Raw genomic sequence first — 63,979 nt, forward strand, 5'->3', positions numbered from 1 at the left:
CCACAGGACATTGCTCCAAAACTCAGGACATCGGGAAAAGAGGCAGGGCATCCTGCAGTTCTGATTTCTCCAGCCTCATTTGGGCTCCACTTCACAGGAGAGTGCTAGGCACTGGCTAGGGAAAACTAGAATGATAGCACCCAGCACTGTCTGTGGCAATTAATGAACTTGCCTTCTGAACTGAGGGTCCCCCAGCTGACCAGGAGGTGCCCCCACATCTGCCCAAAGAACTAGAAAGGGCTCCAGTTGCAAAGAACCCCAGGATTGCTGGTTCAGCCCCTAGTCACACGGTGATCTTGAACAAGGCAGGCCATGCTGGGCCTCAGCAAGACAGTTGCTCAGTAAGGGGACTGCACCAGGACAGGAGTTCAGTATTAGATGTCTTGAGGAGTTTATCAAGCTGACTCAGGAGGCCTAGGGAAAGGACTCTGGCTAGCTTGTCTTAACAGGCTCTGCAGGAAACTCTGGAAACACACCGGCTAGAAACAACTAGATTATTGAGGTTCTTCTACACTGAATCTCACTAGTTCAATACAACATGATCAGCAGGCAAACAACAGGATAAATAAATAAAGCTTCTAGTAGCTAGAGGTGCTGGGGAAACAGGAAAGTGGTGTGGGGTAAGGCACTGTGAGGTGCAGGGTGGGAACAGTTAGAGTACGCAGGTGGCTGGGCAGGGCCAGCCTCCTTGAGAAGGGCACTGGAGGGAGGCCAGGGAGGAAGCCAAGTGGATGTATGGAGGAAGCTTGCTCCAAGCAATCAAGGTCAAGGACAAAGGTCCTGACAGAGAAGCATGCATGTAAGCTGGCCAGTGTGGCTGGAGCTAAGTGGCCCAGAGGTGAGGTGGTGTGAGAGGAAGGGGATAGCCCAGGAATGCTAGCTACGTGCTTGTGTGCTCAGACTGCCCTAAGAATCTGACCCTGAGCCAGTCTCTGCCCTGACCCCTCCCCACTCACCTTTAATTTTAAGGACCCACCCATCACAGTAAATGTCAGGACAACCTATGCCAAAGCAATGCTATTTGTAAAGTATGTCTGTTACCTCCTTAATCCTCAGTGTCTTCAGCCTCTCCTAGTCTTCTGTTCCACCTAAGTATCTGCCCCGCCTTTCCTGATTCCTTCCTGGGGCCTCAGGTATTTGTGACCTGGAGGAAGGGGAACAAGCAGCTAGAGAGCATGTGGTCCGTGTCCCACGGCAGCAGTGGCTTACAGTGTAGAATCCAGGAAAGCAGAGATGCCTGTTCATAGCTCTCTCTGTAAGTGGACACCTTCTCTGTACTTCTCCTTGGGCATCCCAAGGGAGCAAGACTGTTCTTGGTCTCTGGAGTCAACCCAATCTGGGATGAAGCCAGAGGAATGGAGCTAGGTAGAGAAGGAGGCAAACACATAGCCAGAAAATTCTAACATACATACAGTGTCTTCTTGGGGATTCTTTAGCATTGGTATTGTAGAGAGAGAGAGACTCTACCCAGGGTTGCAGAGTCCAGCTAGTCCCTGATCAGCTGGGGGACCCCATGCAGATCAAAGAACCTTCCTCTCAGGCTCAGAAAGCACTGGTTCAATGCATATTTGTTAAATTAACAAATTGTTAATTTCTGAGTATGTTAAACAGGAGGGGGCGTGGGGTAAAAATAATGACATTGTTGACTGAGAGCACCGCAGAACCAGGCACCACCCACTCCTAAGGAGCTTGTGCTGGCCCTTCCTTGTCCTCAGACCCTCCCCTCAGCAGTGCCAGCACATTCCCTCCCTGCAGTGCCATCAGGTCACACCTGTTGAAAGGAGCTTCATGCCAACTAGTGAATGTGACCTTGCCTGCAAAGGACACACAGCTGATGCAATGAGGAGCTGATTGTTCTACAAATATATGACTATGATGGGTGATCAATGGTTACGGCTGCCAACTTCAGCAAATAAAAATACAGGACACAGTTATGTTTGAATTTCAGACAAAAGTATTCATTGTGTATCTGAAATTCAAATTTAACGATGTCCTAGATTTTATCTGGCAACCTTATCAATGGCAGCTCATTGATTGGCTGGGGAGGACTGTGGGACGGGAAATGGCTTTTTGAAGGCCAGCTGTCTAGAACTGAATTGAACAGGAGGATGAGTCAGTGTCAAGGCTCCACTGGAATCATTACAAGGCGTGGTAAGGCTTCATGTGCTGGAGAATCCTCAGACATGGGCCTTCCATACTCCAGGTTTGAACAGTCTCTTAGGTGAGGACCCATCTCTATCCTGCCTATAGTGAGCTCCTGGGCACACTAAGGATATGCTGAGTGGTGACAATTATACCACTTCTTGTGTGCCCACCATGCACTTGCCACACCAGGGGCCCTATAGACATGAGCTAACAGAGACACATGGTTGGGATGCCAGTGTAGGTTTTTCTGACCTCAAAACCAAGATCACTTTCCAATGCACCCTGTTGTGGCCTGTTTAAAGATCCCACTATCCAGGACTGTGAAGGCAGAAGCAGGGGTACACATGGGGTATCCCAAAGTGACCTCTTACTGTATTGTGTTAGAAAGAACTCATTGAATAGGCTGGGTGTGGTGGATTGAGGTTTGAGTCCAGCCTAGGCAAAATGTTATCAAGATTCCATCTCAACCAACAAGCAGGACCTAGCAAGTAAGAGGCCCTGAGTTCAAACCTCAGTACTGCCGGGAGCCAGTGGCCCACGTCTGTAATCCTAGCTACTCAGGAGGCAGAGATCAGGAGGATCTTGATTCGAAGCCAGCCTGGGTAAAAAGTTCAAGAGAACCTGTCTAGAAAAAAAACCCATCACAAAAATAGAGCTGGTGGAGTGGCTCAGGGCGTGGCCCTGAGTTCAAACCCCAGAACCCAAATCAACCAAACAAACAAAAAAACCCCAGTACTGCAAAAGAAAGAAGAAAAGAGCTCATTTAGTTGTCACAAAAATCCTGCCAAGTTCATTTCTAGGAGACTCTGAAGTTAAGTACCCTGCTAAGGTCATTCAAGTTAAGCAATAAAGCAGGGATCTGAACCCAGATTTGCCCCACCTCAAAACTTAAATTTTGCCCTCTTTTGTGTGTCTACATAGTGTGATGATGATGATGATGATGACGACGACGACGACGGGGGGGGGGGGGTTTGGGGGGGGTGACAGTTTGCTCCTACCTTTGGAACAGGGCTGTAAGTTCTACCCAGGCCTTCCTCTCTTGGTGGATCTGGTGCCCTGGGGGCAGTGCTCACACTGGGCTGGCGCCTCCTGGATACAGTCCTTCAATCAGCAGCTTCTCTTAGACCTGGCAATTGGTTCCCAGATCCTTGGGCCCTGGGCAGGGGAGCGTGGGCATGGGTGGCAGGATGCAGGGATGGCAAGGAAGGAACTGACAAACACCTTCGATTCTCATTCCTTTGTTCCTACATGTCCTCTGTAATCTCGGATTAAACTGTATTACAGCTGGGGGACCTTAGAAAACATCTAATCTTATCTCCTCTATTTATGGAGGATAAGCAGAGGCCCAGAAAGCAGAATTTACCGTCAGCAAGCTGACGGTATAGTACAGAGGGTTAGAAACTCCTGGTCCGGTGTTTGTTCACTATTTCACAACTATGCCTGTCTCTTCCAATGGTTTGACTTCTGTCCTGACACATCAGAGCCAAACCAACTGAAAGAAAGTTAGGGAAAGAGCTGGAGAACTTTAGTGAAAGATTCACACTTCCATTCATTATTGTTGGGGAAATAGTCAAGATGGCACCAAAGCAAAGTCCACTTGGATCAAAGAGTAATAAAACCTCTGGTGGAGTGGCTCAAGTGGTGGAGCACCTGCCTAGCAAGTGTGAGGCCCTGAGTTCAAACCCCAGTGCCACAAAAATAAATAAATAAATAAATAAATAAATAAATAGAGTAACAAAACCATCTAAGTTCTATTAGGAAGTATGGGTAAATTGATTTATAATTTTGGAATGGGAAGCTTTTCTAGTCAAGATGAAAAATACAGGAGTCATAAAGGAAAACATTAGTACAGTAGGCCACTTAACAATTTTTTTAAGACTTCTATATGTGAAATTATCACATAAATGTTTTTTCCAATGGGTTAGGATGTCGCCCAAGAGTAAAGCATTTGCCTGACAAGTACAAGGCCTTGGGCTCCACTCCTAGCACTAAAAAAAAAAAGAAAAAAGTTTTTCTAATATCTGAGAAAACATATGACAAAGAGCTATTTCTTTAATTTATAAAGAAATTCATAGTAATGAATTATATTTGCTAATACTTAATGATGAGTTATTACCCACTAGACATGATTTTAAACACACAGATTATTTCATCTACTCCCGTAGTAAGTAACCCTAAGAGCTAGGTGCTATTATCTCCATCTTATAGAAGAAGACATTGATGCAATTTTTAAAAGTTTTAAAAGAATAAAAAACTAGTTGAAAGAACATATACAAGTACTTTGCAGGAAAAAAAATACCAATGGTCAATTAAATGTAAAAAAATGTTTGACAGAACTCATAATTCAAGAAATGCAAAATAAGCCAGGCACCTGTGACTCACATCTATAATCCTAGCTACTCAGGAGGCAGAGATCAGGAGAATGGTGGTTCAAAACCAGCTCAGACTCTATCTTGAAAAACTCTTTACAAAAAAAAAAAAAAACAAAGGGGCTGGAGGAGTAGCCAGATAGAGCACCTGCTTAGCAAGCCTGAGGCCCTGAGTTCAAACCCCAGTGCTGGCAAAAAAAAAAAAAAAGCAATATAAAATTGGAATTTAGATATCACTTTCTCACCTCTCTGCTGGGTAAAAATGACATTTGCTGGTACACAGGGCTGGTGATGAAAAGGGGAAACATCTGCTTATGTAACTGTTCCTTGAATGTTCTGAGTTCTGTCTCAGTATGGGTTCATGTCACAAAAAACTATGCACTTGAATCACATTAGCTTAGCTGCCCAGGCAAAAATGCCTTCAGCAAGTTTCATTTTAATGCTGTATCCTTGTCATCTATTGATGGTTGACAAAATAAACGATCACGTGAAAGACCCTGTGTGTTTCTTGTCTTGGAAAAATTACCACTAAAAGATTGTCTATTATGGTAATCTAACATTGCATTCACTATCAGGAAAAGCTTTTTCACGTCTGAAGACCTGATATGTTTCATTTTTCCACATAATATTAACTATACAAACCATTTTGTTTCTGTTTTTCCTTTGTTACTGGGAAGCTCATACTATATTTTGGTGTTCCACTACATGATTAAGGTAGATAGCATATGACTTTGACCCATTCTAACCTCATCTTAACTCTGTTTCCTTTTTCTCTTCTCTTCAACTTGTTTCTCTCCTTCCACTTTTTTTTTTTTCTAATTCTAGTTGAACAAAGCTATAAATGTGTTTTTTGGAAACTATTTCAAAATCTTTTGGAAACAGGTAGCATGTAAGTTATAAATAGACAGTCCAAGCCCCCTCATTTTATAGATGAGTCATTGGGAAGCTAAATGACTTATTCCACTCTTCATTAGTACTTAATCAATGTGCAAATGTGACTCTCAGACTCTGTAGTAATTACGCTCCTTAAAATTGTATTTCTCTTTGAGATTCTGGAGGCTGGGTATACAGTCAGTGCTCAATAAATGCACATTGATTGAAAACATTGCAAGCTAAGCACTACGAGGAAAGAGACACTTTTGCGTGGGACAAGGTCTGGCAGGCAGTAGGTGTTCATGAGAATCAAATTAGCAGCAGGGCCTGGCCTCAGCCTCTGGCCTCTCCCCACCACACCCTAGTGCTACCATCTACCAGGACTCCCAGGGTTAGGCCCAGAGCAGTCATTTGGTCTTTGCCTCCACCCTTCCTGCCTTGGCCTTCTTGTCTGGTCCAATCAGTTCCCAAATAATTCTGAGTTTCGCACTGGGTGGGGACTGGCACATGTGCTCGTCAAGTCTGTTGGCTCCACAGTGCCTGGAGGTTGGGGAATGACATCACCATTTTTTTTTTTTTTTTGTACCACTGGGGTTTGAACTCAAGGCCTCACACTTGCTAGGCAGATGCTCTTACCTCTTGAGCCACTCCACCAGCCCTTGGGATCACCCTTTGACCCCTGTGAAGCACCCGATGTGGGCTGCTCATTAGTGATAACTGGCCAGGAGGGGAAGGAGGAGGAATTGTTGTGGTCTTGGCACTCTCTGTCCTTGTGACCCTCAGCTGATGCAGGTTCCTGTGCTCCTGGTTGGGTTCACTCTTTCCCCACTCTCCATCCTCCCTTCTATGCTGGGAGAGTGAGACATAGACAGGAAAGACAGTGAAGGAGACACTGAGCTGCCTTCCCATTGGGTGTCACTCCACGCTCTACACCTCTAACTCTCCATCTTGCTCTTCTCCTGAGCAGTTTCTAGAAGAAAAACTGAGGCCTGGGCAAGGCCTTCTGACCCAGATTTCTTAGCCTTTTGGGCAACCTGGGTTGGGAAACTGACCGGGCAGGCCAAGTTTCATGACCACACCTGCCAAGCCACAGGGAGCTTCAGGCCCCTCTGGAGCTCTCTTGAGCCAGAACATAGCCCAAGACCCCAGTCTCCTCAAGGAGTTGGGTTGGCTACCCCCTAGAATAATCCTGCCAGAGCAAGGCCTCTCTCACTCAGGACTTCATGGCATCTTCAAAACCTCAGAGGCGATGCTGTGGGGTGGTAAGGGTGGTCCCCTTGTGGGCTCCAGGTCCTGGTCTCTGAACATGCACAGTGTTTGCCTTATACAGAGTGCTCCCATGTGTCTGGATGGTGACTTTTCACATTGCTTGGGAAATTCACAGGGCCTTGGAGACAGCAGTGAGCACCAGGATTCAAGATGGGTGAAGATTTGCACCTTTCTTCTGCTGGAAGAACTACTAAATTATAATAAAAATTTTTAGATAATTTGTGTTCTGTTGACAGTCAAATTAGACAACCTTTCTTTTTTAATTATTATTATTCATATGTGCATACAAGGCTTGGGTCATTTCTCCCCCCTGCCCCCACCCCCTCCCTTACCACCCACTCCGCCCCCTCCCTCTCCCCCCTACCCCCTCAATACCCAGCAGAAACTATTTTGCCCTTATTTCTAATTTTGTTGTTGAGAGAGTAATTCTCTCAATAATAGGAATTCTCAATTCCTATTATTATTCCATAATAGGAAGGAACAAAGGTTTTTGCTGGTTGAGATGAGGATAGCTATACAGGGAGTTGACTCACATTAATTTCCTGTGCGTGTGAGTTACCTTCTAGGTTAATTCATTTTGATCTCACCTTTTCTCTAGTTCCTGGTCCCCTTTTCCTATTGGCCTCAGTTGCTTTTAAGGTATCTGCTTTAGTTTCTCTGCATTAAGGGCAACAAATGCTAGCTAATTTTTTAGGTGTCTTACCTATCCTCACCCCTCCCTTGTGTGCTAAAGCTTTTATCATGTGCTCAAAGTCCAATCCCCTTGTTGTATTTGCCCTTGATCTAATGTTCACATATGAGGGAGAGCATACGATTTTTGGTCTTTTGGGCCAGGCTAACCTCACTCAGAATGATGTTCTCCAATTCCATCCATTTACCAGCGAATGATAACATTTTGTTCTTCTTCATGGCTGCATAAAATTCCATTGTGTATAAATACTACATTTTCTTAATCCATTCGCCAGTGGTGGGGCATCTTGGCTGTTTCCATAACTTGGCTATTGAGAATAGTGCTGCAATAAACATGGGTGTGCAGGTGCCTCTGGAGTAACCTGTGTCACAGACTTTTGGGTATATCCCCAAGAGTGGTATTGCTGGATCAAATGGTAGATCGATGTCTAGCTTTTTAAGTAGCCTCCAAATTTTTTTCCAGAGTGGTTGTACTAGTTTACATTCCCACCAACAGTGTAAGAGGGTTCCTTTTTCCCTGCATCCTCGCCAACACCTGTTGGTGGTGGTGTTGCTAATGATGGCTATTCTAACAGGGGTGAGGTGGAATCTTAGTGTAGTTTTAATTTGCATTTCCTTTATTGCTAGAGATGGTGAGCATTTTTTCATGTGTTTTTTGGCCATTTGAATTTCTTCTTTTGAGAAAGTTCTGTTTAGTTCACTTGCCCATTTCTTTATTGGTTCATTAGTTTTGGGAGAATTTAGTTTTTTAAGTTCCCTATATATTCTGGTTATCAGTCCTTTGTCTGATGTATAGCTGGCAAATATTTTCTCCCACTCTGTGGGTGTTCTCTTCAGTTTAGAGACCATTTCTTTTGATGAATAGAAGCTTTTTAGTTTTATGAGGTCCCATTTATCTATGCATCTCTTAGTTGCTGTGCTGCTGGGGTTTTGTTGAGAAAGTTCTTACCTATACCTACTAACTCCAGAGTATTTCCTACTCTTTCCTGTATCAACTTTAGAGTTTGTGGTCTGATATTAAGATCCTTGATCCATTTTGAGTTAATCTTGGTATAGGGTGATATACATGGATCTAGTTTCAGTTTTTTGCAGACTGCTAACCAGTTTTCCCAGCAGTTTTTGTTGAAGAGGCTGCTATTTCTCCATCGTATATTTTTAGCTCCTTTGTCAAAACAAGTTGCTTATAGTTGTGTGGCTTCATATCTGGATCCTCTATTCTGTTCCACTGGTCTTCATAGACAACCTTTCTTGAGTCATTATCTTTTAGGAATTTTATGAATTTCAATTAATTATCAATATAATTTTCAAAGCAATACCAAGATGTGAATCTAAACCATGAATTGTCCATACCATGTACAAACAAAAAAATGAGATGGCAGATAAGAAATTATTGCTGTCACAAGAAAAGATTATAAAAATGTTTTTATTTCATCCTATAAACTACTATCCCTTTTATCATGAAATTTTCTTACAGCCATATGTACATCTAAAGACCAGAAGTTCTCAAATCTTTTGAAATTAGAATTCTTTAACATTCTTAAAAGTTACTGAGGTGCTGGTGGCGTGGCTCAAGCAGTAAGAATGCCTGCTTAGCAAGGGTGAGCCCCTGAGTTCAAACGCCAGTACCACCAAAAAAAAAAAAAAAAAAGTTATCGAGGACCAGAAGCCCAAGGAGCTTTTGTTTTATGTAAATTATAATTTTCAGTATTTACCATATTAGAATTTCAAGCTGATTATTTTAAAACACAACACATAAAACACTTTGAATATAACCCAGGGAGACAGCATATTGCTAGCAAGAGTGAAGCCCTGAGTTCAGTTCCCAGCACCAGAAAAAAAAACACCACCAAACACATGCTCCATTCGTCATCAGAGCAATGATTACATTATACACTAAGTAGCTTCTGGAAAACTTCACTGTTATCCTCTTTTCTTTTTGTTTGCTGTGCTAGGGATTAAACCCAGGGCCTTGGGTATGCTGTGCAAGTGCTCTACTACTGAACTACACTGTTTTTCTTGAGACAGCGTCTCACTATATAACTCAGCCTGGCCTAGAACTTCCTATGTAGCTCAGAGTGTCCTTGACTCCTGCTTCTGTCTCCCAAGTGCCTGGCATCCACTGTATATTCTCAAGAGAATTAATGTGAAAAGGGCAAATTATGTCTTAGTATAATTAAAAAAATGGTTTTGACTTCTCGAACCTTCTGGAAGGGCTCAAGAACCCCTAGGAATTTTCAGACCATACTTTGAGAATGGCTGCTATAGAGCACATAAAGGATTAGTATGGTGCTACATATTATGTCTGAGCTATAACCATGTGGAATAAGAGTTGTAAGAATTCATCTTATGAAACATTCCTCAACTGCCACACAGGACTTTTGTTAATACTGCAGCCAAGAGCAGGATGAATTGGAACATGAAGAGAAGAAAATGGATATTTGGCATTTCTGGCAAATGGTCCTTTGATAGGGAAGAGTCTATGACATCCATGGATTCATGTGACTCTCCCACCTTAGGCTCCAAGGAGCTGGGACTATAGGTTTTTGCCACCACACCTACCAGAATTAGTCTTTTTTTTTTTTGGCAGTATTAGGGATTTGGACTCAGGGCCTCATGCTTGCTAGGTAGACTCTGTGCCACTTGAGTCACTTAGCCAGTCCTATTTTTGAGATAGGGCTTCAATTTTATACGCAGGTTGGCCCAGACTGTGATCCTCTTATTTACACTTCCTGTGTGGCTAGGATGACAGGCACGAACCACCATGCCCAGCTCTTATTGGTTGAAATGAGGGCTCATGAACTTTTTGCCCTGGCTGGCCTCAGACTCTTGATTCTCGCAATTTTTGCCTCCTAAGTTGTTAGGATTACAACTGTGAGCCACCATGACTGGCCCAGAATTTAGTCTTTCTGTAATCAGTTCTGTTCTCAAATTCTTCCTATGCTCTGCCCTAAAAACAGCATCTGTCTCCCACATGACAGGAGTCTGACCACAGAGCTTTCCAGCATCAGGACTCTGCAGCAATTTGCTTTGGGGCATGGGGTAAGAGTGTGGAGAAGCAATTTCTAGGGGCTTGACTGGTGTTGGTCACGAGAGTGGATGTTCAGGTTCCAGGCCATGCCATACCTTGAGTGTCAGAGGTCCTTAATCTACTTGGGGTACCTGTGATATGGCGTGACCCTCAAAAGCACACATCAGATTGGAGCCTGTGTAGCCTGGGTTTCAGTGCAGTGCTCCTGCCTGTCTCACAAGGGAGCATGGTGACTGGGCCCATCTAGAACCTTGGAAGACACCCTAACAATACATTCTCATAGCCATGTAAATTTTGTAATTTGTGTTCTGTTTCTTAAAAAGAGCTCCTCGTGGAGCGCAGTTGCTCATACCTGTTATCCCAGCTACACAGGAAGCATAGGTAGGAGGATCAAGGTCTGAGGCTGGCCTGGGCCAAAAGCACGCAACTCAGGAAGAGATTGAGAAGATCAAGGTTTGAGGCCAGCTAGGGCAAAAAGTTCTTGAGACACTGCCGCTGCCACCCAATCCTAACCAATAAAAAGCTGGGCATTGTGGTACATGCCTGTCATCCCAGCTATGGTTTTTTTTTTTTTTTCTGGCACTGGGGACTGAACTCAGAGCCTCATGCATGCAAGGCAAACACTAAACCACTGAGCTATATCCCCAGCCCTCATCCCAGCTGTGTGAGAAGCATAAATAGGAGAATCGTGGTTCATGATGGCCTAGGCAAAAAGCAAGACCCTAAACTCAAAAATAACCAATGCAAAAAGAACTGGGGGTATGGCTCAAGCAATAGAGTGCCTGTCTAGCAAGTCAAGGCCCTGAGTTCAAAACTCCAGAACCACAAAAAAAAAAAAAAAAGAGCTCCTCTCAAATTGTGCAAGCTTCAGGACCCTCATGACTTGCTGTCACACAGTGAGTCTCTCCCCTGCATAGGCTCTCTGAAGGAACACTGAACTTTGAGCCAGAAGGGCTGGGTTTGAGCCTCAGCTTTGCTATACAAAGCTGTGCAACCTCAGACATAATATGGCAGCTGACATTATCGAGTCTGACAAGTGTGCGTCAGACTTGGTTATAGGCTTTGAGGTGCTTTATCGTGTGTAAAATTCAGAACTGTCATTCAGCTTCTAGCTTCACTTTCCTCTTTTGTGCAGCAAGGAAAACTTCCATCTCTGCTTCCCACCTGGGTTCTGTACATTGCTGGAGGACAGACCTTGTCTTAGTCACCACTGCGTCCCCAGCACCAGCCCATGGCCCAGTCCACAAGTCACCAAGTGTGGAGAAGGTGAGCACACCTCATGGCTGTGCTGGCCAAGGTGACTGAGACATGTGCGTTGGAAGCTCCACCAGAGGACTTGCTAACTCACATACAGGAATAATGGCTCTGGTGACTACCTCTCAGGCTGTCAGAGGATCCCATGGGCTAACCTCTGCGAAGCACTTGACACATAGTACATAGAAAAGCCTTTCATAAATGTCAACTATTACTCACCAGACTAGGCACGCCACTGTGCTTGTGGACAGATAGATTTATTATAAATCAGGTCATGGCTTGGCCAGGGCAACGACTGTGCCTTGATCACATTCTCGTGGTAATGGCCTCCTAACAGCACCAGAGCTCCCCACTGCTCCTCCTGTCTCCACTGGCTACTCTCACCCCATCCTTCCTCCCACAGTCATATCCTCCTAATGGAAGTGTGAGGAATGCTGTCTCTCCTTTTTTTAAATAACCGTTTCCAAATTTAACCTCAGAGGCACAAATTTCCCATTTAAAAATGAAATAGAATTCATATGATGTGAAATTCTCCCTTTTTTTTTTTTTTTGGTGGGACTAGGGTTTGAACTCAGGTACTCTACTGCTTGAGCCACACTTCCATCCCACTTTGCTCTGGTTATTTTGGAGATGGAGTCTCAAATTACTTACTTGGGCTGGCCTCCAACTTTGCTCCTCTTGGTCTCAATCTCCCAAGTAGCTAGGATTATAGGCATTAGCTACTACACCTGGCTTCCCCCTTTTCTTAAAGTGTACAATTCAGTAGTTTTTGTATTTCCACAGGCTGGACAACCATTACCACTGTCTAATTCGTTACCCTTTAAAGAAACTCCATACCCATTAAAGTTGGTCTCCCTCTCCCCCAGCAACCCATACTTACCTGCTACTTGCTATCTCTGTGGACTTGCCTACTCAGGATATTTCATCTACATAGAATCATCAGCCAGGTACCAGTGGTTTGAAGCTAATTTGGGCAAATAGTTCACGAGACCCTATCTCAAAAAAACCCTTCACAAAAAAGGGTTGGTGGAATGGCTCAAGGTGTAGGCCCTGAGTTCAAACCTCAGTACCACAAAATAACAAAAACAAAAGAATCATCAATGTGTGGCCTTTGGTGATTGGCTCTTTCACTTGGCTATTGTCATCAAGGTTCATCCATATTGCAACATATGTCAGAACTGCCTTCCTTTCAAAGGAAATGTCTACGCATTTACTGAAAGACCCTGTGTTTCCACCTTTTGGCTATTATGGATAATGGTGCTGTGAACTGGCATAGAGTCCCTTGCAGTTCTTTGGACATATATCTACAAGCAGAAATTTGCACATGGTAATCCTAAATTTCACACACTGTCAGCACCATTTTTACATTCCCACCAGCAACGGCCCCCACATTCTATCACCACTTGTTATTGACTGGGTTTTTGATGACAGTCACACTAGTAGATGGGAAGTAGTATCCCGTTGTGGTTTTTGTTTTTGTTTTAGTGGTACTGGGGTTTGAACTCAGGGCCTCACACTTGCTAGGCAGGCACCCACCACTCGAGCCACTCTCCCAACCCTTTTTAGTGTTGGGCATTTTTCAGATAGGCTCTTGAGAACTATTTGCCCAGGCTAGTTTCAAACCATGATCCTCCTGAGTAGCTAGGATTACAGGCATGAGCCATTAGCACCTGGCTCTGTTGTGTATGATTTGCAATTTCTTAGTGACTAAGAATGTCAAGCATGTCTTCTTACTGGCCATTTATATATGGATTTTTGAGAAATGTCTATTCAAATCTTTTGCCCCTTTTTAAAATTGAGTTGTCTTTTTTATTGTTGAGTTTTAAGAGTTCTTTACATATTTTCAGCTATCAGATATATGACTTGCAAATATTATCTCCTATGCTATGGGCTGTTTTTCATTTTCTGGAGATATCCTTTTTGCGGGGGGCTAGATACAGGGTCTCTACATAAGCCTTTCTCTCCCAAGTGCTGGAATTACACATGCATACCACCATGCCTGGCCTGGATGATATTCTTTGAAACACAAAAGTGTTTTTTGTGGGACTAGGGTTTGAACTAAAAGCTTGTGCTTGCAAAGCAAGCACTTTGCTGCTTAAGCCACACCTCCATTTTGGGAGTCTCGTGAACTAGTTCCTCGTGCTGACCTCGAACCAAGATCCTCTTGATCTCAGTAGCTAGGATTACAGGCGTGAGCCACCAGCGCCTGGCAGAACCCAGGATCTTAAACGTACTTGTCACGTGCTCCACCACTGAACTGCATTCCCAGATCTCAAAAAAGTGTTTAATTTTGGTAAAGTCTAACTTATGTTTTCTTTTTTTTTAAGTATGCTTTGGCTACATTGCCTAGTTAACCTAAATCAAGGTCAAAGAGACTTACCTCTGTGTTTCCTTCTGAGAGGCCTAAATATAAGAGGAAAAAATCTCAGAAGAGAGTCTTGGTCTTGGTGCTTGATAGAGTCCCAGGGAAATTTGTTGTAAGTTTTCAAATCAGAAAATGTGATTCCTTCAACGTCGTTCTCCTTTTTCAAGATTGTTTTGGCTATTCTGCAACTTTATTTATTTTGCAGGGTGGGGGACCAAACCTTATGTGATAGGCAAGTGCTTTACCACTGAGTTACACCCTCAGCACTTGTTTTGACCTTCTAAAACATGTATTACTTCTGTAGGAGGAAAAATATATTACTATTTTAAAAAATCCTACATATTCAACTTATTTCAACCCAAATGCTCTCTCCTCTAGGGAACTTTCCCCTGACTCTTCATTGGGGTTCAGCCTTTCTCTGGACATCTTGTTAGCACTTTTTTTTACAGGGTCTTGTATTCAAATGAGGCTGGTGGATCACCAATCTCACTGGAAGGTGAGCTCTCTGAGGACAGGGGTGGAGGCACTCACTTGAAAGTATTTCCCATGATCCTTGGCATGGAGCCTGGGCCTATGGCAGAGTTGAGGATATGCTGAGTGAATGAATGAGTGGATAAATCAATGAATGCAATTGCATCATTCACACAGCTCATATTCTGATCAGAACCTGGGCAGGTGTCCTTAATAAAGAAGGACTTAGGAAATGCATTCATTAAACTCACGGTTACACCTCTATTGACAAACGTAATCATGGGTTGTTTCAACTGAGGTTTCCTTAGTTTAGTGTAGTCATTATAATGCTCATCAATAAGAGAAAAATGTGCCCAAATTACTTGAGGAATTAGGAATGGATTGCACACTCAGGCGTTCTACAGCCAGGGCCCAGCCTCAATCAATACTGCATCACAATGACAGTTCTTAACAAAACATTGGAGCTTGCTTAAGCTAAAGGATTATTAGCCTTCGATTTAGTACTCCAAACAGAACTCTCAATTAATCTGCTAATGATTTTCTTTGTTTGGGGGCATAGGACCTAGTCAATTCTAATATATACTCTCAGAGCAATATGTATGCATTTGTCCCTTAAACAATCCTGAGCTGAGAGCTCGGGTTACAGCATGCACATGCCAGATGTGGACACTGAGGACACTACTCTTTGGGGGTGGACGCTAGGTCACATGGTGAGCCCAAGGGAGGATGGGGGATTTGTTGGGCAGCTCAGGAGCCCACTAGTCCTGGGTTCTGGTGTCATCTCCTCAGGAAGGTATTGAATGTCTGCGCCCCTACCTGTCTTCCCATGGCCCAGGCTTTCTCCCTGTCACTGACCTGGACATTCTTCTCAGGGTCCTGCAAAGTCACCTTGGTCAAATCCCAGCAGGCCCCTTGTAAACTGAGCCAGTGCTTATTGGTCCTGATGAAGCCTAGGTGTTGACACACTCAGAATTTTCCATCTATCCCTGACAGGCTAAGCCTTGGGGACATAGAGGGCCTCCCCAACACTGTGGACCACCCACAGTGATGTCACTATGTCCATTATCTAATGGCTTACTTAGAAATAGCCTCCATGTGCTTTCTTCCATTAATCAAGGCTTTGTTGATCACTTCAAATTAGAGTTTAATTTTTGGTAGTACTGAGGTTGGTTGCTAGGCAAGCACTCGGCCACTTAAGTAACATCCCCAGTCTAGAGCTTAAGTCTTTAATCGAGGTATAATGCAAATATCATTCGTGTACAGCCTGAATACACCTGCGTAACCAGAACTCCAATTCAGAAACAGAACTTGACCAGAACCCCACATTCTTATTCCCCTTTCAGTTACCCCCTTTCTCCTGGTTTATAACATTATAGAATAATTTCATCGGGTTTTGTATTTTATATGAACAGAATCACATAATCTGAATTCTATTAGCACTGAGTTCTTTTTTTCTTTCTTTCTTTCCTTCCTTCCTTCCTTCTTTCTTTCTTTCCTTTTGAGACAAGGTCTCACCAGGTAACTCAGACTAGCCTTGAACTCATGATCCTCCTGCCTCAGCCCCTAGTGCTGGATTATAGGCAATGCACCACCACCCCCGGCTTTGCCACTTATTGGCCAAAGACTCTGAAGAGAGAAAATAAGAGGGTGTTTGAAGGACTGCTTTCATGAGGAATAGACTCCTACAGATAGAAAATGGAATCACCCACCTGCCTACGGGGCCCTGCAATCCCTAGGAGGCAGAAGAGGGCAGGTAGCCTGATTAGAAAGTGCTGTGGTCAGCCAAGAGCCAATGGCTCACACCTATAATCCTAGCTACTCAGGAGGCAGAGATCAGGAGGATCGTGGTTTGAAGGCAGCCTGGGCAAATAGTTCGGGGGACCCTATCTCAAAAATACTCATCACAAAAAAGGGGCTGGCAGAGTAGATCAAGTGGTAGAGCGCCTGCCTAGCTAGAATGAGGCCCTGAGTTCAAATTCCACTACTGAACTACCAAGAAAAAAAAGACTCAGGGATTTGTGTTAAAATTTGAAATCTATGCACAGTTTACTGTGCAATGTTGGGAAAATCTCTCTGGACCTCGGTTGCATCCTCTGTGGGGTTAGAGTGAATAACAGTTTCCTCCTCCTTCTATGACTTATCCCCACCCTACTGCTGCTATGGGTATCAAGCTGTGAAAATGCTGAGGACTGAGAAGACCATGTGTAAGAAATGGTTCATTTGTTTCGCCATTTCTAGTTACTGGGAGACACATGGAGCAGACTCAGATCTTCTGCAGATAGCAAGCAAAGCCACCCCCAGCTGATAGAATTCTCATCAAAAGCAAAGGTTCTTTCTGGCCGAATGACTTGATTATAGCCTAGTGACACCCTGGTGTGTGCAGTGAAATAATGTAAACTCTGACAACCCTCCTCCCGGTCTTCATGCGGCCCTAAACCGCTGACAGACAAATGATCTCTAACTTTCCTTGTAGCCCTGAAAAGCCCCAGAACTTAGGGTCACCCAGCTCCCCCTGGAATTGACCACAGAGCTGTGGTGTGTGGACCCCCACATCTTCAGACCCCAAGTCTGACCCTCTGCCTTTCTGCCTGTCCACACTGCTGGGCAAATCCTCTGGGGTGAGGCAGGGGACTATTTGGAAGTCTTGCTGGAACTGTAGTTTCTAGAACAGTTAATAATTGCTACCTACAGCTCCAGGCAGCTCCCACAAGTCCAGGGAGAGATCCACAAGGGCTCTTACTGAACATGGCCTGGCCCAGGGACTGCCTCCCTCTGTAGTCCTGGCTGCATGGGCCCTCTGTGTACCTCCCACGAGCCCCCTGCTTCCTAGCCCTGCCCCAGTTCATGACCCCAAGATGAGGTGAAGTCCACTTGAGGAGCCTGGGGAGTCAGAACCACACCCAGAGAAAGTTAGGATGGGCCTAGAGCTGGGAGGGAGACTGGGTCAGAGAGAGGGGACTCCAGAGGGACTTACATGTGGATAGGAAGGAGTGGGGATAGCTCTATGGAATGTCCCATGAGGGGACGTTGCAATTTAGACAGTCTCTATGCAACATTCTGGTTGGTATTCTGGGGACAAGGGCTCCTCTGTAAGAATAGTAACCAGGAGGTGGTTACTGTGGTATGCTGTGAACCTGCTGAGGACTTGGAACCTAATGTCAAGGCACTTAGAAGCCTTGGTTGTCTATTCAAACAAGACTGGGGCAAATAACTGGGTGACCAATGAGGAACAGTCATCAGTCCAGCTTGGGGTCCAGTGTCCCTGACTTCAAGGTACACTGAGGTGTGGAGGAGATTGGGGACTCAACTGGAGTGAAGAAATGTTTGCAGCCGTTCACCTAGGGAGACTTTCTGAGGGGCAATTTTTTGGAACAATGTGTGAGATTAAACGGATGGTCTAGTTTAGGAAAAAGTTTGGAGCATGTGCTACGGACTGGTGCAATTCTAGAAAAAACGGGGGAATAGCTGTGGCCCCGGCTGTCAGGGAACCTGAATCCTGGTGAAGAAGGTGGATAAGGAAAAGTCAACACAGCAAGGACAGGGAGCTTGAAAAAGGCTAGGAAGGGGGGTGGAACGTCCCTAAAGTCACCTGTGCCTAAAGTCACAGCCTTCCCTGGGCAGGGAAGCTTGGCTACAGATGCCAGTGTGACTCTGGGTTTTTTGTTTTGTTTTGTTTTGTTTCATTTACTTTTGTTGTGCTTTGTTTTTGAAGGTTGTTTTTCTTTCTTTTCTTTTTTTTTGACGGTACTGAGGTTTGAACTCAGAGCCTCACTCTGGCTGGGCAAAAGCACTACCACTTGAGCCACTCCACCAGCCCTTTTTTTGTATGTTGTATATTTTGAAAGTAGGGTCTTGCTTTTTGCCCAGGCTGGCCTCCTGATCTCTGCCTCCCGAGTTGCTAGGATTATAGGCATGAGCCATCAGTGCCTGGCTTGTTCTACTGTCTTAAGTTGAGTTTTGATGGGTAAATAGGAATTTTCCAAAGGGCAAAGTGGGCACATGCTCAGAATTTTAAAGCTCTTGTGAGAATCTAGTGGAAGTCAATATCCTTCTTTCGACACACACACACCCATTGCACCTTAGACTGGGAATCCCCGAAAAGGCTCGGAGAGCACAGCAGGGATCATGGACTTTGATGTCTGGGGCAAAGATGAATCCAGAGGACAAAGACATAGCCAGGGCACAGTCTTTCCAGGGCAGTAGCTTGGGCTGGTGATGCCAGCGTGGTTTTGATGTCGTGGCCACATTGCTGGCAGGAGAGAAAGTGGACTTCAGCAGGAGCCCAGGGAGAAGGACATGGCAGTCCTGAGATGGGTAGTAGTGGTACAAGTCATGAAAAGGGGGCTGGTGGTGGTGGCAGTGGGACCTTCCGGAGAAGAGAGTGGACCAACCTACTTCCAAAAGCCCTCCAGGTGATTCTGATTCATCCTGGACACTTTGTCTCTCTCCCTCAATAACTGTTGAGGAAGGTCACTGAAAGGAGCATACCCATTTCCTCTGAACTCAGTAGACTGCCTACAGCTCACCAGCTCCGTTCCAGGCATTCAATTCAGTCAGCATCTTCTTACTGGGCATCCACACTGGGACGGGTGTTAGAGACCCCTCTAGGATAGGTCAGTCATGGCTGGTGTGACTGGGAACCTTCTCTTCATTCAGGCCTCAACATGCTTTGCCGGAATCCTCAGAGCAGCCAACCGACCCATCCTCTGATGGCACAGCTATGCCTCAGGCTGCAGGGTGGGCTCCTGATTGTTTCAGCCTCCTGACTCACAGCAGACCATACTTGCCTCTCCCTTCCCCTGAGGTCTGTGGAGGGGATCATTCTGGAAACATTGTGTCCTCCCCACTCTTCCCACAGAGTCCTGGGACAAGTCTTCCTTTCCCTAATACCTTTCCATCTTCCTCTCCACTTCCTGGCTGCCCTCAAAGTCCTGCTGTATTGCTGGTGAGCATCTAGCCTTTGCTCAGTACCAATGGCCACCTCTTGTCTACCCTAGTCAGGGTCTCAAAGGCCTCACCCTGGAGCTCCTCTTGCCTAAAATGTCTACACCTCTCAAAGCATCAACTCTCCTCTCCAGCCACAGCCTCTGAGCTCTGACTCAGCTCTCTCATTCCCACCTGCCTGCCCCACAGTCTCACTCTTCTAGACCTGCAGGCCCCACCATTGCCTTCTCCCTACCCCCAAGCCCTCTACCTTCCTGCCCTTCTTTGTCGGTCACCTCCTGTCCAGCTGCCTACTGCACCACCCAGAGCCCTCTGGGCCCAAGGAGCTGGCTGCCTTCCCAGCTTCCACCCTAGACTGAGCTCTGATGGAGAACAGTGAGCCGTGATGCAGATACTGGCCTCTGACCCCCAGCAGGCCCTCTCCAATGTCTCCTTCCATGCCCCCCATCCCACCCTGTTCTCTGCTGCAGCTGCTCCAACTCTCTCCAGGCCCTCCAGTGCAGGCTTTCCCAGCCTCACCCTGGCAACTGACCCTCCTTGCATTCCCAAAGAAAACAGAAGCCCAAACATGGGACTTCCCTGGTCTTCCTGCCACCCATTCTTCACATTTCACCATCATGCATGCCCGCTTTTCTTCATTCCTTCAGAGACATAGTCCTCCCTTTTCCTGGGGAGACCAGTCTGTGGTCTGGAGCCCAGCCTCTGCATCCTCCTTGGGTACTGAGCCCCATCTCTACACCTTTGCCTCTCCAGCCAGCGTCCTTCCCCACTCCTCCCTCATCATGGAACCCCCTGCAGGCTCCTCTTCTGCCTCACCTCCCATTCACCCCCACCCACTGTCTTCCAGCCTCTGTAACTCCCTGGAGCCTTCTCTTACCCATCCCTGACATGTCAGCATCACAACATCCAGAACACATCTCCTCCTTCTCCCTCAGTGCCCCTCCTCAAAGTGCCCCATCTCATTCTGTGCTCTTCCCACTCCCTCAGGCCCAATCAAACTGCCCTCCAAGCTCCCCACCCAGTTTTCTCTTTAATATCCCCAAGACCCATCACTATACATTTGCTGTGGGCCAGGCCTTATTTGCATGTCACTCCTGTGTCCACCCAACAGGCACTCACTGGACAGCCACCCCTGCAGCATTGACTTGACTCACCGCCACAGTCCCAACTCAGACATTTCCTCCACTTGACACGTTACTTCTCTATCCTCATACCCGTCACCACCCTGGACTTCACCCTTCAACACTGTCCGGACTCCTAAGCCGACTTTGCATTCTGTTGCTCATCCTCATCGCCATCTCTGGCTTCTGTTGGCTTCATACTGACCTCTCAGCGGGGTCTGGTGGTGGCAGTTATGACAAGGAGTCGTGGTGCTTATGAGGGATGCATGGTGACAATGGCGGTAGTGGGGAACCATGGGTAGATGAGACTGGTGGGTAAGGAGGAGGGCACCTATTAGAATTCACTTAGAAACAGTTAGCAATTTGTGCGCTCAAATATTTGTTGAGCACCTGCAATATACGAGGCACAGAGCTGGGGATACATCAAGGGGAAAAAATATATACAGGCTCCTCCTGAAGCCTTTAGTTTAGTGAGGGAGACATGCAGCATATAAATGTCATGATCATGACCAAGATGAATGCTCAGAGCACCATGTTGTAGTCTGCATCACTTCCTCATCCCTTTCTTTAGCTGAGTAGTATTCCATTGTGTGGCTACAGCCACATGTTCCTGTTTACCCATTCATGGACTGGTGGGCATTTGGGTTGTTTCTACCTTTGGCTGTTGTGAACAGTACTGCTATGATTGTGTGTGTACAAGCTGTTGTTTGAACACCCAGTTTAGAGTCTTTTGGATATATACCCAAGCGTGGAATTACAGGGTCATATGTTAACTCCCTGATTATCTTTTTTTTTCCTTCAGACTGTACCAGAGTAATTTATTAACTACTGATGGAGAGAGGTGTCATTTTTCAGTCTAAAACACCAAACTCAGTCACTTCTTAAGGAACATAACTTTGGACTACCATCAACTTACAGTAATCAAAGCAAAACCTAGATAGCACCTGCAATATTGGGCATTGAAGTGCTACTAAGTGTCAGGACAGAGGCGGCTGCTTAGAATTCAGCCTTCAGAGGCATGAACAACAAATGGCTGTTGTAGAAGTGATGGAATTGGTACTGTTGACATTTTCTGTAGGGGGGTTGAGATGTGTGACTTAATAAGCCTGAAAGAAAACTTGCATATTAAACTTTTTTTTTTTTTGGTGGCTGTGGTAGTACTGGGGTGCTCTACTGCTTCAGTCATGCCCATAGCCCTAAATGATATAAAGTTTAAAGACATCTTGAAAAGTTAGATCAAGAGATCTTGTTTGCCTGCCTAGCAAGCGTAAGGTCCTGAGTTCATACCCCAGCATCACCAAAAAAAAAAAAAAAAAAAAAAGAGAGAAAGAGAGAGATCTTGTCTGTAAGTTTATGCTTATTTTTCCTATAAATTTGGGAAGTCTGATGTTTAATATTAAAGTCCAAAATGAAACTCCAGATAGCATATGAACTGAAATCAACAAGGCCTCTGTTTTTCCCAGAGAACCATATCTGGATCCCCCTGTGAGGCACAGACACAAGTCCTAATAAAATGTTTTTGTCACTTTGGTTCATTACAGTTTTCTCGTGACTTTCATTTAGCAGGTTTTTATCAGTCACTATTTTATGCCTAGGTACCGTGCTGCTCTAGGCATGTATATAGCAGTGGGCCAGACAGACACAAAACAATGCCTATGTTTGGAGATAGATCTCCAAAGCAAAATTTATTTTCTTCTTTCTTTCTTTTTTTTTGGTGGTGGTGATGGTGGTGGACTGGGTTTTGAACTCAGGGTCTTGTGCTTGCCAAGCAGGTGCTCAACCACTTGAGCCACACCTCCAGCCATTTTTGCTCTTAGTTTTACTCTCATTTTTAAAATACAGTCTGGACTGTGATCGTATTTGTGTTTGCTGGAGTAGCTGAAATGATAGATATGTGCCACAGCACCAATTGTTGAGATTGGGTCTTGGGAACTTTTTGTCCAGGCTGGCCTCAAATCATGATCCTCCTGATCTCAGCCTCCCAAGTACCTAGGATTATAGGTGTGAACCACCATGCCCAATCTCTAAAACAACATTTCTTAATCATAATCTTGTAATTGTTTCAAAGCCAACTACCTAACTTGCTTAGCCTGGTGTTCCACCAGTGACTTTTGGACACTGTTCCCTCCTCTATTTTCCTGAGAACACTCAAGGCTATCCAAGACACACCAAATACTGTCTCATATCTCATTGCCACTTTTATTTATTTATTGTTGTGGTATTGGGGTTTGAACTCAGGGCCTTCACCTTAAGACACTCCACCAGCCCTTTTTTGTGATTTTTTTTTTAACCCTCTCCTCTCCCACTAGTACATCTCCACACACACTGTACCTGTTTTACAGTCCTGGTTTTCATTTTTAATATTTAAGTTGATGTTCAAAGAAGTGTCTCAATGTATGCCTGCTGTGCGTGTGCTTTACTTTGGTCCATTCAGCCCCTTCCATTACTCTCCCTTACCCCTTTACCTCCCCCTGCCCATTTTCAACAGCTTTCAATACATATCCTTATATTCCTAACCTTTACATCTTATGTTTTACCATATTACTGATGCTCTGTCATTTTCTTTTCCTTTCCCTCTTTCCTGAGTTCCATAGAGTAGCTCCACTGTTACAAACATGTTCTACATCTGAGTTTGTATTTGATCATGCTTGTTTTTGCGTACATGTTTATCTTTGGATCTATCTTGCACATATGAGAGAAAACATGCAGACTTTGTGTTTCTGATCCTGGCTGTCTTCACTTAGCATGATGTCCTCCAGTTGCATCCATTTACCTTCAAATCACATGTCATTATCCCTTGTGGCAGAGTAACACTCCATTGTGTATATACACCACAATTTCTTGATCCATTCATCAGTTGTAGGGCATTTGGGTTATTTCCAGAGCTTGGCTATTGTGAATAGTGCTGTGATGAACATCGGTGTACAGGTGTCTCTACTGTATTCTGTCTTACGTTCTTTTGAGTAGATGCCCAGAGTGGTATCACTGGATCATATGGCAGTTCTATTTCTAGTTTTTTGAGGAATCTCCATACTGCTTTCCATAGTGGTTGACTAATTTGCATTCCCACCACCAGTGTATTAGAGTTCCTGTTTCACCACATCTTTGCCAGCATTTGCTGTTGTTTTTACCCTTGAATATGGCCATTCTAACTGGGGTGAGATGAAACCTTAATGTAGTTTTGATTTGCATCTCTTTTATAACCAAGGAATTTGTATACTTCTTCATGTATTTACTGGCCATTTTTACCTCTTCCTTTGAGAATTCCCTATTTAATTCATGTGCCCATTTCTTCATTGGGGTGTTGATGCTTTAGGGGCTGAGTTTTTTGAGTTCCCTGTAGATTCTGAATATTAGTCCCTTGCAGATGAGTAGCTGGCAAAGATTTTCTCCCATTCTGTGGGCTTTCTCTTGAGTCTGGTGACTGTTTCCTTTGCTGTGCAGAAGCTCTTTAGTTTAATGCAGTCCCATCCCTGATTATCTTTTCAAGACACAAACACCCACTTTTAATTGCACTGCTTGAATTCAAGCAGCAGTGATAAGGTCAAGTCAGAATGAAGGTTAAGAATGTCTGAGAATAAATATTGCTATTTTTCAATATTTCCAATTTCTTTTCATCTCTTTTCACTCCGGCTATTTAAAATGGAGGAAAGAAGACTGACAGGGCTGTCTAAGCATCTAAGCAAAGACTCCATCCCATAAATGCCACCAGGCCAGGGATCTGTCAGTTTTGTTCCCCCATCTATCACAAAAGCCTAGAACACTGTTTGGCACATGGTTTATGCAGAATAACTCAAGTGCCCAGGATTCTTAGGGGTAGGGAGGGGAAGCTCTCTTGACTGAGTCAAAGACAGCTTCCTGGAGGAGGGTGAAGAGGTGAGGCTGGGTTGGGATCCCAGAAGATCTGGGTTTGAATTATGGATACTTCCTAGTCATTTGACCTGGGTAAACATGCATGGATGTTTGTTACATGAATAAATAAACATAATGAACTGGTTCTGTGCCCTAAAATCCCAAGAAAATAGGTTTTCACCAACCAGAAGCAGAATGGACCAACATTGCTGTCAGAGGTGGGTAGTTAGATAGTTAGATATAGTAAAGGACTTCCCAGAGCCTTGGAGGGCTCAGGGAAGCCTCAACCCACATTTTTTTTTTTTTTTTTTTTTTTTTGGCAGCACTGGGGTTAAACTCAGGGCCTTCCACTTGCTAGGCAGTACTCTACCACTTGAGGCACTCTATCAGTCCTTTCTTTCTTTCTGTCTTTATTTATTTATTTATGGTGCTGGGGTTTGGATTCAGGACCTACACCTTGAGCCACTCCACCAGCCCTTTTTTTTATGGAGGGTTTTTTTGAGATACGATCTCTCGAACTATTTGCCCGGACTGGCTTTGAACCTTGATCCTCCTGATCTCTGCCTCCCAAGTAGCTAGGATTATAGGCATGAACCACAAGCACCCAGCTTCACATTGCTTTTTTGTTTTTTGTCGTTGTTTGTCCTTCAGTTTTTGAGATAAGATCTTGCTATGTAGCCCAGGCTAGCCTCAAACTCATGATCCTCCCAAGTGCTGGGATTATACGTGTGTCACCACACCCAGCTCAACTCACATTTTTTAACACCTGCCATGTGCAGGTACTTTTTCATATTTACCCAGAAGCCTGCAGAACCTGAGTGGCTTTGGATTCCACAGCCAGGCAGCTGAGGAGGTGGAACTGGACTCAGCACCAGGCTGCAGGACAGCCAGATCTTGCTCTGTTAGGGAGGACAGTGTTCCCTCCAGCCCAATGCTTGGCCCTGGCAGCCTGGGGAGCCCCCAAGAGTTCTCAAAATTGCTGCAGGGGGTTCACACACAGTTCCCCTGCCCCCAGTAGAAGGAAGGAAAGCAGCAGAGCGTGCAAATTTGAGGCTGATATTAAGTTGCAGCAAAATGAGCAGAGGATTAGGTGCCTCACCTAGACCCACCCTGAGAGAACACCAAGGGCTGGGCTAGCCCTCCCTCGTGAGAGAAAAATGTGGCTGGCTGAGCCAGGGTGAGCTGGTCTGTAGGTGGGCCCACAACCAGAGGCCACCATTAGTCTGGCTGAGGTCTTCCTTTCCTTGCCATCCTGCAATTGCAGAGTTGGTAGTCAAAGCCAGGCTGAGACGCCATCTACCTCAAGTCCTGATAGGAACACACACAAATGCTTAGGATTCTAAGGGATGGGGAGGGGAAGCTGTCTTGACTAAGTCAAAGACGGCTTCCTGAAGGAGGGTGAAGTGGTGAGGCTGGGTTGGGATCCCGGAAGATCTAAATTTGAATTATGGCTACTTCCTAGTCGTTTGTTCTTGGGTAAACATGGAGTTCATTCTACAAACATTCTTTGATGCAACTGGGCATGGTGGTACATGCCTGTAATCCCAGCACTCAGGAGGCTGAGGATTGAGGATTTGCAGCCAGCATGGTCTACATATCAAAACCCTGTCTCTAAAACAAAAGAAAGGAAGGGAGTGGGGAGGAAGGAAGAAAGAAAAACATTTTTTGAGCACCTACTTCATGCCAGTCATGTGTGAAGTATTAGGACAACAAAGGTAAATTAGATACGGCTTCTGTCCTCAGATCATCTGGGATATCCGTACTGTGGTGGCAACTAGGGGCTGGACAGAGGAGGTGGCAGCTGCCTAGTTCTTCAGTCCCTTTTCAACAATCCACAAAATGATGTTTGTCCCACTTCACCATATAATTGAGAGAACAGGTGAGTGGAACTCAGTGCTTCACCTAAGGCAGGGCAGGGCAGGCCTGGGGAGGGTGAGGCTGTGGGGGCTGAGGCCAGGGAGGCAGGGAGGCTGGGGCTATAATGCTGAGCTGGAGGAGGAGGCTGGAGACATAGCGGGCAGAGGGATGGTAGCCAAGTCTGAGCAGGATCCTAAAGGGCACCCAATCACTTGAGCCCACAGATGCTGAAGCCAGGCACAGGGGAGCCACGCTGGTTCAGCCTCAGGTGTTCTGAGCAGGGAGTCAAACAGGTTTGGATGACTTTTGCACACAAGGTCGTGGGGTGGGGTGTTGCCTGTTACCAACCCCTGTTTCGGTAATGACCATGAGGCAGCCTGGCTCTGGCATTCACAGTTCCCCTTTTTCCTTGATACACCAACCTTCATGGAAGCTGATGAGCTCCCCTCCTCCCTTCCCAGAGAGGAGGAACCCACAGGATAGCAGCTACCTCCGTCCATTGGGGTGTCCAGCCTGGCCAACCTCCCTGAGATGTGATGGAGGAGGAAGTGGGGGTCCAGGAGGAGTTCAAAGCAGACAAGGGAGGAGCAGCACCAGGAGATATGCCTACAGCCTCTTCCTTCCAGCTGGTCTCCTCACCTGCTAGTGCTCACAGTGACTCCCAGCTGCTCTGCTGTAAGGAGGCTTCATTGGCCATCACCTATGCAACTCCACGCTGCTTGTCCAGTCCTCCCCTGGTGTACGACCTCCTGCCACAGCTTGTCCTGCATTTTCTCAGCTTGTAAACTCACCACTTCACAAGGCAGGTCTTCCTGCCCCAGCCCCTTACTCACTTCTAATCCTTGTCACATGTAGGCAGACTTGTTCCTGTCCTGCCAACCCCACCAAAGCACACACACACACATTCCCTCTTTCACCCAAGCTCCAAGAATCAACTTCTCCCCCAAATCAGGTCCCTGAGGACCACCACATACAGGCTGTGGAACCAGTGATGGAGCATTTGACAGGACAAAGTCTAGGAGTTGGTTCATTTATTCACTCAACAAACATGTGTTGCCAAGCCTTGTTGCTAAGCACGGGGGCGGGGGGGTGCAATAGTGAGCAAACCAGATAGGGTCCGTGCCCTCCAGGAGTTCTCAAGAAGTCCAGAAGGGAAGCAAATGCTGACCAAATCATCACAGTATGTGAGAACACAGAAGGGCAGGATGGACCACTGAGCGGTGGTCCTAGGTGGTGTAATTAGGACTAACAGGACACCTGCCCCAGGTAGAATAAGGTTTTTTTTAGGCATTTTTAAACCATGAGTATATTGGTTGGTCACAAAATCAATTTAGTCACAACCTGAATTACTTTTTAGTGAAATAGAATAGAATTTAAAATATGACACTCAGGAAATATTGCTCTATGAAATGTCAATTTACTATCTATCTCTCTGAGAGACTGTGTTTATGGTTAGGATAGCGAATGGATTTCTTACTACAAGTCCAAATCAGAAAGATTTGAAAGCCACTGGCTTAGAGTTTGAGGAAGACTCAACCATGAGAAGATGGTGAGGACCAAGTCCCAGACACACCAAGTCCAAGGTCTGGCCTTGTCCCATGGGCAATGTAACGTTTATCTTCTTTGTTCCTGCCCTCCCAGTGGGCAGAGGAGAGGCTGCTGTAGAGCTGGGGCCCAGGGCCTGGGATATTCCCTACCTCCGCCTGGCCTCAGTGTCAGGACCACCATTCTTGGTTTTTTTCATTTTTCTTTTATTATTCATATGTGCATACAAGGCTTGATTCATTTCTCCCCCCTGCCCCCACCCCCTCCCTTACCACCCACTCTGCCCCCTCCCTCTCCCCCCCCAATACCCAGCAGAAACTATTTTGCCCTTATTTCTAATTTTGTTGTAGAGAGAGTATAAGCAATAATAGGAAGGAACAAGGGTTTTTGCTGGTTGAGATGAGGATAGCTATACAGGGCATTGACTCACACTGATTTCCTGTGCGTGGGTGTTACCTTCTAGGTTAATTCTTTTTGATCTAACCTTTTCTCTAGTTCCTGGTCCCCTTTTCCTATTGGCCTCAGTTGCTTTAAGGTATCTGCTTTAGTTTCTCTGTGTTAAGGGCAACAAATGCTAGCTATTTTTTTAGGTGTCTTACCTATCCTCACCCCTCCCTTGTGTGCTCTCGCTTTTATCATGTGCTCAAAGTCCAATCCCCTTGTTGTGTTTGCCCTTGATCTAATAGGACCACCATTCTGAGTGGGTTTTGGAAGAGGAAGTCAGCCCAAGGCAGGAGAAAGCCCGACCTCCTATATTTGTCATTTTTCTCTGCCACTTACCAGCTTTGTGATCTTGGACTACTATAATATCTTCTGTGAAAAATGAGGCTAATAAGATTCATCCCCAAAGCCCGGTGAGGATTTATTTTGTAACTCAGATGATCCCAGGCTTTTGATAAAAAAACAAATAATAATTGTTTAGGAGAAGTACATCCCAAATATTGCTCAGAATATACTTATATTTTAAAAATCACTTGTTGTTCATCTGAAATTCAAATGTACCTAGGCATCCTGTATTTTATCTGGGGACCCCACACGGTCATCAAATGGCCCACGTCCTGTCCCAGAATTGTGCGGGTCAACACCCTACACTACGTGTGAGGCTTCCTGAGGGTCTGGAGCCCCAGCCTCCCCACTCTCCTGTCTCTTGCTGCCCGAGGCCACCTCTTCCACACTGCCCTCCAAGTGCGACTCTGCCCTGCCTGCTCCCTCAGTCCCACAGGCTGGGCTGTGTAACATTTTTACCAACCTTGTGGGAAAAATGGAGTGTATTTGCAACTCAGCTCAGAGCAAGAAACACCTCATATCAACTGTCACATTGGCCTGAATTCTGTCATAGAATTCGGATATCCCCCACCTCTCCCTTTTCAGGGTACAAGCCCCCACTTTCAAGCCACCAGCAAAGGACACCCTAATCCATTTCTTTGGTGTTTTTTTTTTAATCATATTATTGTTATACTAGGAATACATTGTGACATTTACAAAAGTGCTTACAGTGTATCTTAAATTCTCTCTCTTCATCATTCTCGAGACTTTATCCCCCTTCATTCTTAAAAAAGTTTCAACAGGTCTCACTTTTCCATTTTCATACATGAGTACATAGTATTTCTACCATGTTCACCTCCTACACCCTTTCCTTACTTCCCCCTCACACTGGTACCAACCCCCAGACAGGACCTGTTTTACCTTCCTGTCCTCTGTTTTTGAAAAAAGACACTTTTTGTTTGTGTAAGATAGCTATATAGGGAGGAGTTTCATTGTGACATTTCCATGTATATATATTATACCCTAATTGGTTCGTCCCCTCTATTTTTCTCCTTTCTACCTTACTTCTCTTTCAATAGGTTTTAAAATTCTATAATAAAAGAAAATGTCTGCTATCCAAAAATCCCTCTTGAAGTTCCTAGCAGGCCTTCCCACTTACGCTGTGTGGCCTCAGCAAAGTTACTTAAATTCTCTCTGCCTCATAGTCCTCATTTTTAAAAATAGATGATGCTGGGCATGGTGGCACACACCTGTTATCCCAGCACTGGGGAGGCTAAGGCAGGAGGATCATGAGTTCAAGGCCAGCCTGGGCAGGTCCTGTCTCAAAAAAGAAAGAAAGAAAGAAAGAAAGATAATAACTTCTATGCTTTTTTTTTTTTTTTTTGTGGTAACACTGGGTTTGAACTCATGGCTTCATGCTGGCTAGGCAAGCACTCTTAACACTTGAGCCACTTCACCAGCCCAGATGATAACTTCTGGCTCATAGGATTGCTAATACTTGCAAGATTGTCTTAAACCATGGAATGGGCACTAAACACACGAACACATGTTCAACACAGTAACTGCTGTACTCCACTGATCCTAAGCTATACCTTGTTTTCTCATTGGAACATCTCTTATGATTGTGGCATCCTCTGGCAGCTGGGAGTGGCTGTCATGGACTGCACAAACCTACACGTGGCCAGGTAAGTTTCCAGTGCTTTCTCTTTCCTCCGTGGGTTCAATTTAATTGCTGTTTGAAATGCCTTCAGTCTGGGCCTGGCAGCACAGGCCTGTAATCTGAGCACTTTGGGGGAAACCGAGGAAAGAGGACCATGAATTCAAAGCCAGCCTGGGCTACAGAATGAGACCCTGTCTCAAAAATAAAATAAAATAGCGGAGGGTATGACTCAAGTGGTATAGGGAAGCCCAAAGTTCAAATTCCAGTATTGTAAAAAAAAAAAAAAGTATAAAAAAAAATAAAATAGTGTCTTCAAAAAGGCTACACTGTGGTTTAGCATTTAAACAAAATTATTGTGCATTGGAAAAGGCAAGGAAGCAGAAGAGCCCAGCAGGAATTTGATATTTGCAAAGCTGACAGTTGTCAGTAAAAAAATGACAATTTGATATTTTCTTGCAAAACAACAGCCAAGTATTCACGGGACCTACAAAAGGAAGAGCGAACTGTTGTGCTGTGTTGTTTTATTACCAAGAAAAGGACAAAATGGAAAAGAAACAATAAAGCATACAAAATGAGCATTAGAGACTTAGAGAAAGCAACAGGCAATCTTTAAGAAATGATACCACACCACGACCCCTGGTGACACAAGACCATGTAGAAAACATCTCAGCCAGAGGGCTTTCAGGAAAGCTGGGCTCTGAATGCAAAGAAAGCAGAGGGCTGTTTTCATCAATTTGTTGCCTGATGTCTTTTCTATGCACAAGAGTGATTTCAACTTAAGAAAAAAAAACCTGTTATCTAAGTAAATCTAAAAGACTTCTTTCTTTTTTGATCATCTTCCTTCTCCAACTTTCAACTTTATTTATTTATTTATTTATTTATTTATTTTGCGGTACTTGGGTTTGAACTCAGGGGCTACACCTCGAGCCACTCCACCAGCCCCTTTTTTTGTGATAGGTTTTTTTGAGATAGGGTCTTGCAGAGCTATTTGCACAGGCTGGCTTTGCACCATGATCCTCCTGATCTCTGTCTCCTGAGTAACTAGGATTCCAGGTGTGAGCCACCAGCACCCAGCTAAAATATTATTTTTAACTGTGGTAAAATACACCTAACACAAAATTTACCATCGCAACCATTTTTAAAAGCGTAGTTCAGTGGGATTACGTCAATCCTGCTGGTGTACGTCATGGCCAATAAAACATTTTTGCCATACTCTAATTCACAGTGCAGCGTAGATGAGTATCAGGATCTTGAGACTTTCCACTGTGCAGACAAAACATAATGTCCGCTCAGGGCAGTGCTTCTGCCCACCTGACTCACAGCAGAAGCCCTGAGGATTGCGACAGGAACACCTTCTCCCTCCCTGGCACAGAGGGAAGGCCAAGCGCAAGGCCCAGGCAGGAGTAGAGCACAGTCATGGTTGGTCTCCCCCTTTCCCCAGCCTGAGGACATCAGGAGAACATCCTGACTGCTGCTGTAAGCTGTGTGACAAGGTGAATCACAGTCTCTCTGGACTTCATGTTCCAGTCTGTAAAATGAGGTCCACAGGCTGGATGGTCTCTAAGATCCCAGCAGGCTTTTTTTTTTTTGCTGGGTATGGAACCCAGGGCCTCCTGTGAGCTCAGCAAATATTCTGCCTCTGAGCCCCATAGTTCCAAATGTACAAGTGTGTGACTGAATGATACACATGCACACACACACACAGACACACCATAAGCACACACAAACTCGGGGGGTTACAAAGAAAAGCCATAACACCTATTCTGGGTTCATAAGGACACCTGAATAGGTGCAGGGCAACTATGCCCAGAGTCAATGGTCAGTGAGCTACTCTCTTGAGATCATAAACACCTGGACCAAAGAGGTATGACCAGGAAAGGAACGTGGTCCATCCAAGCACACAGGCTAACACCATGGGGGAGGGTAGTTTTGAGAACCAGCATCACCACTCCAGCTTGTGTAAGGCCTGAGAGGAGAGTTTTCCAGGGACCCTGAAGCTCAGGTTGGAATCTGGCGTGTTGGTGTGGATGGAATATCCAAGGATCAGGACAAATGACACATGAAGCCACCAATGGAAGGAATGAGGAAGGCACATTTCTGGGGTAGGGGCTGAGGCACAGCCCATCTGGACCCCTGTGGGTCCTTGTCCCTTCCTGTGTGAGAAGTGCTGAGGTGGGTCCCTAATACATATTGAAGAACAGTCTTCTGCCTCTACCTCTTCCTGGAGCATCTGCAGTGCCTGAGGTGGGTAGGGCTGGCTAAGGGGACAGCACCAGGGTAGCAGGTGCTCTGTGTCAGGCACTGGCACAAACCACACAAGAATCCCTGCTCTTGGGGAATTTCTCTTCTGTTCAGGTTGTTTCTTCCTCCCCCTCTTACTCCTCTTCTTCCTCCTTTCACTCCTCTTCCTCATCCTTAACAGCAGGATCTTCAAGTCCCTGTGGGTGTGTATACTTATATGCGAAAAAAAGACAAAGGAGAGAGAGAAAAAGAGAGAGAAAGAGAAATGCATTCTTAGTGCAAAGCATTATTTTATTGCATCCTGAAAACATTTTTGTGGGGAATGCATGATTACTACCACTGTCCAGAAAAGGAAAACGAGGCACAGAGTGTGACTTGGCAGAGGAGAGGGTGATGGCAAGCAATCCAGACCAGCTTCTAGTCCCAGCTCAACCATCAACTTCAGGAAGCCCAGAACTCCTTTCTCCTGACCCCTTGTGAGCCTGCCCTGCCTTTAGGTCCCCCAAAGAGAAAACAAGGCTGGAGGGCTTAGGAAAGAGCCCAATGACCACAACTACAGAGATAGCAGGGAGCGGCCTTACCAGGACACTGGCTGGGCTGAGTGGCAACAAAACCAGAGAGACACTTATCAGGCATCACAGCCTTCCTGAGCCTACACAGCTTATTACACCCACAAAAATGCCATCTCCTGTGGCAAGGCCGACTCCAAGCCCCAGGGAGTGACAACAACCTGTCACACCTTCTGGGACCCTGACACGTGTATTTAGAGATCTGTTCTCCTCAGAGCACAGATAATACTGTGACTAATAGCTAATGGGAAGTGACCACTTCCAGCAGGCCAGGAGCTGCTCTGAAGGCCTTATAATTATTTCACGCTATCTGAACCTGATCCCATGAGGTAGGTTCTATTTCCCGCCGTGTACATACACAGGCAAGAAAGGTTAGGTCTAAGATGCTGCAGGGTGATGCAGAATGGAAGCCCTTAGCTTCCTTGGTTAACCCCAGGTGACTCCATCACCCAGGCCTAGGGTCCCAGTGCCACGGAAGCCACCCCAGTCTCCAGGCTATGGGAGCTGCTATCTGGCCAGGGTTCCAGAGAGGAGGTGAAGCTTATGGGTGATTAACTACAAGAAAGCAAGCATGGAATGCAAGACCTTTCTGCCCTGGAAATCTGTGACAAGCCAACCAGTTGTTTTCCATCCCCTTCAAGAAGGAACAATTGGAGGTCAGACTGCAGGAAGAACTTCCCAGTTACATTCTTCCCTCATGGTCACCTTTGGGAGGGGTGTTGCCCCTGCCTTAGCTAACAGTTTGAGTCAGAAAGAGGGGCCCTGGTGTCCCCTATTTTGCTGTGGGGGCTGGAAGAGACCCTGCAGCTGCTGCCCTGGGGTAACTGAGGGAACAAACACGTCAGTCCTTATCTGGACCTCATTAATGGGGAACGTTAGTCAGCTGTGAAGGCCAAGATGGGGTGATAGGAATGCGGGTGGGCAGGGGCAGAGGTGGGGGCAGCCATGGGGGAAAAGAGGTATGAACCAAAGCTCCACCTCCACCCCACGTGCCCAAAGCTGGGACGGAAGGATCCTATAAGTGCCCATGGTCCAGCCTCCCCAGAGGCCCAGAAAAGAGAAAGAGAGAGAGGGCAACCCATAGCCTCCTGGCCCCAGACAGCAGGGGCCAGTGCACAGAGGGCCAAGCAGCATGTGGGAACTCCGCTCCATAGCCTTCTCCAGGGCGGTGTTCGCAGAGTTCCTAGCCACACTCCTGTTTGTCTTCTTTGGCCTTGGCTCGGCCCTCAGCTGGTCGCAGGCCCTACCCTCTGTGCTGCAGATCGCCATCGCCTTTGGCCTGGGCATCGGTACCCTGGTGCAAGCTCTGGGCCACGTCAGCGGGGCCCACATCAACCCTGCCGTGACGGTGGCCTGCCTGGTGGGCTGCCATGTCTCCTTCCTCCGAGCTGTCTTCTACGTGGTGGCTCAGCTGTTGGGGGCTGTGGCTGGGGCCGCTCTGCTCCACGAACTCACCCCAGCAGAAATCCGCGGGAACCTGGCTGTCAACGCTGTGAGTAGCTCAAGCTCCCACAGGGGCAGATGTCCTGGGGAAGCTCTCATGGAGGATGAGATGGAAGGGACTGACCCTGGATGGGGTGACAAGGACTGAGGAAACAGACAGAGGCTGGGGTCAGCAACACAGCCGCCCCAGGAGAATCAGGGTGCAGCAGTCACTGTGTCAGAGCAGGGGCAGGATGAAGAGAGGGCTGCTGGACCTTCCCCAGCCTCGTGGAGGAAGCATGGTGTCAGGTTTCTGTTGGATTTGAGGCCAGCAGTGGACTAGAACTCAGCAGGGAACAGCACCCGAGAGAAGACAGGGCTAAGCCATGAAGAAGAACGAAATGTTATCATTCGCTGGTAAATGGATGGAATTGGAGAACATCATTCTGAGTGAGGTTAGCCTGGCCCGAAAGACCAAAAATCGTATGTTCTCCCTCATATGTGGACATTAGATCAAGGGCAAACACAACAAGGGGATTGGACTTTGAGCACATGATAAAAGCGAGAGCACATAGAGGAGGGGTGAGGATAGGTAAGACACCTAAAAAACTAGCTAGCATTTGTTGCCCTTAACACAGAGAAACTACAGCAGATACCTTAAAGCAACTGAGGCCAATAGGAGAAGGGGACCAGGAACTAGAGAAAAGGTGAGATCAAAAAGAATTAACCTAGAAGGTAACACCCACGCACAGGAAATCAATGTGAGTCAATGCCCTGTATAGCTATCCTTATCTCAACCAGCAAAAACCCTTGTTCCTGCCTATTATTGCTTATACTCTCTCTACAACAAAATTAGAAATAAGGGCAAAATAGTTTCTGCTGGGTATTGAGGGGGGGGAGAGGGAGGGGGCGGATTGGGTGGTAAGGGAGGGGGTGGGAGCAGGGGGGAGAAATGAACCAAGCCTTGTATGCACATAGGAATAATAAAAGAAAAATGAAAAAAAAAAAAAAAGACAGGGCTATGAGGGGAGGTGCTCAGAGCACAGTCACAAGAGTTGTCTAAAGAGAAGAGGGACCAAACATTTCTTCAACATCTACTGTGCGGGGGCTATGACAGTTACTCCTCACAAGCCACGCGAGGTAAGCCACGTGAGGTAGAGATGGGTACCGCGTGCTCATTTCTTCAGGATGTGAGAACCGAGGCTCCAAGAGGGAAGTAATGCCCAGCCCTCAAACCTAGGCCTGGCTTCAAAATCCACCATCTTTCCTCCTGGCCAGTGGTCCTGAGTCACTATCTAAGCCTTCTCTTGCAAACCAAGAAACTGAGTCCGGGAAGAGAAGAGATGGGTTAAAGGTTCTACAGATTGTCAACAGCAGAGAAAGCACCAGAAACTAGATGAAGGCTGCAGGAGCAAGGTCTCTCCAGGCTTGGAGACAGTCTCCCTCTGGAGCCTGGGAGGCAGCTGCGGATCCCATAATGTTGCAGTTAACTGGGCTCCTGGGGCACTTTGGGAAGTGAGCGCAATGTCGTGACCCTTCCTGATTTGGGTCGGCACAGGCCTGGGGAGGGAGGGTTACGAGTGGGGCATGGCCCCTTCAGCACTACTCGCTCTCTGTGCCTCCATCCCAAGCCAGGAGAGCAAGAGCCCTTCTGCCTCGCTTTCCCACATTTCTTGGCCTGCTGCAGACCCCGAGCCTTGATGTCCCTGTACAATCTCCATGGCCATCCCCTCCTCTGTTCAGGTGGCCTTCCTCCAGGAAGGGACAGAGATTGCTCCAGTTGTGGAACTTCTCTCTTCTTCAAAATGGAAAGTATAACAAGGCTGGAAGCCACGGGCCACAAAGGCTGGCATGGCCCAAGTGGTGGAGAGATAGAGAAGTGTGCCCATTTCAATTAAGAATGAAATTAGTTCATTTTGCAGCAGCAAGAGGTCCAGTTAGACTAAAAGAGGAACTTCCTGAGTGCATGCCAATAACAGCACTGAGAGCAAGAGGCCCCAGGGAACACTTAGTTCTGCTAATTCATCATTTTATAGCCAACCAGGGTTCAGGAAAGAAGGGTCTGGGAAGGCTGCTACAGGCTGTGCCTCGTCATTGACTGTAATGAGGAGCAGGAGGGACCCCTGCCTGGCTGGAATGGTATAGTAGAAGGGCTGGCTTTGTCTGAGACTAGAGGGAGCCAGGTGACCCCCAAGTGTCCTTTGAGGATGCTAAGACCCAGCATGGCCACCAGGAAGTTGCCACTGATGTACATCTGCTTGGCACAGGTACAACACAGTGAGCTAAATTCTGTGGCTCCCTCCCAGAGTTAAATTGAAACTCAACCTTCAATGGACTAGAGTCGCAGAACCAGTAAGTGGCAGCGCCTGGAACCAGCTCCCAAACTATCCGTCACCAGACACTTGCGCACACTGTCTCCCTCTGAGCAGCCATTTTACAGCAAGCAAGCAGCTGGCGCTCCGTGCTTATCATCACTGGTCCTCCCACAGGCCTCCAGAATCTGTTTTACCATCCCCATTTCACAGAAAGAGAAATTGAGACCAAAGTAAATAGGGTCCCTCCAAAGTGTTCATCCTGCAAAGCTCTTGTCACTGTCCCCTGGAGGCCCTACTCAGCAGCAACAGGAGGAGCTGAGGTTCAAGCCTAGAAAGACTCAAGGGTGCCAGCCTGATGCCTAGGACCCAGGGCTGGGGGCTCAGAGCACGGGAGATGGGAGCAGTCACTGCTCTGCATGGTATAGGGCTCAGTCCCAGAGGGCAGGGTGAGGTGGTATGAGATGACAAAACCTGGAGAGAATTCCAGTACGGGATGTGACACATGTTATGAAACTGCATTTTTGCTCAGTCCCTTTTTCCCTCTTTTTATCCAGGGCAGGGTCTTTGGATAGCTACCAAAGCCTCCCCACATGGGCATGGAGGCATCATAGTCCAGTGCTCCTGTGCCCCCACCCCAGCTTCCACAGGCCACACAGAGAGCAACTCACAGGGCACAACCACGGTTGAAATTGCAGTAGCGGGCAGGCAAAGGTGAAGGCAATGGCCCTATGCTGGCCTCATGGAAGAGGGGCATTCCAGAACCATCCCCCCAACCTAGTCCCTAGATGTCATCCCTGGGAGCCTTTCGACCACAGGAAGAAAAATGCCCAGCCTCCTGCTGCATTAGAAGCATGTGACCTAGAGACAGAAGAGCCTCCGGCCACCTGGCCCAAAACTCTTTGGCTGTAGCTGGAACTTCTTCTCAAATGTGCTTCTGGAACAGAAATTCTTTTTCCTGTGATGCTGTAGGCCCACTATCTCATTCCCCAAATCTAGTAGGCTATTGAGACTATTTCCCTACCTCTGCCTGGGGACCATGGGCAATCCAGGGTCCATCCCTTGCTTTGGGGTCAGGCTCAGGAAGAAGGTGGCAATAGTCCAACTAAGGTGTCTGGTAAGCCCAGGTGTTCTGGCTCCCAGCCAAGAGCCAATTCCAGGCTGGCAAGAAGATGGAGCCACAGACAGGAGCATGATCAGTGTGTCCCCTCTCTACCTCCCTATCCCCAGCTCAACCACAACACAACGGCTGGACAGGCCGTGACTGTGGAACTCTTCCTGACCCTGCAGCTGGTGCTCTGTATCTTTGCTTCCACGGATGAGCGTCGAGGAGACAACCTCGGCAGCCCTGCCCTCTCCATCGGTTTCTCTGTGACCCTAGGCCACCTCCTTGGGGTAGGTGATGACTACAGGTTCTGCCTCCCTAGAAGCACTAACACATAGACCTTCTCCAAAGAAACAGACACACAGACCACTCTAGAGGCAGACCCAGAGAACTCCCCCCAAAGTGACAGATACAAAGACTCACAGAGGACAGATAGCAAATGCCCAAGAGGGACACGACCTTGAGGCCCTGGCTCCCAGACACCTCAGAGTTACAGCTGTCACTCTAGCTCCAAATGAATACAGAGCCAGCAATGAAGACATGAAGTCACACGTCCACTGCATGAATTCCTTTTAGGTTGAGGCCAAGCACTGGAGAGCGGGGACAAGGGCTCCCTGCCCTGTCCTCACCTTCCTTCTCTCCTCTTCTTGACTCCTACTTCCCTCTGTAGATCTACTACACTGGCTGCTCCATGAATCCTGCCCGTTCCCTGGCTCCAGCCATCATCACCGGCAAGTTTGATGACCACTGGGTAATGATTGAACCCCTGCCTTCCCCTTTCCTAGAAATCATCTCAGAGGGAGAACAAGGGCTGCAATAAACAGGGGCAGGGGTACCCCAAACCCACTACACTCTTCCTGAGGCCTGGGAAACCTTAGGTTCCACTCTTCAGAGCTCAAGCCAAAGACTCAGTTTCCCCTCCCTGTCCTCAGCTATAAATGAAGACAACAGTTCTTTGGGCCAGGTGGCAGGCGCGCTCTCTCTCTCTCTCTCTCACTCTGTCTCTCTCTGTTTCTGTCTCTCTCTTTCTTTCTTTTTTTTTTTTTTTTTGTGGTACTGGAGTGTTAACTTAGAGCCTCAGGCTGGCTAGGTAGGTGCTCTGCCACTTGAGCCACTCCACCAGCAGGAGGTAGGCATTCTTATAATGAAAGGAAACCAAGGCACAGAGAGGGTAAGTGACTGCAAATTTACACAGCAAGTAAATGGTATAATCAAGTTTTTTGACTAGACAATCCGCTTAAGAATTCGCCCCCTTACCCTTTACACTACCAAGGTGTCTCCAGCAACTCGCTTTGTCATTGCTAGTTGCATGGATAAATATTTTATATCAGAGGCGCAGGAGACTCCTTGTCCCATAGAGCAAGGACAGGAGCGTGTTCCTGGCCTCAATGTGGTGCCAGCCCCCTCTCTGCTCACCCCCAGGTCTTCTGGATCGGACCCCTGGTCGGTGCCATCCTGGCCTCCCTCATCTACAACTACGTGCTGTTCCCCTCGGCCAAGAGCTTGTCGGAGCGCATGGCCGTGCTGAAGGGCCTGGAGCCGGACGCAGACTGGGAAGAGCGCGAAGTGCGGCGGCGGCAGTCGGTGGAGCTCCACTCCCCGCAGAGCCTGCCGCGTGGCAGCAAGGCCTGAGCACCACCCCACTGCCCCCCACCCCGCGGAAGGCCCACCCTGTCCCCCCTACCCCCAGGCCCGAAGTTGCGCCCCCCCCCTCCCCTGCCACCCCCGTGCACAGTAGCTGCTTCCAGAACCAGCGCTGTGAGCGGCAGGAAGGGGGACACGAGGGTAGCCACCCCCGAACCTGGCAGATCCCCTGTCCTGAGACTGTGGGTCGCAGCTGTTCCCTTGCAGGGCACTGGGGACTGAGCCTGGGAAGGAGGGAAGGTGGGACGTGGACAGCTCCAGAAAACCAGCACCCAGATATTACTGAGAAGTGTGTGCCCTTGGGGAGGTTCTGGGAATGGTGCGTCCAGTCTTCCTTCTATGCAAGCGTGTGTGTTCGTTCAAGTACAGGGCTTGCCTTCAGTGCTACAGCGCTGGTGACTCTTCCTCCCACACCTGCAGTAAATCCACTTCCTCTGCAGGAGATGAGTCCCCCATGGCAGGCAGTCAACAACCGCTGGAGAAGAGAAGGGGCGGGGGAGGGGTGCCTGAAGAGAGGGACCTAATTTTCAACCCCTACCTTGCCCCTCCTGGAAAATTCCCCCAACCTGCAGCCTTGGGCCCCAAGACTTGCCAGGACTCATTGCTGGAAGCAGAAAGGTGTCAACCAGAGAACAGCTCCCCTAGAAAGTGCCTCTGGAAAAAGGAGGGCTGGGTGGCCAACGATTTCCTTTCTGCCCTGAGGGAATACTCTTGAAAAGGGAAGCAGGTATAGATGGATGCATGTGTGTGTGTGTGTACATGACTGCCATCCCCAGGGGAGATTAGCCTTCCACTTGGGTGAGGAAAACAAAAACCCTTTGTGGGCCCCCGGCTTTTGTCTTGAGAGAGGGGGAGATTTGCAACCAGACACTTCGTGAAAGGAGACACTGAGTTTCACAAGTGAGCCTTCTCGCCCAGCACACACCTATAGGTGGCTGGGCAAGGTACTCAGGCATGCAACCACCACGCTAAGCAACACTCCTCCATCACCTGTCCCCTCCTCCCAGGAATCTCTGTTCCCACTTTCCCTTCCTCCCCTTCCCCATACTCCGCCGTGCTTCGGGCTCCCACCAATGGAGCCTGCTGCTCTCAGCTGCTCTCAGGACTAGAGACCGGAAATGACTTGTCCAGGCAGAGGCAGGACTGAGTCTAGAACCCAGGCTTGTACATTTCTAGGCCAAGGCAGTGCTCTCAAATGAGATTAACTGGGATTAAGTGAGCCAGTGCATGTAAAGATGCTGTGTGAACTGTAATCTTAATACCATTATCACGAATTACTAGGATCATTTTCATTATTTCTGCTTATTCAGTGGAGGGGGGTGTGGTGGCAGGGAGAAGGCAGAAGCAGCCTGGCCTTCAACCTCTTCTACTTTCTTTAGTTGATAGTCAAAGCAAAGGATGACCCTGAGAACCCCAAGGTCCAGGCAGAGGAAGATGGATTTAGGCTGGCCCTATCCTGGTCCAGCCTCTGGACCTCTCCTTAGCCTGAGCACATTGGTAGTTCTCCTACTTCCTTCTTCCTGCCACCCAGACCTATCCACTCCTTCCTTCCCTTCCTTCCTTCCTTTCTTCCTTCCTTCCTTCCTTCTCCAGCCTGCTGCATCACATCCTAAGGATCATACCGTGAGCACCCTTCTCTATGTTCTCTGTCACCCAAGGGTTTTGTCTGTGTCTGTCCCCCACTGTATCAAGCTCCCACTGCACCAGGCACTGAGTCTCTAGCTTCTCGTTCCCCACTATCCCCTTCAAAGATCCCCTTCACAGATGGACTGTGGATACAAGCATCTCTGCTAAGCTCTCTCCTCCTAAGCTCTTGTTGGAGACAGAAAAAAACTGCTCTGGGCCAGCCATAGGTGCTGTGGAGAGGACCATCACAAGCCCCAACAGCCAGTGACAGGGACTTGGCATCACAGCTGGGGGAAGGGAGGAGTTAGAAACCTGAGTGAACTTTTCTTGCGTTGTCCTTCTGATGGCTGAGTGTTCTTGCTCTGGAAGCTCAAAGGCAGCAAAGCACCCTATCCTCATCCTACTTCACCCCCTAGAAGGTGCCAAGAATTCCTGTCTGTGTCCATACCACTTCTTGGATTGCATCTCTCCCAAAACTATATGTAAGATTCCCCACCACTTCTAGCCTCTATTGCCCAGATTGGGGTCAGAGGTCAAGGCAGGATTCCAAGTGATGGGTGGAAGGAAATGGACAGTTACTGGACGTCTCTATACCAATCAGCCACTGGGCTGGCTGCCTTACATGCATTAGCTCATCTAATCTGAAAACTTCACAGGTTCGGCAAGGACAATGGCCCCCAGCCATACAAGGTTTTACTATTTCCAAAGCACTTCCTTTACCCTTGTGATTACCTCCTAACCCTGTCAGATAGGCAGAGCAAATACTGTCCTTCCCATTTTACAGATTCAAAAACTGAGGCTAAGAGATTGGTTTAGAGATTGGCTAAGGGATTAGCTAGTATCCAGTGGAGCCAAGACTTAAACTTGGGTCTTCTTATGCAAAATACCATTATCTTTCCACTGAAGCAACCCCTAGGCTCCTCCTGAAACAGAACACTCAACAAGGAGGGCCTGTTCAGCCTATTCCTGACCACTGTCTTGTGGTGGGCACAGAGCCTTGGAGAGAGTGGTGACAGGGAAGAGAGGAAATGACAAAGTGCACAGGGCTGTTTCTACCCTTGAAAGAGCACCCAGTCTGGAGGAAAGTGGAGTCAGACACACCCAAACCTGACAGAGGTGGGGAAGCATGCAGGCAGGTGGACAGACCTCCAGGTCTCCAAGCTGGGGACACAGAAAACTCTGAGCTGAGAGGAGGAGGTAGCTGACAACTGGGCCTCAGCAGCATCTATCTCCACATTTCTGCTTTGTGCCAAATGACTTTGTACCTGCAAAAGTTGCTTCAATGTTCTTTTGTATGTTTAAGCTGTGACTCTGTGTATATTTTGCAGTCTCCTGGCTAGATTGTAAGCCCTCTGAGGGCAATCAAGTTCTTGGATAGCTTCTCCTATCTACCTGCCCTCATCAGTCTTATCTAACACAGTGTTCTGCATATAGTAAGCACTCAATAAATGCTCATTTGTCAATAAGTGCTATTTCTTCCACAAGTTGGAATGGTCAGTTCAGTCCAGCTACCAGAGACAGACTGGGCTCTCTACCATTTCTACCCAAGCCCTCAGCTTCTCCCAGGGAATCTGGAGGTCTTGCATCAGGAGAGAAGGGGAGGGGGCTGTCCCTGGGAGAATCTAGTTCCTGCTGCCACAAGTGAGGAGACCCATCTCCTCCCAGGGAAGCATTTCTCCATAGCTGGCAGAGCCAAGACAATTCCAGGACATAATGGCTCTAGGAGTTTTTTATAACAATCTGGAGACAGTGTGACCCTGATAGAGATGAAGAGTCTCAGGCACAAACCTAGGAAATAGGACTAGCTGTCACTTGTGAGTAACCTTGACAGATTAGGCCTCCTTTGACCTTCCCAGGCCCACTCTTGGTGACCACGTCTGTGTGACAACTTGTGGTTCCCATCTCAGGCTGTGTGATCCTGGGCAGGTAACCTTTGAGTCTGGGTTTCCTCATAAGGTTGCTTGGAATTAAATCACACAGTGGAGGCCAATTATAGTTTATAGTTTTGTGGCCTATATTCTGAATCCTCACAAATTCTTGGCCTTTACAGTCCTTTGTTAACTGGAAAGGACAAAGCTCAAATCTGCAGGTAGGGGCTTCCTTTGGTGCTCAATCTCCTGTGAGCACTTGAGTCCCAGAGACCACTCCAGGATGATGGAGTTTGAGACTTGTGGATTCATGAAAACAGAGCCTGGGGAGAGAGGATGAGAAAGAAGATACAAGGGTGCAGACTGAAGGCAAGTGTAGTAGTGAAGGATTCTGGCCCCAAGGTCTCCAAAGTCATCAGGGTCATTGTCCAGTCTGAGATCAACCCTGAAGACAACCCTGCATATATCTGCCATGCTCTGCTGGGACCTGGGACCCATGGGAGAAGGAACTCCTGCCATTAGTAGGTAGCAGGGGAGGAGCTGCTTCAGCAGGAAATGCCAGAGCAGATCCGAACAATGTTGAGGTTTCTTTGGCCCCTTGTTTTCTTTGGCCTCTTAGCTGTCAGGAGCCCAGAGCCCTCCTCCAGGTCCTTGGTTTTTCTGTGGGCTCCTCTCCCTCAGTCCCTGACAGTAAGACCAGGAGGTACCTGTTCTCTCCCTTTGCTGTACCCTGGGGCTTGAACCCTCAGGGGACTTTTTAAGTTAATCACAGCATGAGGAAACTTTACTGAACTTTGCTCTGGGCCAGGCATTGTGCTGCGTGTTTCTCAAACATGCGTGGCAGAGCCGGTGAGGGGTGCAGCTCCTCTCCCAGGATCCTGAGGGTGGGTCCCTGCCCTTGCTCCAAGCCCTGGAGAGCCCTCCAGCCTCATTTCCCCACATGCCAAAGCTGGGAATGGGAAGATGGAGGAGTGAGAGGGACAGTGGAGAGGGGCTGGGAACTCAGAGGGAAGAGTCAAGGATGAAGCAGGGGGAATGGGAAGAAAGTGTTGCCCAGACCAAAAATGACTTGACTTTGAAGGGACTGAAAAAGACCATGTGTAAGAGAGATGGGCACAGAAAAGTAGAGGCAGACAGAAACAAAGACACAGAAATTAAGAGAGGCTGAAGAAAGATGAAATGGAGAAACAGAAACAGATGACTAGAGACAGAAACTAAGACTATAGAAGGAAGGAAAAAGAAAATGAGGGTGAGAGAGAGAGAGAGAGAAAGGGAGGGGGAGAACTTACGAGAAAGATTGAGAAACAGAAACAGACTGAGAAAAAGAGAGCAGGGAGGAGACTGATGGAGGGACAGGCACAGAGATGAAGAGAGAGAGAGAGAGAAAGAAATAGAGATAGAAAGTTGTTGAAAGACCAACAGGGTTAAGAAAGACGGATTGCGACAGGGAGAGAAACCAGGACTGAATGAGGGTTTAAAGACGAGACTAAGGGGGAAGAGAGGAGAAGGAGGAAAGAGGGAAAGCTGAAGTTTTAAGGTGAGGAGGGGGATGGGCCATGTATCAGGGAAGCAAGACAGACCAAGACCCCACACCCCAACCTCCAACCTGCAGTCCCATAGCCTCTTTCCTGACCCTAAGCAAACCCGAATTAGTTATCTCACCTCCCAACACACACAAAAGGGTAACCCTGCCCCCCAGCCCCCACCCCGCAGCTCCTGCTGAGACTCGCTGCAGAGATCCCCAAAGAAGGCTGAGCCTCAGACGGCTGCCTCAGAGGGCACCTCCGGAGTCTGCTGCCTCCTCTGGACACTGGCAGGATAAGTGGCGTCGAGGATTGCTAAGTGCCTCTGATCCCAACGCCCGCTCCGCCGGGAGAGGCCCCACTACCGACCGGACCGCCCCCCGCCCCCGGCGGACAGGGAGCTAAGAGGCGCTGTCCCCAGGAAGTCGCATCACTCCGGTCCAGCCGTGGGTGAGGCCGGGTCAGGATGCTCGAGTCACAGGAGGAAAAGAAAGAGTTGGCGCACAGAAGCTCAAAGAAGAGCAGAAAAGAAGACCACGGGCGGAGGTGAAGGCCCAGCGGAGGTGGACTGGAGAGCCCGGTTCTTGCCACGTCCCGCGGGGAGCCCGAGACGCACAGCGCCGAGGCGAGCGCGGGAGCCGCCTGGAGCGCACCATGCGCGGGTCCCCGGCCGCCGGGCCCGTCTACACCGCCGCCTGGGTCACGTGGCCCGGGCGAGTCCGCCGCTGCCCTGGCGGGGGGGCGCGCGGGGCGCGCGGGGCGGGGGCCGCCGGGTTTGCTCCCTGCTCGCTGCGCTGGCCCCGGATGGCGGGAGCCGCCCACTGCCCCCCCGCGGCCACGCCGCCGCGGGGCGCCCGCCCTCTATATATCGCACCCCTGTCCGGTCCGTGCCAGGCCACCAGCCACGGAGTGGGCGCCGGACAGCAAGTACCGGCCCGCAGCCAGACCCCCGCCACCACAGCTCCGACGGCCGCCCCGAGCCGCGGCCGCTGCCACCGTGCCCCCAAGGCCACCATGAAGAAGGAGGTGTGCTCGGTGGCTTTCCTCAAGGCTGTGTTCGCTGAGTTCCTGGCCACCCTCATCTTCGTCTTCTTCGGCCTTGGCTCGGCTCTCAAGTGGCCGTCAGCGCTGCCCACCATTTTGCAGATTGCGCTGGCCTTTGGCCTGGCCATAGGCACCCTGGCCCAGGCCTTGGGGCCTGTGAGCGGAGGCCACATCAACCCGGCCATCACCCTAGCGCTCTTAGTAGGCAACCAGATCTCCCTGCTCCGGGCGGTCTTCTACGTGGCAGCCCAGCTGGTGGGCGCCATTGCTGGGGCAGGCATCCTCTATGGGTTGGCACCACTCAATGCCCGGGGCAACCTGGCCGTCAATGCGGTGAGTGTCCACGGGGCAGGGGAGGGGTGGGCATAGATCCTTGGGAGCGTTCAGGAACCAGGTTTTCATGTCCCATCTTGGGAATGGGTACAAGTGAGTAGACTGGAGCACACCCTTGCCTCCAGCCAAGCTGTGCACCCTGACCCCAGCCACCCTGGTTCGTATCTACCTCCTCTACCCACTCCTCTCTGCTGCCCCGCCTGGCCCTCTCCTGGTGTCCACTGCCCTTCCTTTCTGCCCTTTCTCCTCTCTCACCTTTTGTGCTCTTTCTCTTGGACTCCCGCCCACCCCCCCCCACACACCTCTCCTGTCTGCCCCTGAGTGGAATAGCTTTGGTGAAACCATCAGAGAAATGGGTTGTAATCCTGGTTTGGGGTGGCCCTGGTCTCTGCTTCATTTTTCTCCACCATTGTACAGAGATGGTCATACCATAGCAGGGGTCATGGGAATTATATTTAGAAACTGTGAGGTGACCCCCGCCCTTCATGTGGTGCCAGTGCACTGCAGTCTCTGTTGAAGTTTGGTTCCCTCTTTCCTTACCCTGGTTTTTGCCCCCTGATGCCTCCCAGCTTCTGCAGTCCCAGATTCAGCCCCCTGTCCCATGCAAACTGGGTTCATTAACCAAACACAGAGGAGGATTTTCATGGCCATTGTCAAGCTGTGAGTCAGCCACACTGGAGAGACGGGTTTGAGGTTGGCACCAGCAGCGGGTCATGCACGGGTAGGAGGCCAGGGGCAGTTTGCAGTAGGCAAACTGGGCAGCTGCCCACAGGAGGGAGGGTAAATGCCAGCTCACTGGGGCTGGGGGTTGGGCAGAGCCATTGACAGGACAGTGGCCAGGAAAAGCTCCCCTGACGCTCTGCCCTTTGGCCACAGGCCTGAACTTCAAGCTTGTGCACACTGCAAACTATAATCTCTTCAATAAATGGCCTCTCTGAGGTGGCATGCATGTGGTTAGGCTTCCAGGTACTGAGGCTCTGGGTGTCCTTGGAGGCCCATGGAGCCATAGCGCCTGAAGGGAGCAGGGTCCTGTGTCCTCTTGCAGCTCAACAACAACACGTCACCAGGCCAAGCCGTGGTGGTGGAGATGATCCTGACCTTCCAGCTGGCGCTCTGCATCTTCTCCTCCACTGACTCCCGTCGCACCAGCCCTGTGGGTTCTCCAGCCCTGTCCATTGGCCTGTCTGTCACACTGGGCCACCTCGTGGGGGTGAGTGGTGCTGACTCTTTGCTGGAGTGCCATGTTGGGGATCCACTCAGGGCAAAAATGGAGCCCCAGAGCAGTGTCCCCTCCAGTCCAGTGAGACCCAGCAGAGTTTAAGGCCTCATCTTGGGGCTGCTTGACTCTGGCCCTGTTTGACCCCAGATTTAATCCTCCCAAACCTCCTCTGGACCAAGGAAAGAGTAAGTGGAAGGCAGGGTAGGGTCAAGGACTCAAGCCCAAGCAAAAGACCAAGAAGAGAAGATGGCAAGGGGCTCATGGTTAAGTGTACATCAGAATCAGTGGAGGGAAAGGTCACCAGCCTAAGATCCAGGCAGCTTCAGTTTGAGACTTGGTAACCCCTGGACTTCTGTGCAACCCTGGGAGAGCTGGGCTCTGTGGGAGTGGGTGGGGATGCTGTCTTCCTCACTGATGACCCCGTCTCCCCCAATCCCTGTCGATACAGATCTACTTCACCGGCTGCTCCATGAACCCAGCCCGCTCTTTTGGCCCTGCAGTGGTCATGAAGAGGTTCAGCCCCGCACACTGGGTGAGTCTAGGCCTCCCTTGACTCCCTGGCATTGAGAGTCTGGAATCCTGGTGGTGGCAGAGAACTGAGTGGACTTTCAGAATGCTGTGGGCACAGAACCTGGGGATGGGCTAGAGATGGGAGTTAACACAGAAGAGGAAGGATGTGGCCAGAAAGAAAGGGGGGCGGGAATTTATGTGACCTGAGGCCCTAGGAAAAGAGGCCTTAGGGAAGAGGGGAGAGTCTGTCCCTCTAGGAAAGGGATCTGTACTTTCTCTAGAGGAACAGAGGGATCTGTGGATCTTTTCTAGGATTTTGTCTGTCCCTCTGGGCATTTGTGTATTTGAACTCTGTGTTTATTTATCTGTTCCTGTTGAGGAGTTGGGAGAGTGTGTTTGTGGGTCTGTCCCTCTGGACAACCTGCAGCCTTCTTTGAGAGTTATAGTCATTTCTCCAGGGACTATCCTTATGTGAAGGGGAGGGTTCTGTCCATCTGTGCCTGAGCATCTATACATCTGTCTGTCTCCTCTGAGGTTCACTTGTCTCTCTTTAGGGTTAGGTTGGAGGGGCCTGTTCATCTTGGACTCTGTCTGTGATCCATGCCTCTGTCACTAGGGAGTGGGCTGTCAGAATATCTGTTCCCAAGATGGGAGGAAATCTTTCCCTCTAGAAGTCTGGAAGCCTGTATGTCCATCTCTCAGGGTCCATAGGTCTGTCCTCTGGTGGGGAAGGTCTTGGTCCCTGAGTCCTGGGGCTTAGCCTCTGACTTTGGCCCTGTCTCCCTCAGGTCTTCTGGGTGGGGCCCATCGTGGGGGCCATCCTGGCTGCCATCCTCTACTTCTACCTGCTCTTCCCCAACTCCTTGAGCCTCAGTGAGCGTGTGGCTATTATCAAAGGCACATATGAGCCTGAGGAGGACTGGGAAGATCATCGGGAGGAGCGGAAGAAGACCATAGAGCTGACTGCCCACTGACCAGCATCAGGCAGGGGCTGGCCCCTTAGCCCATGAACCTCAGGAGAAAACGAAGAAAACTGACAGCAATGCATCATTCCCCACCCCACAGCTGGTCCTCTTGGCTGGGGGAGAAGGTGCTGGCTCCCTAGACTGTACAGATAAAGATGGGAACAGAACCCATAATGGGACACTTGGGTGGAAGCCAGGACTAGAGACTGGTGGGGTCAGTCTCTCTGGAATAGGGCAGACCTTGCTGTCACATGTCAGACCTCAGAGATTGTGAACACAGTGCCAAGCTTGTGGACCACCCAGGGCCCTGCCTGAAAGGGGTGGCTGCAGTCTGTACCCCCCCAACTCAGTGCCTCAAGAGTGAGAGCCAGCCCTAGGCAGGCAGAGGGGGACCCTTCCCCCAAGAGCTTCTCAGCAGGAAAACAGTTTGGTCTGTGGAATACCACTTTATTTATTTCTGGTCGAGGATATGTGGGGTGGGCCTGCTGGTATTTGGCTTGAGGGCTTCTCAATAAACCACTGCTCTTCTCATTCTGTCTTTTCCTCTCCCCAGAAACCTCTTGGGACACTCTGGCCTGTCACTTCTCCTCTTTGGATCTCATACCCTCCCCAGTAATCTCCACAGGGTACAAATAGACCCCAAGACAAGTTTTCTGGAAAGGCCAGGGGAAGCCTAGAGGATGAAGGGTGGGGAAAAACAGAGAAGGGCAAATATGGAAATAGAACTAGAGACCAGGAGGGAGGGGTCCTCACCCAAGTCACGAGCCCCTTCACCCCTCCCTTCTTGGCAATGTCAAGTCCCACCACTTGAGGAGGGCCTGGTATCTGCCGTGGTTTGCCAGGCAGGGTGGAGGAGAAGTAAACTGCAGCCACTTGAGATGCCAAGGGGGTGACCAGTCATGTTCTGTTATGCCAAGGAGGCACAGCCCTGAGCTCTCTCCTCTACACCTTGGTGTTTCAAAAAGGTGAATGTTGGGAGCCTGTGTTTAGAGGTTATACCTCCTGTCCTTCCCCTCCACACACCCAAGACACTCCCAGCACAGTCCTGTCCCAGGTCTCTTTTTTGCCTCTGCTCTTCAGGGTCCCCTGTCCCACCACCCTCCCATTTGCCCTTGCCTATTCTAGGCCTATTACCACTGACACTCCTCAGGAAACCTCCTTAACCTCTCTGAGCCACCATTTCTTTATCTGTAAAATGGACACAAAATGCTTCTCTCAAAGGGGAGTCCTGGTAATCAGATGACGTGAGGGAATGAGGTGCCTGCCACTGGAAAAAGTGCAGAAGCCACATGAATGAACAGTTCAGGACACAGCCTGGCATTGCAATAAAGAAGTCCAGTGGGTAACCCATGATCAAATCTTGCTGGCAACTTCAGTTAATACCTACCTCACACACAGGTTGCTGTGAGAAGACAATGAGACAATGGCTGGGGGTGAAATACTAGTGCAGACAGGACCAGGCACCTGGCAAGTGCTCACAGGTGGTGTGCCTGGTGAGGGCCCACTTGGACCTGAGCCCTCAGCTGCAGCCCCTACTGGAAGATGGTGTCTGATCTGTGCTCCTGCATCTCTGCTATGGGACACTCTCCCCTTTTCTTCAGTTTTGCCTAAGCAGAGCAGGGAGGTGGCACTGAGAAGGAAAGGGAGAAGCTGCAGACCGTAGCAGGCGAGGCCAGACCGCCTGGCCTCCTCCCAACTGGAGTCTAGGTCTGTGAGTGTCTGCTCCCACCACAGCCTGCAGGCCTCACATGCTTCCTGTGAGTGCTAAGTGGCAGAACAGGTGTGTGAAAACCTCGGGAGCCCCCACCACGCTCCATCCCACCCTTAACCTTCCCACTTGCCAAAGCAAGCCTCCCTGGCTCCCCAAGCCAGGAGCTGAGCTGCAAGCTCAAGCTATGGCCAGCAGGGGGCGGCCTCGCCCACCAAATCCACAGCCAGGGCTTGTTCTTTCTGAGTTCTAGGGTTGGGCTCTCTCCAAGTGGGGATGGCGCTAGGAGCAGGGGTGGGGACCCAGGGAATCTCTCAGGCTTGGGCTCCCTGGGGCCGCCAGGAAGCAGTCTGTCCCCAGTCCAACCCACCCCACGATCCAGGAAGAGGTGCAGAAGAAAGGAGAGCCCTCTCCGTCAGTCCCCAGAAGACTCATGTACAGGTATAGCAGTGACAGGGAGGCTGGCCTCTCTCCTGCCCAACAACCTGCATGCCTTTCTGTGATGGGCCCCAAGGGGGAGAGTGACAGGGTAAACGGTAGGCCCATAAGTAGCGACCCTGGGGCGGCTGAGGCATCCCCAGAGGGAGTTACAGGCCTTGAGTTTACAAGTTGCCGTGCTTGGGGCTGTTTGGCCGGCAGGGGGCGTTGTGCTCCTGTCTGATCTTCCATGTGCTGACAAAGACCTAGCACAGGAGCACAGGCACACTAACCCTGCACATCTGTGGGACTGCCTGCCACATGCTGACCTTCAGCTGTGCCCAAGGGGCTTCATCTTCTCGGTGTGTGTGCCTCTTCCCTCAACATAGATACACTTGCTTCAGGTATGCTGAGCCAAGCAACCCTCCCCAACGAAATTCAGTCTTGCAGGACCACCTGGGGACTATACCTATGGAGCTATCTCCACATTTTCTCAGGCACACATGTGTGCAATCATGCCCCAGCACACACATACTCAGTCCCCTTTGTGACCCTCTGTTCCACCTGAGGATGGAATCCAAGAAGAGCCTAAATTCTCCAATTGGCAGCTCTCCCCAGAGGCTACCAGTTTCTCCCAAGGGTAGGTGGACATGGTGACATGATGGAGAGATGGAAGAGGATCAGGGCTAAAGGTGGAGAATGAACACAGGGTGGCTGTCGAGATGGATGGACAGGAGAAGAGATCACTGGGAGGATCAGTCTCTTAGGTCCCCTCAGCCCCTCCTCAGCTCCTCACTTTCCTCCTTGGTCAAGTTGGATAAGGATTGAGACCTCCCAACCTGCCCACATTTTATAGCAGTCAGTGAAATGATACACCAGAAGCCACCTTGAACTCCTTCCTGTCATGTTTTGATTCTCTCTCCTCCTTCCCCTCCCTCCTGCTTGTTCTACCCTCCTTAAGCCCTGAGAGGGTCTCAGTCAGAGCTCATATCAACAGGCAACCACCCAGATAGTCAGTTGTGGGACCTTCGCAAAGGGTCTCCAAGCATGAGTGACCTTGGCACTGGAGCCCAGGAATGGCTGGGTCCAGGAAGGTGCTGGCTAGGGCAGGCAAAACCAGACTGGAGCAAGCCCTGGTCAGTGCCCATCTGCCTTCAGGGGGTGAAGGACCTTGTCCCAGGCCAGGCAGGGCCCAAGGAAGAGCTGCCATTGCACTTAATGCCCTCGGCTTCCAGCACCCAGAGCACAGCTGTAACTGCTGCTGGTGCCAGATCTGCAACAATAATCAGGACCCTCTCACCCCAGCCCAGTCTCCACAGCTGTCTCCCTGGAGAGAGGAGAGGAATTGCAATCCTAATAGTGGACATTTTCTGGCCAGAGATACTTTTCCTAGGTATCAGTGCATTTACTCCTACCATCACATGAGGAGGTAGGAATTGTTCCCATTTTATAAGCAAGGATACTGAGATCACAGACGTTAAGCAATTGGTCAGGAGCACTATGCATATGTATTATGTATCTGTATACGTATATGTTTGTATATGGCAATCACTGCTGTTAGGTGCCTGTCTTACAGGTGCAGTCTAGGTCAGATGTGAGGACTGGTAAGTGTCTGTCCACCAAGGCTTCTATTAGGCTCATCTGAACAGAAGGGCTCTTGGGGTATGCTGGGACACCCTGGCCCAGTCACTCTCCATCCTTTCTTGAGTGTTTCTTGGGTGACTCCTCTGTGCCAGGCAGGGTGGAATTGTACACTGAAACAGCAAGACAGAGGAGACAAAGGCCATGAACAGCCCCTGACTTCGCTGGAGCCTGACCTGTATGAAACTTTCCCTGGTTCTGCTGAGAAGGAAAAGCAAGGGTGGCTTCATAGAGGAATTGCACTTGAGCAAAGTCTTGAAGGAGAGAGGAGGAAAGGCCTTCCAAACACAAAGTGCACAGGCTCAGAAGCTTATGTTTGGCCTGGCTAGAGTAAAGAGAGTAGTGTGGGAAGTGGGAGGGATCCTTCCTTACATATTAGACATAGATACTTGATCTTGAGACAGCAAGGAGCCATTGAAGGCTTTTGAGCTGAAGAGTGACATTATCAGAATGGCATTTTGGAAGACTTTCTGGCAGTAGAGATGAGTAGTTGGAGGGCCATGGATGTAGTGTACTTCAAGAGCCCAGGAGGAGGCTAATGCAGTCATCCTGGGAGAGATGACTCTGGACTGGGCCAGAGGCAAATGAGGATAGGAAGAGGTGTCCAGTGTGAGAAAGAACTCCCAAGCCCCTGACCACCCAGTGAGAATGGTTGAGAGAAAGAGGACTACCCACATGATCCCTGGTTCTAGCCAGCACAGCTGAGTGAGTGATGGAACCACTAAAGGGGAAAGGGACAAGGAGGGGTGGCCACAGGTGCAGAGCAGAAGCCACATGGGCTTGGAGTCCAGGAGAGAGGCCCACAGCTTTCGGAGGATATAAAGGCCACCCCTCCTTGTCCCTTTCCCTCAACCATGATACTGCCCAAACACTATCTTGTCGGGAGTGAGAAGAGCAGTGGACCAAGGACAGACAAGGCCTGGGATTAAGGTGAGCAGAAGAGAAGCCAACAGGAGAGGCCAAGGACACAGCCTGAAAGGCGGAAAGAGCCAGCAGATGGCCATATTTCATAAGGCAGGAGAAGCTTCAAGAAGCCAGAGATGGTTGGCAGTGCACATGCCATAGTGGGCCAAGGAGGAAGAAGGCCAAAGCTCAGGGGGCCTGGCCTGAGTAGTGTCAGCCCAGGAGTTGGTGGGCCTCATGACGTAGTGCATGAGTAACTGGAACTTTGACTCCAAACCATGACCTTCCACCAGGGTCCTGATTACCCAGGACCTTTACAGGGAAGAATTCAGGGAGAGGGAGGAGTGAGAGCCACAGTGAGACTGGCAATGGCTAAGAACAGGCCACAGTCACTCAACAGGAGCCAAGACACAGGATCCCCCAGTTGGACACAGGAGAAGTGCTGCCTCTCCCTCAAAGTCACTGGCCACAGGGAAGGCCATGGGTCATGAGCTTGAGGCTGAAGGATGGGAGAAGCCTTGCTAGATGTCTGGGTAGGAGAAAATCAGAGGGAGCAGGGTGTTTGAGAAGAGTTGGGGAGGTTTGAAGAACTGGGGAGAGTCAACTGGGGCTAGTGGAAGGATTGCTGAGCAGGGATCCAGTCCCTGCTGAGGACAGAGACCTTAGACTGTGGCAGCAGCCTGCATGGCTGGCCAGTTTCTCCAGCAGGGCCCAGAAGCACAGATGGGACTGAGAGGCATGGAAGAGAATGAAAATGGAGCTGTGGAGAGAACAGGGAGCCAGGAGTGGAGCACTAACAGCAGAGTGAGCTGAGTAAGATGCCAAGGGGTCCTCTGGGAGGAAAGCCAGGATGCCATGAAGAACAGAAGTGGTGAGTGAGGAGTGGGGTTTTGTTGTTTTTTGTTTGGGGTTGGTGTTTTTTTCTTTTTACCTTGCTGGGGGCATGGTTCAAGTGGTAGAGCACCTACCTAGAAAGATGCTGCATTCAAACTCCAGTACTACAGGGGAAAAAAAGTTGAGGCAAGGTTTTGCTATGTAATTGACACTAGCCTTAAATTCATGATTTTCCTGCTTCAACCTCCTGAGTGCAGGGATTAGAGGTGTGCACCACAACACCTAACTGGGTGAGGGATTTTACTGAGACTGATATAGGGAAGAGGGTGCAGAGCCTGTGTTTCAGAGTTGGAATGTTCCCTTGAAGTTATTAGAGGGCTCAGTTCCAGGGGAGGAAGACTGGAATGAAGCAGACATGAAAGTCAGCTGCCTCCAGGAGGTCAGCAAGTTTTCATTCATTCACTCATTCAAAAAATATTGAATACATACCATAGCCAGTCTGTGTGCAAAACACTGCATACAGGAATGAACAGAATATGGTTCCTGGGCTGGTGGTGTGGCTCAAGTAACAGAGCTCCTGTTTAGCAAGAGCAAAGCCCTTGGTTCCTGCCCTCTAAGGGGCCATCTCCTGGATCTCCTTGTTGGGGAGACACATTCACACAACAAACAAACACCCTGTGGTACACATGTCTGGGCATGGTGGGAACAGACAGAGGGGTCCTTGGCCAGGAGAGTAGCAGATGACGTAGAAGCTGAGCCTTGGAGCCTTAGAGGTGACGGTTAAAAGTCATCCAAGCACAGCGCTCTCAGAGAAGTTGGGGGAGGGAGAGCCCCCCCACTGGAGGTGGGAGGTGGGAGCACTCCAGGGTGCTCATCCATCAGACCAGAAGGCAAAACGAAGCAAGGAGCGGGGCAAAGGGAGGCAGATGCAGAGCTTCCAGAGGGATGAGAGGCCTGGCACGGATTTCACCAGGGAGAGGCAGGCTCAGCTTTGCGTTCTGGAATGATCACTTGGACTGCAGTGTGGAGAATTGATTGAGTGGAGCAAGAGAGCAGAGAGACTGGCTCAAGGCTGCAGGGTGGCGAGAAGAGGGTGCAGTCAAGACATGCAGGATTCAAAATAAGTGGGGCTTGGTGCTTTCATTTTTTTTTTTTTTTTTGGTGGAACTGGGGTTTGAACTCAGGGTTTCACACTTGCAAAGCAGGTGTTCTACCTCTTGAGCCATACCTTCAGTCCATTTTACTCTGGTTATTTTGGAGATGGGGTCTCTTGGACTATTTGTTTGCACTGACTTTGAACAGCAATCCTCCCAATCTCGGCCTCCCAAGTAGCCAGGATTATAGGCATTAGCCACTGGTGCCCAGCATTTGAAGCTTTCATTGGGTGAGGAAAGCGGAGAAAGTGTTGGTACCATCAACTGAGCTGGTACCAAGAAGGGGGGTGGGGAATGAGGATCTCACTTTGAGACAGATTGCATTTGAGGAGTCTGAGGACAGCCAGGTGACATCTATGGGCAGGTAGGTTTGGCCTGAGGAGAGGTCAGAGCACACAGGTATGGCTATTATTTCAACAGCTCTGTAGATTCTTCTGAGAGGAAACATGTTTGTTTGAGAAAGTGCCTTCATTTGCTGCTGGGAGTAAAAGGTGAGAGCCTAGGCATGAGTGACCTTAGGGCCAGCACAACTACAAAAGTGGAAAAGCTGCCCAGGGTGAGAAACAAGATACAGACAGAGAGAGGGGGACTGAGAAAGGGTTGAGAGAAAGGAAAGAGTACAAAAGGTGAGGGAAGAGCCAGTGGAAATTCCCACCAGTGGACAGCAGAGATGCCCACTGCCACGTGTGGGAGCTGGCATAGTTTAGCTGTGAAATGAACCCCTCCTCTAATGTCCACCTCTGCACTGCCCCCAGACCCATGTCCTTAGTGAAGATGACACTAAGGACAAATCTGTGTGTGGTATTTTAAGTGGGAATGGGGAAAAGAGCTTAATTCACATCTGGGTTTATGGGGGTCAGAGCCCAGAGGTAGGTGGGGCGGACTGGGAGAGTGGGAGTCCCTGTGAAGACACTGGCCTTGGACTTGGGGATTTATGTGAACTTACTCTAAGTGAACACAGGGAACTCGACTGCAGCTGCCCCTGTGCCTGCAGCCCTTAGGCTAGACCTCTTTCAGCAGCTTGAGTTTGGCTGGTCCTGGGAGGTTCCAGCTCAGTGCCCATAGACACCTCCTTACAGGCCCTGGCCCCCCTCCTGTCAGGCGAGGTCAGGGTGGAGCAAGCATGTGAGCACCACCCCTCCCACCACTCTGGCGCCTTCACCCCCAGATACGCATAACCCCATCCCACCCGCAGGCTCCCTGCCAGTCTGACCAGCTGGGTCCTTGAGGACAGCAGTGTGGTAGAGGAGCTGCAGGTGCAGCCAGTGAGGCCTCACAGAAAGGGAGCCCGCCAGATTCAGACAGAGACAAGAGACCGGGCAGACAGAGGGGCTCAGAGACAAGAGGCACAGAGGACAGGCCCCTCAAGGAAAGGAGGTGACAGCCAAGGCACAAGGCACCAAGACATGGAGCCAGGTCTGTGCGGCAGGGTTTACATGCTGGTAGGCAGGCTTCGGACTGCCATCAGCAAGGCGCTGTTCGCTGAGTTCCTGGCCACAGGGCTGTATGTGTTCTTCGGTGTGGGCTCTGTCCTGCGCTGGCAGGCACTTCCCTCTGTGCTACAGATTGCAATCACCTTCAACCTGGCCACAGCCACAGCTGTGCAGGTCTCCTGGAAGACCAGCGGGGCACACGCCAACCCTGCCGTGACGCTGGCCTACCTGGTGGGCTCCCACATCTCTCTGCCCCGGGCTGTGGCCTATGTAGCTGCCCAGCTGGCAGGGGCCACGGTAGGGGCTGCTCTGCTTTATGGGGTCACTCCTGGAGATGTCCGAGGAACCCTCGGGATCAACGTGGTAGGTGCAAGGAGGGGTAAGAGGCAGGTGAATGGGCAGGGGGCACCTGGCAGGGCCAGGAGGAGGGAGTCCAAACAGGTGGTAAGGGTGGAAGAGAGGGAAGGGAGGAAAAAACAATTCAGTTACTGAGCTGGGCTCTGGGCTCTTGAGGTGTCACCCCCTTGCAGTTGTTGAGGAGACTAGGCCCAGGGAATTCACCATCCTATGAGCAGAGTCCATGTCTACTCCAGCTTAACTCCTTCTGCCAAGGTCCAAAACAGCACCTCGACTGGCCAGGCAGTGGCAGTGGAGCTGGTTCTGACCCTGCAGCTGGTGCTCTGTGTCTTTGCTTCCACGGACAGCCGTCAGACATTAGGCTCCCCAGCCGCCATGATCGGGACCTCTGTGGCATTGGGCCACCTCATTGGGGTAAGGCACAAAGGCAGCACTGTGTACATGCACACAACAGGACCCTCTCTGGGGAAGGTGGGAGGCCCTGTAGGCCACAGGAGTCTCTCCCTGAGCCTCTCATGCTTTGGAGGCCAAGCCTTCTCACACACTGCCCTATACTTGTTTCCTAGATCTACTTCACTGGCTGCTCCATGAACCCAGCTCGCTCCTTTGGTCCTGCTGTCATCGTTGGGAAGTTCGCAGTCCACTGGGTGAGGCCCTCAGCTGACAGCCATAGGGAAGGGGGAGGGCCTGAGCAGAAGCAATAAAGAGGGCAGGTTTACAGTGAGGGTCCACAGAGACTTAGGGAGACAAGCCCCCACCTCCGGGTCAGTGGAGGTTTCCCTGATCAAAGAATGCCAGGGTGAGTATCCTGGCTTATGCTTCCTTTCTAGCTCCAGTAGCAGGTGGTACCCTGTGGACTGGCAAGAAATAGGCCAGGGCAGGAGCTGCAGCCTTGGCTCAGGCTTTATGTTCTGGCTATTTCCTTCTTCACTTTCTCCAGCTGGACCAATTTTCAAACTTGAATAAAGAAAAAGACAAACAGAAATAGACACACACCAGTAGAGACAGAAATGGCAATAGGCAGAACTTGGCTGAAACGGGGGAAGCAAGAGGAAAGAGGCGGGAGTAGGTGAGACCAGCCCTCAACTCCCCCCCCCACCATGACTCCCAGCCATGCCTGCATAGCCTGGGCCCCACAGCATAGAAGGCAAGGTCCCCTTACTTTTTGGGCTCCCTGGAGGCAGAATTCATGGTTCCAGAGTTAGCACTTTGTAAGCAGTTTGAGAGTTCCTGGGAGACCTGGTCAGCACTAGGGAAGTAGGTAGGGTCCCAAAGCCACTCTAAGATCCTAATGGCTCACGGGTAGGGTGCCTACTTCTGTCTCCTCAGATCTTCTGGGTGGGACCCCTGACAGGGGCTGTCCTGGCTTCGCTGATCTACAACTTCATCCTCTTCCCTGACACCAAGACTGTGGCCCAGCGACTAGCCATTCTGATGGGCACCACAGAGGTGGAGAAAGTCTTAGAAGTGGAGCCCCAGAAGAAAGAATCCCAGTCCCAGTCTAGTTCAGGGGACATTGAAGTGAGCGTGTGACATAGTATAGCACTTGGGCCTCTCAGGCTTGAGAGAAGAGGCCTGCAGGTGGGCAGACCTGACATAAGGCTTTCAAAGGGGAAACTGGGAGGCTTGGTCTCTTGTCCTCACAGGGTGGGTGGGAGAAGGGGATATGTCAATGATGTCAATGCCTATCTGTTTACACTTTTCTATCATTTCTCTTTCTTTCTTTCTTCCTTCTTTTCTTCTTTCTTTCTTTCTCTTTTCTTTTTGGACCAGTCTTGATGCACTGCCCAGGCTAGCCTTGAACCCATGATCCTCCAGATTATAGGTTCCAGAGTAGCTGGGACTACAGACACACCACCATGTCCCGCTTCCACATTTATAGAATGAATGTGGGACCAAATTCATCCACTTCACTCCCCCTAGGACTTCCCCATTTCTTAATAGGACAGAGTAAAAGGGACTTCACGACGTCTCCCTTTCTCTCACCCAGCTGGACCCCAATGGGAGTCCTGGGTCCCAGATCCCTGTATTTGGGGGAAGGAGAATTAGAGCCCAGACAGCCATTCTGCTTGGATTCCAACCAATGGACCTCAGGGAGCCCCAACTTCAACCACCCATGAAGCCCTTTGGGAGAAGGAGATGAGGCTTCCCGTAAGAACCGGGCCCTCAGACAGCCTCTACGCTCCTCAGAGGGATTTCTATGCCTGTGGGGGACGCTTTGGGCACTGCCACTCCCCTGTTAGACTAGGGACTTCCTGGGAACAGAGAGTGCCTTCCTGAGAGATCTTCATTCCTCACTCTCCCAAATGCTTGGGAAGAGCTGACACAGGAACTTTTCCTTGGGCTGGCCAAGGAGGATAAGGAAGGGAGCTTTGGGCTAGACAGGCCCATCACAGGGTAGGCTTTCCCCAGGAATTTGCTCTGACTCCCACCCCCCAGACCCAGTCACATGAACAATCCTGAGAGGGGAACCTTCTTCTCCTGCCCTCAGTTCATCACGGGACCCCTAAAAGAGTGTTTAAAGAAGTCCTAGGGACAGTAAGATCCAGGAAACTAAGATTTGAGGTTTAGTGTCTATTAAACACTCTGGGAGTCTAAATTGATTTGTTAAAATTTAAAGGCTACAGTAAATCTACTCTGTGACTTGGGGTCCTATCTGGATTTTAGCTTCCTCAGCTGTAAAATGGGCACAATCTTCCCCTAGGGACAGCCATGAAAATGATGAGATTAAAAAGTGGTTTTGGAAGTTAAAATGTTATTAAACCAACTCCAATAAATGATTATTCTTGCAGTTACTCTAATTATTGGGTTTGAATACAATTGCTGTTGGTAATGGGAGAGAGGAGGGAGGGGGAGAAAGAGGGATGATTGAGAGGGAGGGAAGAGAGCAGGTTTTGCTTTCCTTAATCAGATCTACTTACAAGAGGCCCTGCCTGCTTCTCTCTTGGGTCTGCTGACCTGGGAGCTTTGTGGGTATGGGAGATTGGGGGAGGGGCCCTGGAATGAAAAGACAAGCCAACAAAAGTCAGTTCTTCTCATCTCTATGACGCCCATCACCATGGTACCGAGATGCAGCAACCAAATCCATAAAAAAGTTATGTCCTTTTCCATGATAGCTCCCAAGGGGCTGGAAGATGGGGGTGGGGCTGCCAAAGTGTTCCAGGGACAAGGTAACAGGCTCAGCCTGTGACCACTGCAGTAGATGAGTCCCTAGTGCTTGTGGCCCCCTCAGCTGTGCTCAGCTTTCTGTGCTGTCATCAGTGCCAGTTTGTCAGTGCTATTCACATCTCTCCAAGTGGGGTTCCACTCATCCATCTTCAAAATCTCTCAGAGCCCAGGGCTTCCTGTGCCCTTTGGAGAGCTGGGTGTGTGTGTGTGTGTGTAGAGAGGATGATTGATTTACTAAAGGTCACTCAGCTCAGTTGCATAGACCCCTATGGTTACCCCAGCTCTCAGCTTAGAATTTCCCAAAATAGAGCTCTAGGGGGGCTTACAGGAGCTGCAGCCACAAAAAGGAAGGAAGGAGGAGGGAAATGGAGGGTTGGAGAAGGGTGGGAATTCTGCAGTAGGCTGTTAAGCTTCTTGACAAATTATCTCCACATCCCCACAGCCAAGCACACACTGGGTGCTCAATAAAAGTTTGATGAATGAATGACTGAGGCTAGGTGGTTGGGGAGGGAGAGGAGGCAGTAATTGATCAAGAGAAGAAAAATGCAGGAGTTGCAGAGGCAAATGAGCCAAAATGACAGCAGCTTGAGAGGCCTCTGCTTCCAGGCAGGGGCTAGGAAAAAGGTGGTAGCCAGGCATTTGAGTCTCCAACCACTACTCCAGAGCAGCCTGGGCAACCTGGTCCCAGAATTTACTAGCCAAAGGGCAAGTGTGGGTGCCTGCGTTCAGAGCTGGGGACTATTTTCACTGATAGTTCTTTAGCAGGATAATTAGAGTGGAAGATTAGCTTCCTGACAATCAAGGAATTAGGTTAGAAGCTGAAAAGCATGGAAGGTTAGACATAAAAGTAGGTAACCAAAGGTTACCTTCTCCTTCTCTGGAGCCCTTTAATAGGACAGCGGGCCATCTGTTAGGATGAGGGAAGAACTGGCCTTTGGCAAGCCAGACTCAGTAATTCAAGCTGGGAAAGCAGTCTTCACCACCGTGGCCCCTGGGTCTAGGGAGGAGGGAGGGGACCTGGAGAGGATAGAGACCCAACCAGGCAAGACCTTGGTGTGCATTCTCTGTCTCCCATTTGTCAGGGAAAGTTTTTAATTAATAGTGTGTAATCTGATCTGGCCCTTCTCCCTGCTGAGCACTGCCTTCAATCAGTGGAGCCATCTGCAATTGCAATTCATAATTCTCCCAAAAGGGAGGGGGACTTGGGATGGGTGCCTTGGTGATTAATACAATTAGCCTTTTATGTGGATGATTGTCTTAGCAGGAGCAGATGATGTTAGCTCAGAGCCCAGGCGGTCACTTCTGATTGGCTGGCAGGAAGCCCCTCACTCACTTTCCATCTACTGCTGGTCTTATACCTCCAGGTATAAGGACAGGTCTCTTCTGAGACCAAATTGCAAGGAGGAAAAACCCAGGAAGGGCCAGGCTCTGGGACAGTTAGTCCCACAGGACTGAGGGAAAAAGAGGATCAGCACAATGGTCTCACTTTCCAAAGGAAATCACTTGGAACTAAAGGATTCTGTACACCGAAGTTAAAGGATAAAGACCATATAAGTGTAGAAAAGAGGTTGGCAGATTTGAATTTGGGCTCAGGCTTGTATTAGCTGTGTGACTTGAGCAAGTTACTTAAGGATCCTGAGTCTCATTTTTCTCAACTGGAAAATGGGGCAGAGTTAAAAGGCTGCTAGGAGAACTACATGAGATGTGTTTAGCACCATGCCTGAAATACAGTCAGATCTCAATCACTTAATCATACAGGTACCATCACCACAGGGAAGCAAGGCTGCTTTCCCTGCAGTTTCTAGTGGGTCAGAGCTGTTTACTAGGTGTTGCATATCCTCCCCATACGTGTGCGTGTGTGTGTGTGTGTGTGCGTTACATGAAGCAGGGGTGGAATCCCAGGGAAAGAGAAATAAGGGCCTTCTCAGAGCCGAGAAGAGGAGCACTGGGAGCACTAGAATGAGTGATCATCATTGTAAAAGTTGGTTTGGAGGAGTACAGGATGAAATGAGGATGAGATGGCTAGTAAGTAGGAGAAAAGGAGCAGGGCTTTGAGGATTTGGAATTTCCTATGAAAGTAAACAAAAGGGAGCAGTCATCAGAGCTGAGGTTTAAGGTGCAGCACAGACCAAAATCACTATGATCTATGATTAAGTCAAATAACGTGGAACAAGCTGATTGGTGTTTTGATGGGAGACTCCACTGGGTTAGGAGAGGATCACCCACAATGTTGAAACCACACACTGTTCTTTATGACCCAGAACAGCACCAAGGAATGCAGAGAATAGGCCCAAAGAGAAAAGAGCACAATAGGAACGATTTTTAACCTACAGCTTAGTGCCGGGCTTCAGCAATGTCAGACAGGAAGACAGGGAGGAAGTTAAGAGCTAATCAAGATGAAGCATCTGGCCAAGCTGTTGCCACTCAGGGCAGCTGTGGCAGGGGGTCAGCACAGCCTAGATCTGTAATCACTTCTCAGGGAGAGCCACACCAAAACTTAGTCACATATTTAGCAAAGCTGGGGAGGCAAGGCACTAATTAATAGGCTGCAGTAAATGGACAGAAAGAGGGGAAATGAAAAACAATGTTTCAGAGCTCTGATTAAGGTAGATGAAGGTGCAGTGACTGCCAGAGCTGGAGGGGGAGAAAGCAGAGACAGGGGCAGGGGCAGAGACCAATAGCTCACAACCCAGCCCCATGGACAGACGAAGCAAAGCCTAGACAGGCTAGGACCCAGTCTGCAGACAGAAGAGAATAGTCAGGAGTGCCTGAATCTGCTGCCACATGGCTGACATGCTTCCGGGTTCCAGGTCCCTCTCCAGCTGCTCTATTCATCCTGAATTCCAGTTTTATGGCATAATCTCTAAGGCTCTCAGCCTCCAGCTCTTTTCCTCCTCTAAGCTCCCACTCTCTGTGCCCACCTCTACCTTGCCACTACACATCTTTCTTCATGATTATTTGAGGACCTGTCACTATCCGAACAGGAAGACCTTCTTAAACAAAATTTTATTTTTAGCCTATTTATTTCAGGGCTATACGTTGCCTAACTTTACTGTCTCATGAGACAGAGTTCCTTTTCTCGTTGGTTCCCCAAATTATGGCCTTCCGTTTTAAAGGGAGGAAATACCTTCCTCTGATATTCTGGATTTGGTGAGCAAATTGACAAGATTGCAATGAACACTTCCAACCCCCTGTCCAGACAGAACATTTGAACATATAAAGCACCCTGACCTCCAGCAAAATGTACTCCATGATTCACATGGCTTTTCCCTTTCCCTGATTCAGAGGTCACATGAAATGGCCCTAGGGGTGATGACTGGCACAGATTTTGATCCTGTTGTCTTCTTTGTGCTAGGTGTTTTTGCATTGAGTCTTAGTATCTCAGCTTTTTCTACAGCACCTTCTCTCAGACCTGGGGAGAAAACTTGGGTTTTTCTTTGTTTATTCTTTGGTGCTGGGGATTGAACACAGAAAATTCACATGCATTCTACCACTGGAACTTGCTGTTTTAATGTCTCTTTGACCCCAGCAAAGTAGCAGGTTGTCTGGCCTGCACATTTGGTCCAGCCAACACCCTTTTTCATATGAACAGCTAACACTTCAAACCCAAATAACATTGATTATAAGATGTGCCACTATTCTATGAGCCACTAAGAATACTGCATTGTATTTATAAGACACTACTTGATTATACAATGTTCCAAGTCTCAGAAATATTAACTATATATACAATTTTGGCAGTACTGGGGTTTGAACTCAGGGCCTACACCTTGAG

At 48.8% G+C, this 63,979-nt stretch overlaps 3 protein-coding genes across 7 annotated transcripts; all 3 read left to right on the forward strand.

The window, feature by feature from the left end:
- Positions 1-34,045: 34,045 nt before the first annotated feature.
- Aqp2 (aquaporin 2) lies at positions 34,046-42,593 on the forward strand. Of its 5 annotated transcripts, none has more exons than XM_074083336.1 (5): positions 34,046-34,510; positions 35,079-35,147; positions 37,983-38,147; positions 38,528-38,588; positions 39,280-42,593. In XM_074083336.1, the coding sequence occupies exons 1-5, from the start codon at positions 34,151-34,153 to the stop codon at positions 40,023-40,025; spliced, it is 1,401 nt and encodes a 466-aa protein (XP_073939437.1). In that variant the 5' UTR covers positions 34,046-34,150; the 3' UTR covers positions 40,026-42,593. The 5 variants fall into 5 exon arrangements, with proteins under 5 accessions (XP_073939437.1, XP_073939439.1, XP_073939440.1 ...); XM_074083339.1 differs by having other exon boundaries at positions 34,047-34,510; positions 38,528-38,608; positions 39,280-39,568; XM_074083338.1 differs by lacking the exon at positions 35,079-35,147 and having other exon boundaries at positions 38,043-38,147.
- Positions 42,594-45,325: 2,732 nt separating this feature from the next.
- Aqp5 (aquaporin 5) lies at positions 45,326-50,671 on the forward strand. Its single transcript, XM_020180344.2, has 4 exons — positions 45,326-45,895; positions 46,941-47,105; positions 47,563-47,646; positions 48,413-50,671. The coding sequence occupies exons 1-4, from the start codon at positions 45,533-45,535 to the stop codon at positions 48,596-48,598; spliced, it is 798 nt and encodes a 265-aa protein (XP_020035933.2). The 5' UTR covers positions 45,326-45,532; the 3' UTR covers positions 48,599-50,671.
- Positions 50,672-56,409: 5,738 nt separating this feature from the next.
- Positions 56,410-59,847, forward strand: Aqp6 (aquaporin 6). The gene is made up of 4 exons (XM_020180345.2): positions 56,410-57,042; positions 57,292-57,450; positions 57,603-57,683; positions 58,366-59,847. The coding sequence occupies exons 1-4, from the start codon at positions 56,653-56,655 to the stop codon at positions 58,567-58,569; spliced, it is 834 nt and encodes a 277-aa protein (XP_020035934.1). The 5' UTR covers positions 56,410-56,652; the 3' UTR covers positions 58,570-59,847.
- Positions 59,848-63,979: the final 4,132 nt, after the last annotated feature.

Source organism: Castor canadensis, chromosome 8 (assembly GCF_047511655.1).
Source record: "Castor canadensis chromosome 8, mCasCan1.hap1v2, whole genome shotgun sequence".
In the NCBI taxonomy this organism is placed as follows: Eukaryota; Metazoa; Chordata; class Mammalia; order Rodentia; family Castoridae; genus Castor; species Castor canadensis.

Excerpts from the sequence above, each read along its gene's own strand:
- Aqp5 (XM_020180344.2), top strand. The coding sequence starts at position 45,533 with ATGAAGAAGGAGGTGTGCTCGGTGGCTTTCCTCAAGGCTGTGTTCGCT. Across the intron at positions 47,106-47,562 it reads CACTGGGCCACCTCGTGGGG|ATCTACTTCACCGGCTGCTC; the intron begins GTGAGTGGTGCT and ends CTGTCGATACAG. Across the intron at positions 47,647-48,412 it reads GGTTCAGCCCCGCACACTGG|GTCTTCTGGGTGGGGCCCAT; the intron begins GTGAGTCTAGGC and ends TGTCTCCCTCAG.
- Aqp2 (XM_074083336.1), top strand. The coding sequence starts at position 34,151 with ATGTGGGAACTCCGCTCCATAGCCTTCTCCAGGGCGGTGTTCGCAGAG. Across the intron at positions 35,148-37,982 it reads GACCAGGAACTAGAGAAAAG|CTCAACCACAACACAACGGC; the intron begins GTGAGATCAAAA and ends CCCTATCCCCAG. Across the intron at positions 38,148-38,527 it reads CCCTAGGCCACCTCCTTGGG|ATCTACTACACTGGCTGCTC; the intron begins GTAGGTGATGAC and ends TTCCCTCTGTAG.
- Aqp6 (XM_020180345.2), top strand. The coding sequence starts at position 56,653 with ATGGAGCCAGGTCTGTGCGGCAGGGTTTACATGCTGGTAGGCAGGCTT. Across the intron at positions 57,043-57,291 it reads GAACCCTCGGGATCAACGTG|GTCCAAAACAGCACCTCGAC; the intron begins GTAGGTGCAAGG and ends CCTTCTGCCAAG. Across the intron at positions 57,451-57,602 it reads CATTGGGCCACCTCATTGGG|ATCTACTTCACTGGCTGCTC; the intron begins GTAAGGCACAAA and ends CTTGTTTCCTAG.